At 48.3% G+C, this 70634-nt stretch overlaps 2 protein-coding genes across 6 annotated transcripts in view; one reads left to right on the top strand and one right to left on the bottom strand.

Annotated features, from left to right (window-relative positions):
* The first annotated feature begins 31740 nt into the window (after positions 1 to 31740).
* NR2F1 (nuclear receptor subfamily 2 group F member 1) lies at positions 31741 to 43557 on the top strand. 3 transcript variants are annotated; one of them, XM_062599471.1, is made up of 4 exons: positions 31741 to 32304; positions 35038 to 35565; positions 40266 to 40453; positions 42648 to 43557. In XM_062599471.1, exons 1-4 carry the CDS (start codon positions 31857 to 31859, stop codon positions 42825 to 42827), a joined length of 1344 nt encoding a protein of 447 aa, XP_062455455.1. In that variant the 5' UTR covers positions 31741 to 31856; the 3' UTR covers positions 42828 to 43557. The 3 variants fall into 3 exon arrangements, with proteins under 3 accessions (XP_062455455.1, XP_062455457.1, XP_062455456.1); XM_062599473.1 differs by lacking the exon at positions 42648 to 43557 and adding an exon at positions 40538 to 41350; XM_062599472.1 differs by lacking the exon at positions 42648 to 43557 and having other exon boundaries at positions 40266 to 41350.
* A 21975-nt stretch (positions 43558 to 65532) lies between these two features.
* ARB2A (ARB2 cotranscriptional regulator A) overlaps positions 65533 to 70634 on the bottom strand; it is a 266771-nt gene continuing 261669 nt past the window's right edge. For all 3 annotated transcript variants that reach the window (XM_062599538.1, XM_062599537.1, XM_062599539.1), the window contains one exon: positions 65533 to 67082. In XM_062599538.1, the coding sequence (XP_062455522.1) occupies positions 66940 to 67082 (143 nt within the window). In that variant the 3' untranslated portion in view covers positions 65533 to 66939. The remainder of the gene's footprint in view (positions 67083 to 70634) is intronic.

Genomic DNA, 70634 nt, shown 5'->3' with positions numbered 1-70634 from the left:
TCAGAAAAAAAAAGAATATAATAATAATTAGAAACAGTGAGTCAGTGCTGGTGCTCTTGTGGTCAGATAGCATTTCTTTCATGTTAACACAAAACCGCACAATGACTTTCACAGCATATCGACATCTTCTGTGGGCTGTATCCTGTACCGATTTACAGGTCGTATTATTTTATTTTATTGTACTGAGTGGAAACTAGTGAAGAATTTGACCTTTTTAGTTCTATATGCATTTGAAGAAGAGCCTTAAAAATCCTTCCTCCTTCTGGTCTAATTCTATCATTTAGTAAATGTTCATATTTAGGCTTGTAATCTGACTTGATAAAATTATTCATATGTATCTTTTTCTTCCCTCCAATACTTTGGCACAGCAAATGGGTAGATCAGTGTATAGTAGTAAGATCTTGAGTTGCACATAATGTTCATCTGCCTCTGTGCAGACTGCATGTGAATACAGTACTCAGTAAGTGCATAAGGAAGTATTTTTATTAGGCTTTTTTTTTTTTTACAAGGCACAATGGGCTGAGGTGGCTTTTTTTGTTAAGAAATAAGACTGCCACTTCCACGTGTGATATTAAAAAGCTACTACCCCCATATCTTTTACTTCTGTAGTCAGTGCTGAGATCTCAGCCAAGGGCACAGCCTAGGCATTTGCATGTCAAGATGAAAATAATCCATTTTGATCCTCTATAGAAAATGTGGTAATAGTGGAAGAAGCTCAGAAAACATTACCCATCACTCTGTGCCATGGAAGTCTTGAGGGAATAGCATTCCAAAGCAGGGTGTGATGCTGCAGTACAGCGTTGCCTGTAATGCTGGGAAGAGCACAAAGAAGAATTCAGACACAACAGCAGTTACCCTGACAAAGATTACATCTATGCTGATGGGGAAAAAAATGACAGAAAAAGAACTGCCGAAATAAAGGCTGGCTTCATCCCATTTAGTGATAGCACTTAACTGAGATGTCTAAGCTGAGAGTGCTGTGACCATAGACTCCTCAACCAGTTAGTGGGGAGAGAGGGTTCTAAGCTAGATATTAAATGTAGGTGGGATGAATTCAACCCAGAACGTATTGGACAGATACTGAAAAGCTTGATTTATGTGTAGATTTGCAGCTGGCTGTGCACTGCTGTGTTTTGCCATCAGGTCTGTTCTTTTAGAATATATGTTACTGCTCGGATTGGATGATATGTACCGGTATGCCATATTGTCCTCCTTTGCTCTGGAGACAGACACATCTGTCCTTTAAAAAAGCCTTCGGAGAGTGAGAAGAACCACTTCCTTCCTGCTGAAGGCCTACATGCACAATCCAGAGCTGAAAGATGCAGCCAGTCAGTCTAATGGTGGTAGAGTGCGTGTGTGACAGGTAGGACTTCCACAGTCATAATTTGCCATAAATTCTGAGTGTGTAGGAAGCTGAGAGACCCACCATTTGTGAAGAAAATACCTTGCCTCATGAAACTGCTCTGTAGCCTGCTCAAATGCAAAATTCAAAAGAGACTGCTTCAATCCTAAAAGCAAAAACCCTTTCCCCTATGAGTGACAGGATTGTCAAGGCACTGCTGAGCTGGAATTCAGCTCCTCCTCAGACCAGATTCCTACCTCACTGTTTTTTTCTTTCCCTTTGGACACTACTAGGAAGCTTGACTTGAGCTGTCCTGTAGGTCCCTAGTCACAAGGGTTATTCCATCCTAAACTTTGCCAGATTAAAACCTTTTAAATGTCCCTAAGAGGAACTGCCACAGATTTGGACCCCCAGCCTACAGTAATGGAGATTACTGATTACCTAAGCAGGTTTAGACAATGAATGTGGACTATGAAGTCCAAACATATATAAAGAGAAAATTACAGAAAGAAAAGAGCAAAGAGAAAAGAGTGATGAAGTCCAGTGGTTTATACTGTCTTGCATCTCCTCAAACTATCAGCTTTTTCAGCTGAGGCCTCATCATGTTTGCACATCTGGAAACATCAACAGTCCTGATTTTAAACTTGGCCCTTTCAGTATCTGTAAAGTGCTGGAGGAAATGCTCCCACATAACTTACTCCCATGTAAACATACTATTTGTGAGGCAGTGTACTCCTTCCTGTCTTTCAGGTTCTGGGGAGGAAAAAAGTACCACTGGACCAAAAAAAATAAAATAAATAAAGCAGGAGGAGAGAGGGAAAGAAAAGTCTTGTAATCAAAAAAGGCATATAAAATGAAATAAAAATTATGGAAGAGAGTGTGCAAGAAGTCCACAGGCTTAGCAAGAAAACTACTGAAGACTATTTTTTAAATAGAAGAATATTTTTTTGTATTAATGGAGTAACCTTGTTGGCGAACAGATAGGAGGATTTATGTTTAATGTTACATTTTAGCTGTTCTCCCCTTGATTAAAATGTGCCCTTTATTTATTGTTAGACTAGAACCTTCAGAACAAGCATACTCACTCTGTAGGATCTAAACAGAAATTTGGGAACCAACAAAATTACTCTCAGGCTCTTTTTTTGCCTCTGTTAACCCACCAGGATTCCTCCTGTGAAACAATCTTTTCTTATTCTTCTCCAGAACAGAACTGCTCCCTTGCCCTTATTCCCTAGCTCGCATGAGAATTACCCAAGGTCCTATGTGTTAAGATTGAAATCTTTTCTGCAGCAAAATCCTATTTAAATCTCCTGGATATTTGGTAGGAGGCAAAGACTCAAAATCTGCAAAAATAATATGTGCTAAAGTTTGTGGAAGGAATAAAATTAATGCATATGCCATGGCACTACCCTGTACTACTTCCCATCTGGGAGGAAAGAAATAGGCATTTCAGCTTAATAATATGCATAGTTCTCCCATTAGATTCCAGAATCTCTTAATGTAGATACGCATCATTTTCTGGATATCAACATACCACTTGAAGTATTATTTATACTCAAGGCTAGAATGATTGCCATGAGAATAATTGTGTAAAGGCTGGAATAGGAAAACAAAATTAACATTGCTGAATGGTATTCAGGCCTCAGTGATTTGGCAAACTTAGCAAAGATCACATGTCAGTTAAATGACAGATACGAGCCGCTGCAAAAAAATGTAGTGGTATTTCTTGAAAATCTCTGATAGAGTAAAGGTTAATGTTATTAACGTTCTGCTTTGTATGTAGTTGGTGTGAATTCCATATGTTCTTTGTGATTTCTGTTTTCAAATATCAGTGATATTTGATCTTGTTATTAATAGTGTGTAAGGATGTATCGATTTTTTGCATTGCAAAAATAATTAAAACTGTTAAGCTTGGAAGAAAAAGATATAAACAGATTAAATCCCAACCTGCAACATAACTGAGCCTGTAAAACTAATGCCTCCATCAGTATTTACAGTATTTTAGCCTTCGCGATCAAATATAAATGCATTTTTTTATTTTTCTCTTCAGAGTGCAAGAGCTGCTTTTTCCCAACCAGCCTCTCTGCAGCTTGCTTTGGGGTGTATACTGTTCTAGATCCCCCTTTGCAACCTGAGCCAGTACCAAGCTTGTGAAACTAGGAAGAAGATTCCAAAAAGAGGAAACCTGCACTGCCTGCCTAGTGTCAATGGTCTCGTGGTAATGCAGGCTGATTTATTCTGCTCTTCCTTAAAGCTGTCATATAGATTGCTTTTATTCGCAAATGATGCTTGTATAACTTTAAGGAGTTCACGTGCAAGCGATACGCAAAGAATAACCTCTCTGATGATAGTCTTGTATTTAAGCCTGTTTTTACCAGATTGTCTTTGTCTGTCTTTTAAACAAAGATACCCGACCCAGGTCATCACTTCCTGATAGTTTAAGTTCTGGATCAAGGTTTTAATTTGCTTGTATGTCTTCCGTCTTGGCCTTACAGGCACTGGTTTGTTCTCAGGTCCCCTTTAGAGAATGTAAAGGGTGCTGTAATTTTCATAATTACCAATGACTTCAGAAATTCCTCTCATATGTGAGTAGCTTCAGTTACTTGCGCAGAGTTTAAAGAATACAAGTAAAAATATCTTGATTGGATTTGAAATACATTAGAGCCATGTTCCCGTTAAGAGAGGTGGTGTGCTAGGGACATCGCACGTAAAGCCCTGTATGCAGGTAGGAGGAGGGAGATGGCCACCAGGAAAGCACCAGAAAAGCTGCACCAAATCAATCCCCAGTGAACATTTCAAAACAATAGGAAAAATAACCCAGGAAAATATATGCTCTGCAGACAACCAGTGAGTTGCAAACCAAGTGCAAGGCCCTGGGAACACATGCTGGAAAGGCACGCATTCAACGTCTACACCAAACGCATCAAAGCCGTTGCTGTCTCAGTGCTGCTCAACACAGAACCTCCTGCAAAGATGCCAGCCTGAAGGCTGTACGAATGCTTGAGACCTGCTCTGGTGTGCTTGGACATGTCAGGGGACACAACGCTGTCAGACAAGGTAACACTCTAGCAGAGTTTTCCATGTCCTTTCATGTTGCACACCTTTGCCTGACAACGAGCAATGTGCAGTCTGTTGACCCGTAACAAGCACTTTTTTCCCTTTCATGTTTAACCATATTATATCTGGTGCCATTCCACATGATTTCCATGAAAGACAGGCACGTGGCCTAAAGGTAAGTGCATTTTCTGTTTGAACCATTAGTTAGATTTTTGACCTGCCACCTCTTCCATTCTGACCAATCTTTTAATCCACTTGATTTTAAAACTACGCGGGCTTTGATTCTACCTCTCGGTCACCCTTTAAATCATTTCTTATCCCCTAACTCAATTAATACAGCTTAGTTAAAATTGTTACAAACATCTTTTTGGGGATTATACTCTTAATCATAATTTTTAAATTAATAGAATATTCAATAATCTGTATTCATGATGCAATCAGAAATAAAAAAAAATCCTGTTAAAGCTATTTAATAATATTCTAAACGACTCAGCATTTAATTAAGGTTATTAGAGGATTAGAACTGAGATAGAAAGATGAATAAGAAATAAATCTGAAGTCTTTAAACATTGTTTTTAAAATGAATGACCACATAAAGGTTTTCCGAAAAATCAAGTGGTAATACATTTTTCCTCTCACAAAATCCTGCTTTAGAAATATTTTTGTGTTTAGGGGGCAGGGGAGGAAATTAAAGTCTTTGAAATTGTTCTATAAATAATGTGGACCCATTGAGTATCAGTCTGTCCCTTTACCGGAGCCAAAATAAGCACCCAAACACTGGGATTGTCTCTCTAACCACAAGAAAAATCCTCTCCTATCTGCAAAATTAGGAACTCTGTTGAGGCTTTTGAACAGAACCCAGTGTGGGAAGATGTACTGTTCAGTGAGTGTACCAGAGGACATTATGTACCCTTTCTCCCAGACCTTACGGTGTATCGTGTACTCCACAGCCACACCATTTCCAGTCCATATTATTCCGTGCTTCCTTGTATGGAGTTAGCTTTACTGCCTGGGGCAGACACTACTGCAGTCTTCCCGCTGCACACAAGTATTAAGAGATGTTATTTAAGAATGCCAAACCAGCAGTTGTGGCTACATCTGCTATACAGATGCGGGGCATAAGTGCTTTTTATAGTGGTTTTTCACCTTGGACACTCGCACAGATTTCAAGCAGCCTCAGTCTGGTCTTTATTTTTTCCTTGGGTTCCCTGTAGCCATTCGAAAGTAAAATGCACCTCACTAAAGCTATTCTAGGGGGGATTTAGGATCTGATTGTGCATTTGTTCTACAAATAACTCCCACCCCAGTCTGTCAGTCATTCCACTTGCATAATTTCCACAAAAGCCTGAGGGAGTTTTTCATGCAAAAGGACTTGAGGGTCAAGCACACTTTAGAAGAGATTCATTTTACTTTTTTCAAAGTAAACTTAAACAGCTTTAAAGCTGTTCAGCATTTCCAAGCTTAGATCAGAGCAAGTCACAAAAGGGCAAGATGTGGCCCACTGTTTAGACGTTTGAGGCTTGTTTTCCACAAGGCAAAGGACCAATCTGAATCCCAGTGCCACATTTTCACTGAGGTCAGTGTGCATTGACTGAGGGTGTAAGATACTTTAAATAATTTCAGCATAGCCGAATGCTCAAAAGCTATGTCATCACAGCAGATTGCACTCTGAGAATAGCAGGAAGGAATTACATTGCACACTGTTAAAATGTTAGCAACCACATTTCATTTTTGAGAAGGCAATTTATTTGTCCTGAAATAAAGAGTTGATTATATCTCTTATTACTGTTACAAGAACTTGATATATCACAAAGTCGAAGAGTTACAACATGTACCAACTCTCAAGCAGGAAAAATGAACCTGATTCATAATTCACTTTGAGAATGTCTAGTTAGTCAATCAAGTGATTTGTAATCATAAAGGCTGCCAGGAATTGAATGAATAATGGACCATACTAAAATCCTTGGATTTTCTTGTATTCTTATTTCATTATGTGACTTTTATTGCTATTTCTGATAGTTGTCTCTCTTTCAGTAGAACAAATTAAACTATTCATATTTACTGGAAGGAATATATTTGACTGTTTAATGTGCACAATGAATATACAAATGGAGTGACTGCTGTATGTAACAACCAAATACGAGATTTTTCTTCGTAGAAGCGAAACCTTTGGGATGTGAAACTTGGATGGAAACGATCTTTCTTTTTCCCCCTCTCTGTTTTTCCTCTTGAAAGGATTTTTAGGGTAATCAATTCTAGCATAGATCATATTGTTACAGTACATTTTCTCGAGTTTTTATAACTATAGAAGTGACATAATTCATATACTGTAGCATCTGTTCCAGAGCAGCTGCTTTACCCTGTTTCTGTAGCTAAGATGCTGCAGAATCTTACACTGTATGATTACGTAATAAGGTGTGATCTCCGACTGCGTATTTTTAAGAGTGATCTGATAAGCTATAAACAAGAAACAACCATTCTGAATTGGAAGCCAGTTCTGCAGAAGTCATAACTTAATGTATATGTGTGTTGTTTAAAAGTGCAGGTTTAAAGTAAGTTTAATTTCTTCTTTAGATTTTTGCTACAGAACAGAACTTCTCAACTGCACAGGTAGCATTACACACTGAAATTTCAACTCATTGTTTAGATATTTTATTGTTATCTTCTAATTTTCTGAATATGTTTTCAATATTCTGACCACTGAGTAAGAGAGTGTTTTGATCTAAAGATGATCGGTGCACCCACTTTGTGAGATACCTTATTCTTGGCATGTTCTCCTGTGTTCAGAGCAGATCCATTAACAAATTGTTGCCTCTTGTTCTGTTTTACATTTATACTGGTGTAATTTTGTTTTACATGGTGGGGAGTTCATGTATGACAGAGAGAGAAGAAGTGTTAACTAACAAAATGCATTTAGTATATATTTTTACAACTGCATTGATAATACTTTAAACAGAAGGATTTCAAGTATTTTACTCGTCCTATATCTGCAATCCAGATGTGAGGTTTAGATTCCCTATTAAAACCAAAAGTTATTTCTTTGTTTAAAAAAAATACACAGGACATGCACATAATTTCACCTAGCAGTGAAGTACATCTAGTCCAAACTAGAATGTGACCAACACAATGTAATTTGTTTTAAGAGTAGGAGTATCTTTTGTAAGGGACTGAGCCACTGAAATTGTACAGAAAACTGATTTCAGTGATTTCAGTAGGCTTTGGATCAAGCTCCCAAATAAACCTGAATTTAGAAAAACAGGATGCAGTTAGCCAAAGTGGAATATAGCCAAGATGCTAGGGTGGTCATCTCTACTGTTACAGATGTTCTCATGCTACTTTAAAATAATCGCAGCAGATCAGATCCGGCATTTTCCACCTTCTCTGAGGTTGTTGTCTTTTTAAAGGGACAGCGGCAAATCAAATGTGAACTACAGTCAAAATGTAACCAGTTGCAAAATTCATGTATTGGAACATCTTTTATTTCCAGTAAAAATGCAGCATTCTGAACATAAATCTATGGAAATATTTATTGTCCAGATGGGATACTGTTGTGTCAGTGAATGAAAACAAGAACGGAAGTTTGAAAACTGAAATAGCAAAGTTGAGTGGATTATTCTAGCTGTGTCAACTAAGCTGAGGGGAAAAAAATAACATAATAAAATACTGAAATAATTTTTTTCTTTACTGTTCTACTGCCTGGGGAAATCGTGAAATCATTACTCAGAAGTTAAAACGCAGTTAATTTTGATGAAGTAACATAGTTCATTTTTAATGTCATTTTTCCCTGCTAATGATACCTTAAAACTGACTTAGAATACAAAAAAAAAAAAAAAGAAAAGAAAAAGTCAAAATGTAGTTTTAATCTGGTGTGCAGTATTTACTGGATTTAGATTCGATACGTTTTCCAGCTGAAGTCACTTTCAGTAAGTTTCTAGCTGAATAGGGGCCTTTAGCAGTTGCTGTAAGTTCTTGTGACCACTCTAGAAATGGATGTCGAGCAAGGATCATTTTCCAGCAGTCAATGAGCTCACGCAGAAATTTGAGGGTTGTCGTGTAAAAAAGGAGCACGTCTGGGATCAGACTGCCAAGCTTCCCTTCCGTGGCTGTGCCCTCCACCAGCGCGACAGCCGAAAGGACCTTACTATATGGTTTTACTAGCAGCAGTCTCCTCAGCATCCTGAAACATAGTAAAGCTGAAAAGTTGCTCGGAGCCAGAACTATATTTCTTTAGCACTGTTTAACATAGTGTAAAATGAAAGAAGTGGCTGGTGTAGCTAATTCTAGTGGCTGTGTAAAGCACTGGAACTATGCAGGATCCCACCATTTTTAACACGTTGTCTGTGATCATAATAATGAAGCACCAGTGTGGTAAGCCATGTCCTTCTAACTTTTTGCTCCCTGAAAAATAAATAGATGTCTGTAAAAACTAAAACAAAAAATCCGTGTTCATTCATATGGTGTCAGTGTTCATGCCCTTTGTAGAGAAGTAGAAATTTGTTATTCATTAAACACTGAGTTTTAGCTAAACAAATAGGTTTAATTATGCTGTACTTTCCATGTTTTTGCAAACTACGGAACTTTGATCTTTGGTATAACAACATATACAACAGGGAGGTGAATTTTACTGCTGCTGGTATAAATGCCCCATAATAACAGAGGTTAATGGGTGGGCAAGAGACCATACTTCCTCTCTAAATACTGCTCAGAAGTCTGTGAGTGTTAACCACTTGAATGCCATTTCATATATTAGGCAACCTCATTTAAATTTCTAGCAGAATATATGAAAAAAGGGAAAGTTGTAGTTAAATCGCAGCAGACTTTTAGACTCCCACAACATACCAGCTGTTGCTTATCGTTGTCTGTTTCGATGAAAAATGCAATTATTGGTCTTTGTTGGAAGAACATATTTTCTGTAGAAGTGATGGTGCCCACTTTTTGGCAAATCTGACTGTGTTTGTACCCTGGCATACCAATTTTTTTCAAATTTTTCATTGGCCAATTTGAGCTTAATTACTTAGAGGTATACTGGCAGCAACATAGGTGAGATTCCCTTGAGTTCGTCTTCATGGAGCCCTAAGATCTCCATTACTGTCACTTATCCATTAGCGTTTCATTCATTTCATTCTACTCACACACATAGTTATGGATATATGGTCTTCAGTAAAGAAGAAAGCTACTCCCTGCTGTTGAACATGGCAAAAATAAACTGTGTCAGAGGTATGACTGCATGTTTATCTTTTCAGTCAGCATATTCCTATTAATACTATCCAGAAGTTGGGCCCAGAGCCTAGCAATTTTCTTATACAAAGCACATAAAGAGATGGATCCGGGGTTAGCAAGACAGTGTTCCCAGTTGTACCCATCCGAAAAGGTGGCTTTGTTTCTCTTCTCTGTGGGTTTGTTTTACCCTGTACCTGTCGATGAGGGCCAACCAAAGCCAATACATGCATTGTCCAGAATTCTGAGGTTTTAAGCCTCCAGCAACTAAAAACAAAGTTCAAGACTCTCAGAAAATGTCAGAAAATTATTAATAAGTATACTCAAAATACACTTTTAACCTTAATGAAAAATCATTTTTAAGACAGATTCTTTCACCTTAGTCTTGGTTCTTATCTTTATATGGATTAGAAGTGATGGAAAATATTTTGAGATTGCTGTAACAAAATGTTTTGATGCTTCCCTATTTAAAAAAGTGATAAAATTGATTATTCTTTTGAAGCATTCTTCTATCAAATCAGCATTTTCTTTGGAAACTGTTCTGCGGGATAATTTTTGACCCATTAACAGTTTGATCAGTTAGCAATACCCTGTCTCTAACTATCGCATGTGTTGCAACTCCATCTGGTATATCTGTCAGCATTTGACCTCGGTTTTCTAGAGTCAGGCAGCTCTGTATGAACTTCTGGATCAGGTAAGCAGTATCTCCAGAAGCTTGGAATAAAAAGCTTCCAACATGTGAAGGATCTCACGACTACACTGAGCAGTATTTGTGCACGTGGCCTTTCTGCTGAGCGTTTAGAGTGTCTGGCCTTGTAGCCCTGCAGTATGCTTGCAGGCCTTAGTAATCTTTAGCTCAGTTGCTGAGATTTAAGTTTATTCTGGTCCTGGGCCTGGATTCATGGACTGGGGATTCTGCCACCTGCCTCCATTTTCAAGTACCACATAGGAGCCATTTTTTTAGTTATCTGATGAGCATTTGGTTTGGTAGTTGCAAATTGGAAGCTAATGTCAACTTTTCCTCTGCGCAAAGGGACTTGAGTATGCATTGTCCACGCTGTAGTGCCCCCGAAAAGGAAGCCCTTAACAGTTAAGCTCCAGCATGTTTTCTCATGCACTCTGACCAATTTGTCTGGAGTCTATGCAGGTTTGACAGAAAAGGATGAGTATATGACTTGCTGCAGCACACCAGCCGAACAAAATGTTGTCCTTTCTCTCCAGCCAGTGACAGTTACCGTTGATGTGATCCAGAGAGACGATTAATCAAGGTTTAATATTTTCTGTAATGCATTGTTCTGTTTTGTTTTGCTTGTGCTGATGAAGATTGGATATCACTGCCTATAGGAGACATGCCTGTCTGCAAGTCCCTTTAGGAAGGAGAAGGGATTCCTGTATTCTGAGTAAGTGTGAGTAACCACCGCACTCTTGAATATAAAGGTGCTGATTTTATCTCATCATCTATGTTACCTTTTCATCTACTTGCCTTAAGAAGGGAACAGCTTAAGCACCTAACTGTGGCAGGAGGTTCGGTATGAATCCACAACGGACCATGCCGTAGATTAGTAATCCCTAAACAGCTCTTTGCTAGGCAGGCAGGCTTTGCTGGAGTTTGTTGTGAAGTATGTAGCCCTCTTTCTTTCTGTGGTGTTATTGGGAGCCCACAGCCCTGTCATTTCGCCTAGTATCAAGCACTGGAAAGTTCAATGTTGGACATCCAAATATTTGTGTGGATCTAACTCCAAGAAACCATTAACGTTTAATATACAGGATTAAACAATAAGCATTTATTTTCATTTACATAACTAAAATAAGTATGTTTTCAAAAATGCACTGAACCTGCTGTTACATCTGTGGAATTCGTGTGTTATGAAAACAATTAGACTAACATGAGACTAGGGTGTGACCAGAGTTAAACCCAGTGTTTGTATGTTATCCAGTGAACCCTAGGAAACAATGGACCTGTGTTTTCATAGCATAAAGTTTTCCTATTTTAATGGGAAGAGAGTTTGACAAACATAATATTCACCCCTATTTCTCCTTCTTTTTAGATAAAGGGAGAGGGATGGAAAATTCTGGAGACAACAGATCTCTTCCAAGTTATCTATGTGGGAATAGATATGCTAATATTGTACAGCCGGTAAGAATTCTATGGGGAGTCTAAACTTTATGTGGGCAGAGTCTAAGTAATGTACTGCTATGTGCAAATCCAGCATTGGCATAGGAAGACATGTCTTTTGCCCAAGGATGTACTGATCCCAGGGTCACAGCTGGAAATTGTGTGTGTGGTCTGTATCCAGCAGGACCTCGCAATGAAGCATGCAGATTTCAGCTAATCTGCACTTTGAATTCCGTAAATGAGAAACCGAGTTTTTAAAAGTGCGTCTTAGTAGAGCACAAATGGCTTTGCTAGCTCTAGTCTGTTTTGTTCCCTGGTGGAAAGCATATCTTCGCACAAATTTCTCTCGATAGAGTGGCAGCCCTAATGTATAGTTAGTGTATGTGTGAGGGTCATACAGCTGTCCCTTCAGTAGATATTAATCCTACATCCAGAGCTATGCGAGAGGTCAATGTTTGCTAATCTAGCAGACTGTTTCTCTCCAGTCCTGCAGGGATGAAAGGATGCAAGCTTCACTTAAGCTTTTTAAGTTTGATCTGTGAGGGATTCTGCCTGTTTGATTGCAGACGGGAGGGACGGGGGTGGAAATCTGTCTCCATTTGTAACTCAGACTTTCCACGCCAAGAATATTGTTATTATTATTTGCCAAGAGCAAAACTTTTTTTTGGTGTCTGGCAAAGGAGCAGAAAGTTTGCCCCACATGAGCTGAAAAAGATCGGCAAGGAGGAAGGGGCGGAGGGGATGAGAGCATTTGCTCCCAAGCAAGACAAGCCCTGCTTTTACATCCGAGCCTCTCTGGGCCTGGCTGTTGGAGCAGGAAAAGTGCCAGCTGCTGCATTTTGTGCCTTTCCTTTCAAAGTTGCTTGACAGTGAAAAAGCATCAGGATGCTGGGCAGAATGAAGCTGTATTATACCAGGAAAGTGGGGGGGCTCTGTAACACCAGACAAGCCTTTGAAGGGAAGCTTGTGGCATTCCCCAGGACACCAGCATTTTCCAGGCTGCTGTGCCTGCGGCAGCCGCCCTTCCCTTACTGCCGACTAACCCGCCAGGAAGGCATTCCCTGCCAGAATATCAGATTTGCAGGAGCAAACACATAACCCTCCTTATGACCATTATTATAACTCCTTCAGATGCTACAGATGGAGAAAAGTTGGATTTTACATGACATAGCAGGTAAATGTACAAACAGTACTCAGGCAGGACAAGGAATGTTTTCTGGCTTTACAGCAAGGAAATCTTGCTATCACCCAAGTGATGGATTTGACCTGAAATTACAGTAAATTAACATAGGAAGTAGCAGGTTAACATCCTCTTGAAAAGCAGAAAAAATAGGGTTATAGCTTCAGAATGTCTTAGTTTGCCATGCACTTTTATTTGTGCTGTGCAGTACAATAAATTTGCTGTCCCTTATAGTATAGCTATTGAGCTACTCTCATCGTAAGGCAGATACAAAAGTGAAATAAATGCTTCTCTACACTCACTGTTATCCAAAAGTGCTGTTTTGGCATGGCATAGCTTTACACAAGCCCGAGCTGGAAAGACATTAGCACATGACAACCTAACTTTTTACCACACAACTAATTACATTTAAAGTTTAACTTGAGAACACTAAATCAATACAAGTTCTAGCGCTGCGTTGTGAAAACAAATAGATTATCACAGCTGACCCATGTCTGCAGACAGTAAAGCAGTTCAGAAAAGAGCAGTGCTGTGGCTTGACTACCAGCAGCAGGCTCCAATGTGGGATTTTTCTCTCTTTCCTTCACCCTTCCCTATAACGTGCTGAAAAGGGGTTCTCAGCTCCCTTTTCCTGCCCCATTCCAGTGTTTCAAGGCCTTATTTTGCGATCAGCTCCCCCAAAAGCACGCAGACAAATTGACCTGAGGGAGTGCAATCTCGGCCACCCCCACAGCAGGCCAGTCTCTCTGAGACCTGGCGTAAACCGCATTTCTTCACTATAGCCCAGACAGGCAGATTGATCGATAATAGATTAGCTATAGACGGGTCCTGGATTTTAAGAAAGAATTAACTGTGAGGTTTACTTAGTCCTTCTAGGACACCTACCCCTATTGTTAAGCATGAACAAAACATTTCTTCAAGACTGTCAAATGCCCGTCATTTACATGCAACTACTTGCTGAAATTGCTATTAAAACAGCCCCTCCAAAGGACCCTGCAAGTTTTTCTCTACGGGGTGGGGGGAGTGAGCCGAATTCACTTTTAAGAATCGGTAATTTTACAGCTCAGCAAGGAAAAACTTCTTTATGGCTTTCCTGGGACTTCAGGATTTTGCGTTTCTATTTTTACAAGAATGGGCTGATTTGTCTTAGGCTATTACTGTCTATTACTGCTGGAAGTCCCGGAGAAAGGTGGGAAGCAGAGAATTCTGGCAATCTGCCTAAAGAGAAATCAATGAAACAAATTAATCCTTCGCAGGCTGCAATGACACAGTAATCCATCATTCAGAGCTGCTTTTATACACCAAATCAGAGAGCAGAGGAAAGAGCCCTGGGGGACATCATAGACAACAACTTACAGCAACACTGGGAAAATACTAAGGAATCAGTTTATTTAAAGAGGATAGATTTCAGTTGATTGCCTATTTCGTTTTATAGAGATTTTTCTTCCATCGCGCTGTGAAGCTCTGGGCGGATGGCTCTATCTGCTGAACACTGGCTCCCCGCATCCGCTCCTTGGGATTTCAGTGCGGCTGGAGAAAAACGAGTCTTTTTAGCCGTGATAGGCAGGGGGCTCTTAAGCGACCCTCGCAGGGGGCGTCAGGGCGCCGGGGTCGGGGGGCTCCTCGACGCCCCCGGGGGCTGCAGCATCCCGGCACTCGCCGCTGGGGAGCGGCGCGGGTGCTGAGAGGCCGGAGCGGGGCGGCCCCCAGGGAAGGGGCCGAGGGGGCGGCCGCCGGGGCCCCGTGGCAGGGGCTCGGCGGCGGCTTCCGCGGGGCGCCGCGGAGCCCGGGCGCGCGGTGCGCGCTGCGGGGCGGCGCCGCGCCCGCGCGTGTTTCGGGAAACCTGCTGCGTGGGGGGAGCGTGTTTCCCCCCCGGCGGGCGCGAGCAGCGGCTGGAGGCGGGGAGGGGCCCGGGGAGCCTCTCGCCGCTGCCGGCGCACGGGCGCAGCGCCCGGCGAGCCGCCCCACGCGGCCGCACGGACACGCGGGGGCCCGGCCCGCGCTCCCGCCGCCGCACCAGGGCCGGGGTTGCTCTCCGCTCGGGCACCGCCTCGCGCTAAGCAGTACTCAGCCGAGGGGGAAAACAACCATTAGTTAGCCGGTGGTTTCGCAACACGCTCGAAATCCGTGCAAAACGCTTAAAACAGCCCAGGGAGGAACCGCAGCGGAATGAGCGAGTGAGGGAAGGGCTGCCCGTGCTGTTGAAACATAAACACTAGGGTGCTATTAGGAGGCTTTTTTTCCCACCCCTTAAGGGCAAACGAGTAATTTTGGTAGCCCGCTTGCGTGTTGGTTTCACCACCCCGGACACTTGGGAGGCATGTTTTATTCCGGCTTTCTCCTACTTTGAAGAGATGGATAATGTAAAGACCTGGTGGTGCTGCTGGGGTCAGGAGAAGTATGCTAATTGGGGAGCCTAATTGCTTCAAGCAGTCATGCCTCTAAACATGGAGAGCGCAGTTGATGGAGTCAGTCTGTTCCTAATAAAATGAAGAAGCACTGAATTAAATTCCCAAGAAAGGGACTATAAAAGTTTCCACAGTGTAACTAAATGACTTCACCTATACTATTACCCCTCAGATGACATCTTGAAAGAAGGCAGACTCAATAGAGCCTCCATATTCATAAATTGGCTGTGCTTAGGCCAGTAAATCTGGATTGATTTAAAACGGCTTTTTCATCCTCCCAATCAAATGAAGTCATTGTTAATTAGATGTTTTCTGTTAACAATGTCGCTATTCCCCGCATTACCTGCTCACACATCTAGTGAACCTCTTACAACATCTGGATCAGCAGTTTTTGCGGTGTCAGGTTGAAAGGTGGTTTCCCTTTTGTGACTCCCCTTTCAGGGCGAATACTATTCATTCTACTCTTGGCGGGATGAATATCGCCTCTGGATATTTTTGGAAGTGATAAATGTTCCTGGCTGGGCTGTGTAAGAGGGAGCCTCCTGGGCTGCCTGCGGAGCAGGGGATCGCAGAGCCGGGGGCTTCCCGAGGCGATAGCCAGCCACGGCGCTTGTCGGGGCGTTTGCTCGCGCGTCCCCGGGACCCCGGGTCGCGCCGCCCCCCAGCCGCTGCCCTCGTTGGGACACCAGCCGAGGGGGGCACACGCTTGGGGATAAGTGCGTAGCAGGAAAAGAAACCCGAACTGCCACTTGTAGTTCGGGCGGGGGGTTGGAAACAAAAGGAAAAACCAAAGCTCCGGTTTTTCGGGTTCTCCCCGTCGCGATGAAAGGCGCAAGAAAAATGTTGGTATTCATCCCGCTTAGTTTAATGGCTTTCTAAATCGTGCGTTTTCTTAGCCTGCTTGTCTGCTCGAAGAAACTACGTCGATGCTACTTTTGTGTGTTTCTCACTTACTATCGAAGCACCACTTGATGTTATGCACAGATTCAGCATTTCACAGCCTGGCGCAGAGCGCACACGTAAGAAAAAGGATATGAGCTACATCCCGCAGGTTGTGATCTGATACGGGGTTATCCTAATAAGGGGTATGCGGTGTGTGCGATGCTGAAATAATTGTGCACTGGATTGCTGGGGAGCCTAGCGGTGTGCTAAGCAGTACACAGTTTAGCCATCCTGTCTTAGGCTCGCTGGAGAAGGCAGGGGCATCCTATTTAATTAGGTATAGCAGGTGTTTTGCCAAGTGCTTTGCACCTAAACTGGTGACCTCTTCAGATTTTTCCCTGCAATCTTTTGTGCCGTGTAAGTCCGTCTTCATCCTGCTTAGAGTCAGTCATGTGCTTCGTGTGTCTCTCCCTCGGAATTGGCTCCAAATAAACGGATCACAAATGTAAAACTATCCCCCCAAGACATATGACTAAGAATTGTCAAGGAGACTTTGGTCCACTCTCCCTGTCTATTATGCTAGTCACTCATAATGATCCCTTGTGTTGTGTCGTACGTCATCGTGACACTGATCCATGACACAGTTTAATGCTATTCAGGGATGCTTCAGCATCGCATAGCAGGCTGCCTCCACCCTGTACCTTTGTAACTCGCTGGAAATGAATCCTCTGGCTTCCTCTCAAAAGGACCATTATATAGCTTAAATTAAAAGCGACCATCTCAGGCGCTTTGTAGCCAAACCGCGCTGTGGGGGTTTTTTTGTTTGTTTGTTTTGGGGGGGGGGTTATTTTAGCCATTTCCTTGGTCTGGGGCTTTGTTTTGGACTCCCTACACAGACCCCTTTTTTGCCTAGGCTCCCACACTCAGGAGCTATGCTTACCCTCCCTTTCCCCATCTTTCGGCTGAAGACAGCCGCTATTCATCTCGTAAGGTCTCTGTTGCTTGCGATACGTTACACCGTGCGTTAGACGCTAAGCGTTCCTGAAATTAAACTGAGAAAATGCGTTTCCACAAATGAGCTATCTATAGCTTGCGTGGGCGAACGCCAGCCTCCCCGTACTCCGTACACACATGAGTGTGTGCAGGGGGTGCGTACGAGCGACTGGAGTGATGCCGGTGGTGAAAACATCAACTTCCCCCTCGGTGCCACGCCGTTACCCCTCCTTGGGTCTCTCACGATCTTCGTGGAGGCACCTGCAGCCACAGCGTGCGTTATGCCCGTGTGCGTGGGCGGCAGGTCACGCGCGGGCGGGTCTAGGGCTGGGTGGAAGCGCGTTGCCCCAGGCAGTGCCACGCAGGTGTGTGAATTTGCCGTCACTTTCCCCCCGCGGCCGCTCGGGTGGTCGTTGCCTGCGCCCGCTGCGCGCAGGGAGCAGAGCCGCGCCGCCACTCGCCCCCGCGCTCATTTGTGCAAATACTGCGAGCTCGGCGGTATTTGCTCGGCCAGCACACAAACCGCGGAGATTTAAGCTGCTTCTGCTTTCAGCGAAAGCGGAAAGGTTGAGAGACGGGTTGGGGAGTTCAAATGGAAATCGACGGGATGCCACTGCTTTTCCAAAGGCTTTCTGTGTCCCTTATACTCAGCTGCTGCTCCTTGGGCAAAACACCACAGTCCTAGCAGGGATTTCCAAGTTAAAAAAAAATGCAACTTGGCATCGAATAGCTGCAGCTTCACCTGACCGCGCAAGAGCTGAGCCCGAGCCCCGCCAGGATGGTTAGTTACTTGCCTTGGGACCCGGCGGGGAGCGAGAGCAGCCCCTGCCCTCCCGCCGCTCCCGCAGCCCCGGCCCCGCAGCGGCCGGCGCAGGGCGAGCGCGGCGGCGGCGGCGGCGCTGCGCGCTCGGCGGGTTTCCGCGGGGGCAGTGGGGGCGCAGAGCCGCCGCCGCGGGCACCCAGCACCGGCGCGGCCGGGCCGCGGGGCCGCGGGCCGGCTCCGCTTAGCTAGGACTTTCCTGCAGCTGCTGCTCCCTAGTTAAAGGGCTCTGGGAGGGAGGCAGACAATAGCAGCAGCTGAAACACCTGCGATCTATCATTGCAATAAAATATGTACAGTAATGTGGAGTAATTGCTCTTTCCGCTTCCAGAGGGAGCTCAAAGCTGGAAAATCAAGGTTAGAGTCTTCCAAACTGTAAACAATTTCCACAGGGCACATCCAAAGCGTAAGCAGATAGACAAGGAGACAGACAGAGAAAGAGAGTTCCCCGTTTGTCTCAGAAGGGACTTTAAGATTCATTTAACGTTGTGAGAAGGGGGATAAAGAGTCTGTCAACGCATATTAATCTGTTTAGCTGCAGCACAGAGATGTGAAACTTTTACCTGTGTGCAATTGAGTAGAAGTAGCAGAAAAGCCACCAGATAGAAGGGGAAAAAAAAAAAAAAAAAGAAAGGAAAACAAAAGAAAAAAAAACGAGCCGGAGGTAAAAGGTGAGCAGACACTGAACAGATTTACGACCGGATTAGGACCGCAATTAATTCATTCCAGACCACAGGGCTGTTTAGCAAGTATATAAACTCTGGCTAGAAATAGCTACGTAGTTGTGTATATTCGCACAGGGATCACATATGTGTGTCTATATACACATTGTGCACATACGGCTATATGTGAACGTTTGTGTGTCATGTGTGTGCAGCGTTTCCGAATTTGGGCTTTTACATATGTCTAAGTAGGAGCGCGTTAAGTTATGGGATGGGATTTGGGTATATCCATCCAGCTCTATGAGCTTACGTGCGTGCACTTCTGTGTATGTTTTGTCTCCGTGCGGCTGATGTGTAAGTACGTGTGCATCTGTATCACATGTTTTATTAAATGCACATAATCCCATTCGGTGCTTCACTGTTCAATAACGGCTGACGTTAAAAATTTAATGCTGACTCTGAAGCGGCAAACTCTTAATTAGAGATAGAGAAGGTGCCTCAAACACGAGGCCGTCGGAGAGCGGGTGGGATGTGGTTGCTTGGTGTGTGTGGGGTGGTGGGGGTTGCTTTCCTGGTGCCCTAGGCGGGACGGGCGCAAGCGGCCGAAGCAAAATCCCCGCTGCGCTGAGCCCAGGCAGCGCTCAAGAGGTCAAGCGGCTGCCTCCTGCTGCTGCCTGGCCCCGCGGTGCCCGCTCAGCCTGGGTCTCCCGCACACACTCACGTTCACACTCACACACTCTCACACCCTCCCCCGTGCTGCCTCCAGGTGCGACCCACTGCGCTGCCTCCAGCCCGCGGGCCGCCGCCGCCCTCCCTGCCGCCGCGGCTCCCGGCACCGCCGTATTCCGCGCGTAAATCACCCAGAGCAAGTCGCAGGTTTGTTTCCTTCAGGGAAAAATAAATAAGTAAAAATAAACAAATGAATCCCGCTTTATTGCTCTTTTAGCAGAGGGATGGCACGTCATGTTTATAAAAAGGGAGGGAAGTGGGGGGAGAGAGAGTGCATTAGAGAATCACGAGCGTCTTCCTGACAAGTCATTACGCCTTTATGCCCCAGCAATTAACCGCACCTCGCAGGGCCGCTGCGAGCAGCTAAACTGAGCTTCAGAGGAAGGGATCCCCCTGCGCGCCGGCGCGGGGCTCTGGCGCGGGGCGCGCTCAGGCGGCCGCGGGCCCCTGCTGGGCCGGGCCAGACCCGGGCCGGGCGCCCCTGGGAGAGGACCGGGCCGGGCCGGGCCAGAGTGTCCGCCCGTGGGCCCCGCTGAGCCCCTATAGCGGAGGGTGAGCAGGGCAGCCACAGCTTCGACCCAGCGGTGCTCCTTGACAGCACGGAGCCTGAAGGACTCTTCTTCGAGAAGGCAAAACTTTTTTTTTTTTTTTTTTTTTTTTTTTTCCCTTTCCCCTCCTCATTCCCATCCTGCCTGGGACAGAGGCAACATCGCGCTTTCCTGGGAGCAGGGCAGGGAGGCGCTGGAGAAGCCGCGCTCCTCGGCGGGGCGCAGCCCCGGCCCGAAGGGGCTGCAGCAGCAGCTCCCAAAGGCACCTCGCAGCCCCGCTGGCATCAGCCACGGCCGTCAGGCAGGGCTTCCACAATCCTTGCAGATGCTTTTATATTTTCCTTTTTTTTTCCTCCCCAGAAGTACCGACTCCCGTGATGGAGCCCTGATCCATGGCAGTCCAAAAAACAATTCTGTTTATCTCCTTACAATAGTAACTTTATGCGCCATAATGCGACATATATAGCAATGAATATGCGTAGAGAGCTCTGAGTGCGCATGAAAGCACACATTAAAATGTTACCTTCCCTACCTTCTCTTTTTCTTAGCTAGTTCCAACAAAAGGCATCCCGGATGCTTTTAGTAACAGTGAATTAATTCCAAATATTTGGTACACAAACTTAGTAAGTCTAAAGGAGATTAATTTTCCGGAGTAATCCAATTAAAAGATTTCTAAACTAATCTTTTTGCAAAAAAATAGTGGAAAGCTAAGGAGGAAAAATCGTTTTTCTGACAGTGATTTATTGCACTAGTTTGATCTATGGAACGAGGCTTTCCTGACTTGGAGATGACCGCTTTCCTTCCTTCCGTCCCTCCCTCCCACCCACCCACTGAGATTGCAAGCATACCCCAGCATACGTGCAGCTTATTCTGATATTTTTATTTTTATTATTATTATTTTGAGCAAGACTGGCATCCAGTACTGATTCTCGCCTTTAACGCACCAAGGAAGGGAGGTTGGCTGCTTACGAGTACCCTAGACTTTTTAAAGTGCTAATAGATTTATGGTCTCTTTTCCGACGCCCATCCAGAGTAATTAGCACATATGTTCTAAATAGATGATAGTTTTGTGAGCAATAAAGCAATTACCCATCGCTGGAGCTGACAGTTCCTCCAACTAAACTCCAACCAGCAGCTAATTGGAGAAGTCATTTCAGCTCCATTGTCTGCAATTAGTCCTGCTAAACTATTACACCCAAACTACCTGGTTTGAGGTTTATTTATTCATTTCTATTTGCATTTGTAAACGTTTCCCAAGTCACGCCTAACTTTTCCAAGCGATCAGTGTCTCCGGGGCTGGCTTTTTCTCCTTCTGAACTGAGCAGGGCAGGACCCTTCCGCGGTCCGTGAGCATCGGCACGCTCAGGGGGTCACGAACATTTGTCCACGGGGCTGAGCCGGGTTGTTAAAACAATATTTCCTCAGCCGGTCACGGGCTGCAGCCACACGGGCGAGCGAGGGCGGCGGGGAGCCGGGGGGAAGGCAGGCGGGCGGGGGAGAGAAAGGAGCCGGCTGACGCTGCTAAAATAATATTTCGAGTCCCTTCCAGCTCGAGCTCCGCGTTTAGGGGCAGCCCCCGGCCCCCCAGCTCGCAGGTGCCGATTCCCCAGGGGCGCCGGCGCCCCCGACCCCCCGGCCGCGGCGCACGGGGCCGAGGCGGCGGCCGGGGGAGCCCTTTTCTGCCAGCTCTCGCAGCTGCCGCCACCTCCTCCTCCTCCTCTTCCTCCTCCTCCTCCTCCTCCTCCTCCTCCTCCTCCTCCTCCTCCTCGAAGGTGGAAAAAAACCTAAAAGGCGGTGCAGGCGCAGGACTTGTGCACAGTGAGTGGAAAAAATGTGTTAAACATCGGTTTGACGCCCCACCGGAGCTTCAAAATATATACCGGCTGGATTTCTTCTACTTAATTTACTCTTTATTGGTCTGGGCTTCTTCTTGCCATCCTTTGACTAGAAGTCCCAGCAAAAAGTATCACGGGAGAGCAGAGGGAGGAGGAGAGGGGGGGAGGACTGTTTAGTCCTTCATTTGATCTGCAGACTTTAGAAGGTATTTAGCAGGGAGGCACTCCAAGGAGTTTGAAGTAGGTTTCTTAAGTCAAGACTCCTGCCCAGGGCTTGAGTTGGTCCTGGGGTGGAATAGATGTGTGTGTTGGGATGGGAACTTGTAGCCTTAGCAACAAAGTAGTCACTTAAAGGAATTTACAGCGAAAGCATCCTGGACTCGGAGAGAAATGCCAATTTATGAGCGGCTAGGAGGGAAAGAGATAGTGCCCTGCCTTGAACCGCGAGGTCTTTAGCCTCTAGAACAAAGCTGCTTCTATCTGCCAGCGGCCCCCAATTTTGCCTGCCGCCCCCCCCCCCCCATAAGCCTCTAAAAATAATAATCAGCCTTAGAAAGATGACCGCTGTGTGCGAAAGGAAACCACACTCACCTCCCGTCGTAGCCAGCACATTAGTCAGGCTCAAGGAGTTCTGGTATCAATAAACTGAAGCGAATTGCCCAGCTTGCGGGAGGCAGCAAGCGCCTTGCTGCAAGCCCCGCTCGGTCACAGCGGACGGGGCTACCTCCGCCCGAGCCCGGGTCCCGGCAAAACCAACAAGCAGCGCCCTGGGAGCTGCGAATAAGAGTTACAGTAGTTACTGGCTGCCCGTGCGCGCCGTGTGCTGCTCGCAGTCTCAGCTCCCCAGAAAGGGTCACCGCAAGTTTAGCAGCGAGAGGGGCTCTGCGGCGCTGGGTCTGCCTTCCACCCCCCCCCCCCCCCAGGGACCATCGTGTCCCATCGCCCCTGAGCCCTCGGGCAGCACCGCGGTGCAGGCTGCGGGACGGGGGGAGCCGAGCCCCGCCGCGGGCTCCACGGTCTGCGCGGGCCGCGGACACGCGTGTGCCGGGCGGGCGCGCAGGGGGAGCACCAGCTACGCGCTGCGCGCCCTGGGCAGCGGGGTACGAGTCCACACACACGCACGCAGCCATCCCGGTACTCCCAGGGTAAAAGCATTTTCGTTGCTCCTACCCCCCCCCCTCTTTTTTCCATTACGAGCGATTAGATGGTGTCTATTCAAAGTTGCTGATCCAGAGAGAAAATAGGAGTAGATAAAAGGAGATTTCAAGTGACCTCCTCGTCCCTTTCACACCAACCTGAGCCCCAGAATAGCCAAGGATCAACTCGGACAAAAGCCCTTTCCTTTTTCCTTTCAGCTTCAGAAGATTCAGTGCAAGGGGTTAACAATAAAACATATAACTCCAGCCCAGTTTGGTAGGATCATGAAATTCTGTATACTTTATTAACGACACCGTTGGCTATGCCCGGGCTTCACCCCTAGAAACTTGTGAATAAAAAAGCCTTCGTATGGTAAAATATGTTGGAGTCATTTAGAGCTTTTGTGCTGGGTTGTAGCGATTTGATATGTTTATTCTGTTTCGTTTAAACTTTACCTAAAGCGCATCCTCCTCCTCCTCCACCACAGACAGAACACGCCGTAATAAACATATCTTACTAGTGACAGTTTAAGTGAAAATGCTAAGGTTTATTACTTAGATCAACTTCTGATGAGGTAAATATGATTATATCACCACTGTTATTACCAGCCACGTTTCCCGAGCAAAATACTTTTGCGCTATTTTATCTTAGGGGCAGGGGAGAAAGTGACTTTAAATGCTCAGACATGTTCGAGCGATCTTTGGTCTGAGAAAAGTCCAACTCAAATCTACTTCTGATGGACTAATCATCACTGTAGTAAAAGAAATAGGATCTTGGACAGGTAACTATTAAGGAAATGATTATATAGTACAGTGGATTACATTGTCAGGACAACCTAGCAACTTTCAAACTCGTTTGCAAACGTCAACTCTTCATCAAAAGCTCTAGTCCAATTCAGAATAATAAATAACACGAAAGTCATCCCTAACAGAAGTCGAGGATTTAAAATACAGTCAAATGTGTTTCAATGCAAAGCCTCCTGTTAATGGCTTTTGTACACTTTTGTTTCTTTTGGCTTCAACGCTTAGATCACCGCAGCTTTATTTGTGCAGAAAGTAAATATTTGGTTCTGGATTCACCAGTGTGTTGAAAATGATTCCCAGATTTGCCTTATATAGGAAGGTTTGATTTGCATCAAGAGGGCATCAATTTCTTTTCCTGGAGCTTAGCTGGGATTCGCCATGCTCCTTTTTACCGTTAGACAAGTGGCCTTCGGTTTAGGTGTTTTCTCTCCCCTCCCCGCGCAGACGCTTTTTTAACTTTCATGCACAGATTTTTTTACTATTATTTTTTCATCTTCCCCCCCCCCCCCCCCCGTTTTTCCCCCTTTCTTTCTTTATGAGGCAGGCTTCGGATGCTCAGGCGTTGCTGTTTGGATGGATGGCGAGCGCAAAGTTGTGATTCAGCGCCCTGCTTTTGCAGGCTGGCACTCGAGCCCAGAACTTTTGAGAGCGAACAAATGACAAAACCCAGCTCGCAGCAGCCCCGGCTGTTGGGGAGACGGCGCTGACGGCAGATTGCCTTGCCGAGGGGGTGGCGGGGATGGGGATGAGCCGGGGGGGAGGGGAAGGGGGGGCTCGCTGTCACGCCGCGTTATGCCAATACGTGCTAAAATAATTCCCGGGAGCGCAGCGGCGGGCGCGGAAGGAGGGCGGCCGCGCCCGGGCCGCGCCCGCGGAGCCCCGACGGGGCCCCCGGTGCCGCCTGCGGCGCCGCGGCGGCTCCCGCGGCGCTCTGGCTGACACTGCGTGAAGGCTCTCACCGCCGCAAGTGCTGCTAGAAAATTTGGGGGAGGAGAAAAGGGGGCTCCGGAGCGGGGCGCGGGTGCGTGTGTAACCCCCCGCCCCAAGGCCGTTCAGTGGGATCCACCAAAAAAATCAGGTAGAAATGGCCTGGGTGGATGGGCTCTAGCGATCTCTCTCTAAAGAGAGCGGGCAAGTGCCCACCCAGCAATACCGAGGGAGACTTTTTTTTTTGGGGGGGGGGGGAGGTCTAGTCTCGCAGTGGCCTGTCTCCTTTGGAAATAGAAAAGGGGTCGCATAAAGAAATCCCCTGGGGTGTGACCCATTGAGCAGGGAGAGCAGGAGGGAGGCTCCTGGGCAGGTGCTGCGGGCTGGCTGCAAGTGAACAGCCCAAAAACCTGAGCAGAGGCCAGCCGTGCTTCCTTCCCCCCCCCCCCCCCCCCCCAACCTCCCAGCCCGCTCCCCCTTGGCTGCGCAGGGTGATATAACCCACCGGAGACCACTTCCCAAAGCAAGGAGCAGCGGTTCCCCTTATAAAACACAACCTCCAGTCAATATATCTTTTATTGTGCTGTTAAAAGCTCTCGGTTGTCCTTCAGATCTGGCCAAAGCGGTGGGGAAGGGAGAAGGGGAAAAATGAAAATAAAAAGGGAAAAGGAAAAGGGCCTGAGGGGAAAGGCCCCGGCCCTGCTGATGCGAAATGAGGACCTGCCCGGGCACTGCTGCCTGCCGAGGCCTGGCCCGGCACCACCCCGACCAGCGGCCGGGCCGGGCCGGGCCGGGCCGAGGGCGCCGCACAGGGCAGCTCGGCGGCCGCGCCGGGTGTTCAAGCCCGGCAGCAGTGTCCCCCCCTCCCCGGTTACCGTGTCGTTGGGTTTGCCAAGCAGCCCAGCCCAGGAAATGGGGTTAAAATGCGTGCTCCCCTGCAACCCGCGCCGCTGCTCCCGGCCGGAGCGGCGGCCCTCGCCCGTCGGTAGTTACCAAAGGCACCGAGCGACGGGGGGCGGCGGGGGCGCCGGCGGGGGCGGCAGGCAGGGACGGGGCGGCACATAGGCTCGCGGAAGGGAGCTTCGAAATGTCAGGAGTTTTTATAGTTCCCCATCTTTAATGCATTTTCTTGACACGGGATGATTAAAAATGCTAGAAGTTGGGAACGAGAAATATATTTTTACGTGGGAGGGCTGATCGCTGGGTCCTATGACAGCAGTCTATGTATTTATTGTCCTTCATGTACTCCACTGCGTAAGTATTTATATATGTGTGTGTGTGTACGTGAGCGTGTGTGGTGTGTATGTATGTGTCTTTATATATATATATATATATATATATATATATATATATTGCTTTGTGGAGTTTGGCAGGTGAAGCAGGCACTTAACATTTGTTTTGAAAAATACAGAATACAGATCTCAACCCCCAGTTTACGTATCACATTCTCTGCTGTTACTTAAGAAACAATAACACCTTCGACTGGATTTTATACTTTCCTCCAGCTTCCCACCAGAAATAGGTTTTAGAAGTTGTCACCACTAATCGCTAGAATTAACTTTTCCTTTCCGGAGGGGACAAGAGAACTGCAAAGGAGAGAGGAGCTAGCGCGGCCCCGGGTTCAGTTACTCCGTGGAAAAGAAAAAAAAAGGGGGGGGGGGGAAACACAGAGAGAGAAGGAGGGGGGAAGAGGGAAAGGAAAAAAAAAAAAAAAAACAAACAGCAAACTCTAAATCCCCCTCAGAACCTCCAGATTCCAGCCTGGGTCCTCGCCTGAGGAAAGTGGGATCTGGCGAGGTAAAGTAAAAAGTAAGTTTCAGCAAGTCCCCAGCCTCACAGAGTTGCTAGCGCGGTCTCATCTGCCCGTTCCAGATCCGCAGAGGTTAAAAGGCATTCAAAGCTAATTTCTCAATTAAATGTGAGTTGTGACCATTTTAAAGTATTCCTGCAATTTGTCGGGGAGAGGAAATGCCTCCTGTCGAATGAACTTTGGTTTAACCTGGGCAGCTGAGGAATGAGAGTGCTTTTATTGATAGATTCACTCTGTCCCAGCTCAACTGCTACCAGTCTCCTTCCCCACACTTGTGCACAACAACAGGACACAGAGGATGGGCTTCTCCTCGGGAATCCCCCAAACTTCACCGGCCCTTCAAGCCTCCGCTTTTTAAAATGCATATTTAATAGTTGCTTTCTACATGCAGCAAATTAAAATCAGCACCATTTACAAGAAGGCGAGGGGAGAAAACACCTCCCCCCAACACACGCCCTTTCAGACCTGAGCAATGCGAGCGGGCTTGGGCTGCCTCCTGATTCAGTTCAGTTCCGAGGCATCTGATTGCTGTCCCTTTAATCTGTTGACACTATCGCCCAGATAAACAGGCTGCCATCGATCTTTTCATTAGGTGATCAAATAACACACGGAGCAGGTGAAAGACAGGAGCATTAGTATGCTCGCACTCCTTTAGCGCGCAGCCGGCCGCCGCTATCAGAACTGCAAGTCGTGTTCAGTATTTACTCGGGGTAGGTGCGCGGCTATGGGCCGGGTCTGCAGTATCTGCGTAGGTCAGCTCAGAGAAACACGCTGTGCTGTCTGAGCAGGCCGCGTAAATATCCGCACACCTCTCCGGATTTGGGGGGAGGCGGGGTGGAGGAGAGAAAGGCTCAGAGCAAAATGCAAAAGCCGGCGGGCTACGCGTGCCCCCCCGCCGCTGCTGGTGCCGCCAGCCGCCGCACGCCCCGGCTGCGAGCAGCGGGGCACCGGGCTCGCGTGGGCGAGGCTGCCCGCAGCGGCCCGCACCGGGGAGGGGAGAAAAAAGTTGCCGCGGCCCCGCGCCGCCCCTCGCCCGCCAGCACCGGCGCCCGGGAGCCGGCAGAAGCCGCGGTACTTGCCTGGGGTCGGCGGGGCCGGGCCCGGCGGCGGCGGCGGCGTTGCGCGCTCCGCGGAGACCTCGGCGGCGGCAGCGGGGCTCCGGCGGCTCGGTCCGTCCAGCTTCTGCCAGGCTTTCTGTCCGTCTGTGCCGCTGTCTGCCGCTCGCTCTCGCTCTCTCGCTCTCCCCCTCTCCCTCTCTCTGTGTCTTGCTCTGCCTCTTTTACTCCCTGTCTCTTCACAGTCTGGGGAGTAAGATCTAGATGATATACATACGGAGCTCGCTTTTTTGTCTGATTTAATCTTATTCGTTTCACCTTTTCACTGACCAAGAGACAGGACCGAGGGTTATTTGGAAAGAAGGAGAGAGAGGAAAGGAGCCTACTGTTGCATAGTCAATAACATCCTTTTTATCAATGCAATATACAATAGAGACAGCTTGGCCAAGGGACTCATTGAAAATCTCTTCATTATTTCAGGACAAAATCAAGCGTTTATTCTGATCTCAGAAATGATGAAGGATTCTCCTCTTCAGCCGGCTCTCAGTTTCAGATGTCAGAGCTGACACAAAAATAAAATTATGGTCACGATACATCAAAGTTAAGGGCTTTTCTCCTTTCTTTTTTTTTTTTTTCATGAAAGCAACATCTCTTTACAAAAATAATAACAATAAAACCTCTGTCATATATTTCATCCCCTTTCGCCCTGCAGGTTTTTCCCCCGGCTTCCAATCTGATTATGAACTTTTATGGGAGCTAAGAAGACTGAGAAGAGGGTAGTCTCTTTCTCTCTCTCTCTCTCTCTCTCTCTCTCTCTCTCTCCTTTTTTTTCTTTTTACAGTTTGTTTCTCCTTTGTCACAGACAGGCTTCCGACCTAAAGCCAATTTTAAATCTCTTGCAGAAGAGGGAGGTTTCAGGGAAGGAAGGCTTGTGAGAAAGGAGGCTAGGAGAGGTACACAATTAGAAAGAAGGAGTTTCTTTTCCTCAGTGCAGTTGCTTTAAAAAAAAGAGAGAGAAAAGAAGAAGAAGAAAGGGGGGGAAAAAAGAGGAGGGGGATAAAAAGCCGTAAAAAGATTTGGTGGCTTCCCACTGCTTCAGAAGAGCAGAGGCTTTGTGCGCGGCGGCGGGGGGAGCGGGCGGCGGGCGCCGCGCTCGGCTGGCGGCCTGTCCGCTAGATGGCAGCCGGATCCAGCGATTCCGCTCCGCGCCGCGCCGCGCCGCGCCGCGCCGGGCCGCGCCGCCGGGGCCGCGCCGGGCCGCGCCGCCGGGGCCGCGCCGGGGCCGCGCCGGGGCCGCGGAGCGCGGCGCAGCGGGCGGAGGGGGCGCCGCGCCGCGCCCGCCCGCCGCCGCCTGCCCGCGCCGCGCTCCGCAGGCGCGCAACCGCCGCCGCCGCCGGCGACTGCGCTTCACCGGCATCGATCCGCGCAGGCGGCGCGGCGAGAACTTACTTTCCGGCTTTTATCGCTCGCCGTCGGGGCTCCGCGGGCTCTCTGCAAGGGGACACACAGGCGTGACACGGGGGGGGGGGGGGGGGGAGAAGGGAGGCACAGGAATGCGGGTTTGGTCTGGCCGGTTCCCTCCCCCACTACCTCCCGCCTCCCCCCCCAAAAAATATGCTTTTCCTCGAGCAAGGAGGTGTGTTGCTTTCTGATCCCATTTCGTGAAGCCAGCGGGGCGATGGGCAGTGCAATAAAAGGAGAGTGGACATATTAGGTGAGCAATGAGAACAAGAAAGACCAACAGCAAAAATAGCCCAAAGTGGAATAGGAGTATATACAGATGTAAATATGTGAGTGAATATGCGCACACAAATACACACAAATACATACACTTATTGTATAAAACATATTTTCTGCTCCGTCATTAAAATCCCTCGCCTGGCTTTTGCAATTGAAAGCAGACACAGAAATCCCATTTTAAAATATGAAAAACTTTTCACGGGGAGCCCAAATCGTTCCCTTTTAATTCCCCTTTCCGCCTATCGCAATGCATCCTCCTCTTTTGATGTGTGTGCATGGGTGTGTGTGAGAGCGAGCGAGCAAGCGAGGGAGACCATAGACGACCCATACTAATCAGGTCTCAAAGTAAATAGCAGCGCAGGGCGATCTCAATGTAAATTGTGCTTGTCAGAAGAATCCCCTCTCCCTCCCTCCCTCCCTCTCGCACTCCCCCTCTCCCTCCCTCCCCCTTCTCTCCTCCCCTCCCTTCCCCATCCCAGTCAGTAGGTAGCAGAGAATATATTAAAAAAAAAAAAAAAAAAAAGACCGGGGGGGGGGGGGTAACCAATGGAGTGAAGGAGGCTTGGCTAACCTTAGCCTCCCATTTTCTCTCCCCCCAATTCAGGGCTCTGACCAGTCAGTCGCCTTTGATTATCAGTTGCCAGCAGCCCTTCTCTTGGCTCCTTGACATGAGCTCCATATAAGGCAGCGATCTCCATAGAAACGTGTCAGTTTCAATAGTAGTGTCAAAGTTCACTATATACAGACATTCGCGCAGATCCCCCTTTCGGAAACATTGCTCTGCTAGGCTTCCCGTTTAAACGCATTCATTTTTTGGGTCTCTCTCTCTCTCTCTCTCTCTCTCTCTCCCTCTCTCTCTCTCTCTCTCTCTCTCTCCCCCTCTCTCTCTCCTTTCTTGCATATTCTATTAGTTGTTTTTTTTCCCCTTCATCTCCCTCTTCTCCTTCCTTTTCTTCTTTTTTCCTCCCTTCCTCCTTGTGTCTTTCGCTTCATTCCTGCAGGAGAAGAGAAGAAGAGGGAGGTGAAACTAAAAAAAAAAAAAAAAAAAAAAAAAAGAGAGAGAGAGAGAGAAAGAAAAGAAAAGAAAAGAAAGAAAGAAAAAGGGTGAAAAAAAGCAGAAAGAGAGAGAGAGACAGGGGGGAAAAAAGCCCGGAGAGAGAGAGAGAGAACGCGTTCACATCTTAATACCATTATTATTTTGACTAATCTTGTCTATTTTTTTTATTTTGGGGGAGGGTTTTGCTTCTGGCTGATGAGTTTTTACCCGAAATACTTTTTTTAGACAAACAAACAAAAAAAGAACCTTTTTGGGGGCGATTTCCACCTTTTTTTTTTTTTTTTTTTTTGCAACCAGCATCGTGTGTTCTCACAGAAGAAGAAGGAAGGGGCAAGAAAGAGGAAAAGAAGAGGATTTATTTATTCGACCTACTTTGGATCTCTCTTTTTCCTGCCTGTGTCATTATTATTCCCATTCTCTATTTTTACACTTCGCCGTGAATTCGTCTCCTCTGCGAATTTAGTCACATCCGATTTTTTTGTATTTTTTCTTCTTCTTTTTTTTTTTTTTTTTAAAAAAAAAAGGAGCGAGAGAGAGAGCGCGAGAGAAAGAGAAGCGACCGGCAACCTCCTCCACCACCACCGCCACCAACACAAAATCAAACTGTCTCATCTCCCAGCCCGCCTCGACCGCGCTCCCCGGCACTGCCGCCCTGAATGGCTGACGGCGCCCTGCCCTGGACCTGGCCCCCGGACACCTCCATGCCCTGATCGCCGGCAGCCGGCTCCTCTCCGTGCCTCCAGCGCCCGCCTCGCCAGCGCGGCGCCCCGAGAGCCCGCAGCGGCGGCGGCGGCGGCGGCGGCGGCGGCGGGAGCCTCCGCGGCAGCAGCGGCGGCGGCGGCGGCGGCCGGGCCCCGGCGGCGGCGAGCGGCGGCGAGCGGCGGCCCCGACCTCCTCCTCTTCCTCCTCCTCCTCTTCCTCCTGCTCGGCGCTCCGGCTTCCTCTATGTCTGCACATCCTCTGCACTCCTAGCGCTCGGACCGCGTGTGCCTGTGCGTGTGTGTGTGTGTGTGCTGTGTGCGCCGCGCGTGTGTGTGTGTGTGTGTGTGCGCGTGTGTCCGGTGTGTTACTCTCCTGAATGCCTCTCCCGACAGCCTTATTTGCCGTTTCTGATTTTGCAACTTGAAGTGGTTGGGGGGGGGGAGGGAAAGAAGAGGAGAGAGCGAGAGCGAGCGGGGGTATTTTAAGAGGGGGGGGGAGCGCGGAAAAAAAAGGAAAAGCCTCCATCTCCCCCTCCCCCTCCCTAAAAAAATTAGCGAGCGAGCGAGCGAGAGGAGGGGGGGCTCGCGGAAAAAATAAATAAAATAAAGAAAACGGCAGGAGCGGCCCCGGCAGGCAGCGGCGGCGGCACAAGGGCAGCGGCGGCGGCGGCGGCGGCGGCGGCGGCAGCCGAGGCGGCGGCAGGCGGCAGGCACGGTCCCCTCGCTCCCCGCTCGCCCCCGGCGCCCGGCCGCCCGCCTCCCCCCCGCCCCCCGCCTCTCTCCCCGGCAGCCCGCAGCGAGAAGCGCCGCTCCCCAGCACTTTTTTGGGCCCGAGATATGGCAATGGTAGTTAGCAGCTGGCGAGATCCGCAGGAAGACGTGGCCGGGGGCACCCCGAGCGGCCCCAACCCCGCAGCGCAGCCGGCCCGGGAGCAGCCGCCCCAGCAGCAAGGGGGCTCGGCCGCCCCGCACACCCCGCAGACCCCCAGCCAGCCGGGACCCCCCTCCACGCCGGGCACGGCCGGGGACAAGGGCCCGGGCCAGCAGGGCTCGGGCCAGAGCCAGCAGCACATCGAGTGCGTGGTGTGCGGGGACAAATCCAGCGGCAAGCACTACGGCCAGTTCACCTGCGAGGGCTGCAAAAGTTTCTTCAAGAGGAGCGTCCGCAGGAACTTAACTTACACATGCCGTGCCAACAGGAACTGTCCCATCGACCAGCACCACCGCAACCAGTGCCAGTACTGCCGCCTCAAGAAGTGCCTCAAAGTGGGCATGAGGCGGGAAGGTGAATATTTCTTCCCTACTATACTATCGCTCTCTCTCCCTATGGCTATATATACGTGTGTGTGCGAGTGTGTGCGAGTGTGTGTGTGTGTATATACGTACACACACACATGCACATTTTTATATATATATATATATACATATATATATATATATATATATATATATATATGTTTACAGCTCTCCATGGCGATCTAGGTCTCTCTGTATTTACATGCACATGTCAATCTCTCCCTGTGTCTGCACTCCATCTGGCAGCTTTGCACCAGGTTTTGTTGTTATTGTTGATGGTGGTTGGTGGTGTTTTCTTTTGCTTTTTGGTTTGTGCCTCCTGCCCTCCTCCTGCTCCTCCCCACCCCCTTCCCCAACACCACCACACTCTTCCTTCCCTGCTCATTGTGCTGAGAATTTATTATTATGATCTCTCACTAAATATTTATCCTTTAGCCGCTATCTCCGCTCTCGTGTGTGTGTGTGCGTGCCTCTGTGTGTGTGTGGATGTGGTTTTGTCTATTGTTGGCATGAGACTGGGGGGGAGGTGGGGGGAGATACATCTCCCTGTACGAGATGTGCTTCCATTCAGCTTCCTCCCCCCCTCCCGCCTCATCATTTCTTTTTAAACCCACAACACTTCTCGGTAGACCCATTCCCAGCCTCATCTTTCCTGAAAGAAAGATGAAAGACGTGTAAGTAGGAAGGAAAAAGAAAAGGGAAGGGGAAAAAATAAGAGGGGGAAATGTGCTACTGTATCTCCGCTTCCCTGTGCTTCCCAGTGCCCCGGAGTGTGCTTCTGTGCGAGATTTGGCCTTGTTTTCACTCCATGCGTTCAAAGGAAAGTTTGTGACTGAACCGGGTTTCTGTACTTCTGTCATTTTTTTTAGCACGCTGCTCATTTTATTTCTTCATCAAACTCCACCCTCTCCTTAAAGCCTGCATACAAATTGCGATTTATAACCTATTTACCGATCCTTCTCATTTTAGCAGAATTCATAGTCCTCATCTGGCAGTGGGCTCCTCACCATTTCCAAGTGCTCCTTTATTTATTTATTTTTCTTCTCTTTTCCAAGAGTTGATGTGCTTTTCCTTGCATTAAGGCTCATTTTTGCGTAGGAAGATTTCCTGTCCTCTTTTATCTTCGAAATATATTTCTCGGTTTACAGACAAAGTTCATCCTGTGACTATCGTTAAACATGTCTTAGAGTCACATCAGCGAAATTTTGCGGAGTGGGGATTACTACTGCCTTAATTGGTTTTAAAATTATATTTTATATGCCACAAGAAAAGGAAAGGAGCTGCTCCAGATCTGAAAGAGCTCGCAAATATGACGACTTCATTGGTAGCTTCAGGGGCTGTTGGTAGGCGTCTGGGAAGAAAAAAAAAACTTAGAATTGTGCATGTAGTTAATTGAAAAATAACTGCCAAGTTTAAAATCAGATTCAAGAGGGAGAGGTGGGCTGGAGGGCAGAAGGAGGAAGGTCCGGCCCGGGAGACGTGGAGGGCTCGGTGGTGAACATACGTGCTCTGCTAAACTGGAATAAAATAGAAAGTTGGGAAAATGTAGCATGCTGGAAAGAAGAATTATCTGTGTGCGAGTGTGTGTGCATGTGTGTGTGTGTGTAGAAATAAGCCTGAGTAGCCGTATCTTCTCCGTAAGTTACCTTTGTTTACATGGCATGCGGTTTAAAACGCTGGCACTGATGAAGTGAAACACACACACACACACACACACACACACAGAGAGACACACACTAAAAAAAAACTTTGGTCAGCTTTCGGGACTTGAGGCATGCTTACGCGCTGTGTGGAGATGGTTAATGAATCCAGTGTTTTTGCAGTTGCAAGCTTGTGCATTCACTGTGCAACGCTGACTGCAGGCTTTTGCAGTGGCAACAGCGCGTCAAAGATATTAATTACACCGTCCCCCTTTTTTTCCACGAATGTTTGGCTATTGTAAGTTCGGACCTTTTTGTTTTATTTCTCCCCTTCAATTGATAATATTTAATCTTTCTCTTCCTTTTAGCAGGGAGAACTTTGCTGGGCGGGGGAGGAGGGTCCTGTATGGAAAGCTTGTTCTGTGTAATAAAGTTAGCAGTGGGGAGCTGGGGGACTGTGACCTGTGCCAGTTTTAAGGGTAATGGCGTGATATTTTTGAAGAATATGGACGCATTTATTTTTATGTTTCAAAAAGGAAAAGGGAAAAAAAAAGCATCACAGCAGTTCACTTGTAAATCTCAATGCTACCAGGGCAATCGGCTGGGATACACAACAGAGCTTGGCTATATTTTTAACAGCTGGCTGTGATTTTTAACCCTACTTGCTTACCACCCGGAGGATTTCTTTGATTTTATTTTTATGTGTGGGGTTGCCTTTTGTTGCAAGAGGGGAGGGGGCCGGGGGTGGATTGGTCTTGTTTGCCTTGGCTTTTTTTTTTTTTTTTTTTTTTTTTTTCCTTTCCTCCCTCTGCTTTTTAATCTGTGTTTATTTTGCTAAGCCTGCCCGTAGCGGGGGGCGGGGGGGCGCTTGGCTGCTGCTGGCTGGGGTTGCCTGCGCGGGCCGGGCCGGGCCGGGCCGGGGCGATGCGGGTCGGCGCGGCGGTGCCGGCTCCGCGGCCGCGGAGCGTGCGCGTGTGCCGGGGAAGCCGGCGTTGTGCGCGGCGGGCCGGCAGCGCGGCCGGGCGATGCCTGCAAGCCTCCTGGATGCACATTTCCTCTCCTTCTCTCCTTCTTTTTGTCAGCGGTTCAGCGAGGAAGGATGCCGCCCACCCAGCCGAACCCAGGCCAGTACGCGCTGACCAACGGGGACCCCCTCAACGGGCACTGCTATCTCTCGGGATACATCTCGCTGCTGCTGCGGGCCGAGCCCTACCCCACCTCCCGCTACGGCAGCCAGTGCATGCAGCCCAACAACATCATGGGCATCGAGAACATCTGCGAGCTGGCCGCCCGCCTGCTCTTCAGCGCCGTCGAGTGGGCCCGCAACATCCCCTTCTTCCCCGACCTGCAGATCACCGACCAGGTGGCCCTGCTGCGGCTCACCTGGAGCGAGCTCTTCGTGCTCAACGCGGCGCAGTGCTCCATGCCGCTGCACGTGGCCCCGCTGCTGGCCGCCGCCGGCCTCCACGCCTCGCCCATGTCCGCCGACCGCGTGGTGGCCTTCATGGACCACATCCGCATCTTCCAGGAGCAGGTGGAGAAGCTCAAGGCGCTGCACGTCGACTCGGCCGAGTACAGCTGCCTCAAAGCCATCGTCCTCTTCACCTCAGGTGAGGCGCGGGCGCGGCGCGGGCGCGCAGCCTCCCCCACCACCCCCACCCCGTGCGCCGGCGGCCGCGGCGCGGCTCGGCTCGGCTCGGCGCGGCTCGGCGCGGCTCGGGGAGAGGGGGGCACCCGCGCGCCTCGCGCGCCGCCCCGAGCGGGGGGCCTCGGGCCCGCAGCTGCCCCAGCGCGCTGGGGGCTCCTGAGAAAGGCGTTCGAGCTCGGAAAGAAATATAATAACCTCAGAGAGGCAGGAAGTCGGAGGGGGCATGTCCCAGCCCGGAGATAAATCTTTCCACCGTGCAAAACCCCACAAATATTGGAATTTTAACAGATCGCCTAAAAAAATAGCAAATTAAGTGGAGGCGGTGGAAACATGCATGCATGCATGTTAACAATTTTTCTTATGATAGATGGTTCAAATTAACTAGCAGGAAAGTGCATTAGCATGGCCTTTGAAGTGCTCTGGTTGTAGCCTATAAGAATATAATACATCTTTTATTATTATAACCGGCGAGAGAGAAATTTATAAACATCAAAGACGAATGATATGGAGGAAACATAGGAAACAGAAATAAGGCAAGATAAGAAGCAGCCTCGCAATGTCACTTTTTAATTATTATTCTAATTATCACCACGATGGGGCTAATTGCCACTTTTGGGGCTTTTTCCCCCCTCTCTTTCCTTCCCTTTCTCTTTCGTGTTTCGGTTTCTTCTCTTTTTTGTTATTACACTGACCTTCCGAGTTGCTAATAAATAAATAGTTCCAGTAAATCTGACTTAAAACTAGGCCGAGGCAGAATTAAAAGCATTCCTGAACAAAGATGGCAAATCGTTCAAAGGCCTTGTTTAACAGTAAGCAGTTTATAATCCATCAATATTTGTTGCCTTTCATGCATGAAAAATAGTATTTACATTGTATTAAAATGACTCTTAAATTTGCACAATATTGTAATGTAGCAAATGTAGTATTAATATCGATTTGAACATCAGATAATTTATTTAGACAGGAGTATCTAATTTGTATGCAGGGTGGTCGAAGACATGTACTGTGACTGCCCCCTTTTACTTCCAGTGCAAATGCAGTCTTAGTGTTGGAGGGAATATTTCTTTGCAGAGGATAAAGTGCAGATCTTAAAACAAATGGAAGATTTACTGAATAGCCAGCTCGACATTTTAATGCATTTTATCTTAATAAGTCTTCTTGATGGAAACATGTTTTTCAAAAGTGACAAAGAGACCTGGCAGCATTTATCAGGCTGATTTAACTCCAGAGTCTGCCTGCAGACTTGCATACTTTCCATTCCCATTCATTTCAGGATGTTCATCTATAAACGGGGCCAATCCGGGAGAACCCTCTTTTTTTTTTTTTTTTTTTTTTTTTTTTTTTTTTTTTTCAGACCCAACTTTAAGAGATTATTCCTAAACAGAGAGAGGCTGGTCTAAGTCTTCTCGTTTCTCTCTGCAAAGGGTCCCAGGAAGGCGGTTGCCCCAAATGAGGACGCTTTGGGGGGGATTTTTTTCCTCTCCCTTTTTTACTTTCTCTTCTTTTCTTCTTATTATTTTACCTTCTCCACACCATCGACCTTGGCCAGAAACGTAGCTAGTGGCTTTAGAAGAGCATTTCACTTCCATATATTAAAAACAAACGTAATAATTAATAATAATTTGCGAGGGAAGAAACCTCCTCCAACAATTGAGTAGAGCAAGAATGGAGTTTAGAAAGGGAACAATAATATTATTTTGGAGCAGGATCGCGTGGGGCATCTCAGAAAATGGAAATACAGCTGTCAGGAGTAATCTACCCCTTCCCCTTACCCCCATCCACACATTTCCACTTTTGACTAAACTTGTTTTGATTGCTTAGCCAGAGGGGAATTCATGGGAAGCCTTTCTCAAAGTCATCCAACTTTTAAACAAACTTTGACTGATGGAAAAGACATTTTTAGGCATATTGTCCTAAGTCCTTCACTGAGGACTAAGTATTTAAAGCTGGCATGGGTTTCTCCTGTTGTGGTTTTTACATTTGGGCTCCGGATAGTATATTTAATCCGGAAAATTCTGGACACCGTCCAAAGACTGGGTCGTGACCCCAAACCTGCTGCTTTCTTGCCTCTCTCTCTCTCTCTCTCTCCATTTTTTTTTTTTAGTTATTAATTCATACACCTACCTCTTTCTTGTAATAAATAAATGTTTCCAGGAAGAGACCAAGCTAGATAACGTAAATCCAATAAATCTATTTGCAGCGCAATAAGAACTTTGATTTCTAGTTAGATGCCAGCTGATTACACCTATATTTTCTGAACACTAAACTCTTCTGAACACGTAACATGAAATACATTCCCACTACTACAAAGGAGAAGGCTGGAGTGTGCTGAACAGTAATGGTTATTTATTTACATAATTTCTTTTCCATAGACTGCAGGAAGAAATATAGAGCTTTCCCTTATTGACACACTGCCATATAAAAAAGTGAGGCGCACAGAATTTTCACATTAGCCCACTTTCTTAGATGGGGTAATAATTCATCTTTGGTAAACACGTATTGCATTATTTTTTTTCCATGGATCCCTTCCATGGATCCCACCTCTCTGGACTGAATAATCTACTCGAGCTTTGCGTCTTTTAATTATTATTTTAAACTCCGTTTTAAATGGAGAATTAAGCCTTCTCCTCCCCCCCCCCCCGGCCCCTGCCCCCGGCCACCTTTAAAGATGCAAAATAAAATCCAAATAAATGCATATGCCAGACCATTTAAAATAATTAAAGCTCAATAGATATTATCGGCGTGAGAAAATCCTAAGCGTTTGGAGCTCTAATACAAAACCCAAGACTCATTCTTCTCTCCCTTGCTGTTACCTTTCTATCAAGTAACTTGCTCATCTACACTGTCCAGTGACCTGTAGTATAGGTGCACTTATCATAAATATCTGATAAATATTTTACTAACCTTAAGGGTACGACATATGGGACATTAAAAAAAAGGCCTGTTAGGGTGTCAGTAAGACCCTTTCATATTGCATTGTTTGGAAGTTGAATAGGATCCTAATGCATAATGGGCAGATAATGCATGTAAAATAGCAAGATATATGTAAATATGGAGTGTGATTTGTGGCAATCAACATATGAACAGGCCTGTGGTTCTGATATATATTGGGAACAAGAGCAGGCCTATGCTTTTGATACATATATATATTGCAACCTGGTGCTTTAGATGTTGCAAAATATCGTTGTGTTAAAGGTACAGTATGGATTAGCAGAACAGTCTGGCTCAGATAATTGTATATCTGAGGGATGCCAAGTCCGCAGTTCAGGTCAAATTTCCTTTCTTCAGAAGTTCTTGAATTATGGCTTGTTTTATTTGTATTTTTGCTCGAGGCCATAGTATTGTAGATGAAGGTGCTCAGAAATCTTTGTAAAGCCGGTTCTTGATATAGAAAGACATAAACCTCAAAAATGCAGTTGCTACTGATTTTGCTTTGAATAATTTGTTGTGTCTTTCCAGGGTCATAATTCTACATTCACAATTTTGTAATGTCCTTTTGGGGCCATTAACATGCATTAATTCATATACAGATCTATCTATTAGCAAAGTCTGGCTTTGATCTGTATTAAACCACACTGCCAGCTGACTGCTTCCCTGTGATCCTTATGTTTCCTTAAAATATTTATTATTAATCTGCGAAACAATGTAGATATATGAACTATGGAGGCAAACCCACCACGTTTCTATGACTGTGGGTTCCTGTGCAAGTCTCTCACTGAGCAGTCGATGCACAATTATCCTCTGTTTTGGGCTATGCCTACACAGAGATAGGTGTGTGTGTGTATAGACATGCAGATGCATGTATCTATATATATCTATGCACACATACACACAGAGAGACGTGCAAATATATAAACGTACAGGACTGAAGGGTTCCCGTTTATGCTCTCAGATTAGTATGCATGTGCCTAGCTGGTACCATTCTGCAAGGTGTGAGGGATATATTTCTAGCTATATACATGAAATACACCCGTATAAGAAGGATGTATTTCTGGCTGCATTTAGACAGTGCTCACCCACTGCAGCCGTTTCTAGCTTTGTGTCTGCTAGCTGCAGATGTCTGCTCAGCACAGCCTGGAGTAGCCGAGCTGTATTCCGCTAAATTACGAGACAGCCTGCAAAGATGCGGCCAGTTTTCAGTTACCTGCTCTGCGGCGGAGACGGGGGCACCCCCCTCCTCCGGGACTCGCTCCGCAGCCTGCCTTGCGGGCCGCCCCACGCCGCGGCGCGGCCCGCGCGTTTGCCCGGATCCCACCCGCAGCCATGTCAACAAACTCGCTGCGTGCGTGTGTGCGTGCGCGCAGTTTGCCGCTGATTTCCCCCCTCCCTAACTAAGCCCCCCCGAAACCTTTTTCTTTTTTTTTTCTTCCTCCCCTAAAACCCTCCCCCCCTTTTTATTTTATTTTATTTTTTAATGCACCGGCGGGCGGGCCGGGCCGGCAGCCGCCGCGGCGGGGGCGCGCACACGGCCGGGTCGGCGCGGCGCGGCGCGGCGCGGTGGGGGTGCAGGGGGGCGCGGGGCGCGCATCCCCCGCGGCGGGGCGCGCCGGGCCGCCGCTTCGCCGCCACTAACCGCTTGCCCCCCCCTCCCTCCCGCTCGCCTCCCGCCGCCGCCGGCGCCGCCGCGGCCGCCGCGCTGCCGCGTGTGCGTGGCGCGGGCAGACGCCTGCGGCCTCTCGGACGCGGCGCACATCGAGAGCCTGCAGGAGAAGTCGCAGTGCGCCCTCGAGGAGTACGTGCGGAGCCAGTACCCCAACCAGCCCAGCCGCTTCGGCAAGCTGCTCCTGCGGCTGCCCTCCCTGCGCACCGTCTCCTCCTCCGTCATCGAGCAGCTCTTCTTCGTCCGCTTGGTAGGTAAAACCCCCATTGAAACCCTCATCAGAGATATGTTACTGTCTGGGAGCAGCTTCAACTGGCCTTACATGTCCATCCAGTGTTCCTAGAGCCCGGCCCGCACCCCCGGTAGAGACACTGCGGAGCGGCACAGGCGGGAGCGCACGCACCGAGGGGAAGTTGGGGTGCAGGGGGGGGCCAGGACACAGACAGGACACAAAGGACAGGCCCGAGTAGGGTCAGATATGTGGCCGTGTTTGGGAGGCAAAGAAAGGACTTTGTGTCTGTGGAGATTTTTGGAGAGGAGAAAAAAAAAGACAAAAAGAAAAAAAAGAAAGAAAGAAAGAAAGAAAAAAGAAAAAGGAGGATCGAGGGAATTTTAATAAAACCAGAAGGAGAATAATGGATCTTCCAGGATTTATTGTGGACTGAGGTGGATATATTCTGTACAGAAACAATCAGACAAACAAAAGCGTTGGAGCTGAACTGAACCTTGTGTAGAAAGAAAAACAAACAAGCAAACAAGCAAAACCCCACACGCAAACACTTACCACGAACATTGTTACTCATTTTGTAAAATATTAGTCTTTATTTTCATTTTTTGTAAAACTTAAAACATCGTATGCGCATAAAGGAAAAAAAAAAAGAAACAAGAATTAGGGGAAAATAACATTTTCCAAATAATTATAAAAAAATTGTCCTGTGTCTATGTATCTATATCTGTTTTGTATTTTTTTCTGGTTCCAAACCAGGTTTTCTGTGATTCTATACTAATAATTTTTGATATAACCCTTTGCTTCTTATAATGAGTGCGATATATGTTGTCGAAGCTGTTCTTCAAGAATTAAAATTGAAGTGAGAATTTAAACAAAAATAAAAGAATTTAGCAAAAAAATCAACTCATCACCCCAGAACCCATGAGTCCTGTTGCTTGAAACATGCCAACAGTTCACTGTAAAAAAAAAAAATACTCCCTCGATTTTTAACTTCTATACTGACGTTAAAAGGGAGAACTTAAAATACTTGTAAGGGGGTAACAAAGTTGTATAAGCCACGTGATGTTCCAAAGCTGACTTGACTGTGTAAGTTTAGGGCTGAGTTGTCAAGGCCTAGGAAGAGGCAATTGGAATGGCAGTGTAATGCCATAGGTGAACTCATTTCACCCAGGCTGTATAGCAGACTTTCCACCAACGTTTGTGTGCGTACTAGCCTGGCCTGCACATTTTGAAACACCTTTTCCCGTCAGCTGGAGTTTCTGCTGAGTTCACACCTTGCTGTTTCCTTTTAGCGTTCATGGGCATGGATTGAAGTCACTGTATGCTACCATCGCTGTGCAGAGGTGTACGGTATACGGCGTCTCGTAGTCCTGGTTCCTGTTACTCATTTGTTACAGGCTTGGTGTTTTTCTGGTTTTTGTTTCTTTCCCCAAGGATTCCAGGGCCCACGCGTGTGCGCTCCGATTTGCGCGTGTGCTTTGCATTGGCTCTCAGTTGAAAGATCGCTCTTTCTATTTTTCTTTACTCCAGGCACCACGGTGTGTGAAGAGTATTCCCAGCCCATTAATATAGAAATCTAACTGGAGGTTTGCTCGTTGGGTGGTGAGCGAACGTGTGTTTTCTGCGTGTTGGTGTGTGTGCGTGCGTATTATGGTCATACACAAAACACGGATAATAACTATATGTGCACACATCCTATATGAAGCATCGTACCGTGCCTGCCTACAGCAGGCCGGAGATGTGTGCGAAAAGCCCTGCATCGTTTTGGTTTGGGCGTTTTTTTGGGGTTTTTTTTTTGTTGTTTTTTGTTTTTTGTTTTTTTTTTTGTAAAGAAAATTAAAAATCGTTTCTGTAATGGAGCTCCTTTGAAGGTAAAGGCTTCACAATGCTTCTAGCTGGTGGTGCGGATCTCTGTAACAGCTTTCAGTGCATTAATGTTTTATAGGATCTGAGACGGAGCTGTAAGAACACATACTACCAAGGGAGCTCTTTCTTAACGTATTAATAAAGCTGGATCTTTAAAAATAACATTCCCCCCCACACGCAGACACCTCCCGCGCCCTCCAAACAAACCCGGATGAGGCAGGCTTTTCAATTTGTGGAGTCATTGGCAATGTTTTTCTTTTAATTTGCTGTCCTCCATACTCTCTCTCTCTCTCTCTCTTTTTTTTTTTTTTTTTTTTTTTTTTTTTTTTTTTTTTTTTGCATTAACAAGATCCTTCAATCCAACCCGCTTGGGGTTTTTAATATTCTAGGCGCAGCAGATCCGAGGCGAGAGCAGCTCTATACAGTAGGCACTTATAGCTGGATAATCAACATCACGGGCAGATCCTCTGCGGGGTTAGAGGCCGGGAGACGCGGCCTGTGTTCATCGGTGCTGTGTGGCGGGGACTGAGGGTTTCAAACCTGGGCACACGAGGACGGAAATCAGACCCACAAGCACCCTCCCTCCCTTTCTGTCTCACACGGACGCTATATAGGCGGCAGCTTTGGTTGCCTTCCCCAGGCGCGGGGGGTGCTCGGCCCGCGGAGAGGGAGTGAGGCGCTCGGCCCTTGGAGGTGCCGGAGCAACTTCTCAGCGGTGCCTTTCGGTGGGAGAGGTGACTGGGCACCCAGCCGGACTAGCCGCAGGAAAAAAGCGGGGGGTCGGTAGGGGGAAAAAATAAGAAAAAGAAAAAAATAAAAAAGCTCTCGGTTTCTTCCAATGAGATGTAAATATATTCATTACAGTGTTATCCCACTGATGAAAACAGATAAACTTTTTTCGTAGGTCAGAAACGTATTTTTCAATTAATTTTCATATTTATGAATAATAATAACCCACCGATTGCCAAGAAACTTGCAGGTGTAGAGGAGGTGTACGAGATGCACTTATTTCCATGTATGTGCCTAGAAAGTGTTTCAATCCCTTATTAAACTTTGCTTATAAGACGGTATTGTGTTCTGAAGTGTTAAATATCCAGTCTCTGTTGTGTTCGTGGATGTTTTCCTTTGCCACGCTCCAAGCTCTTGGGCATTCATACAGTGGCTAAAGATATTGTATGATCTTGTCACCAAACACTATATGCTAAAAATGTGAATGTGGAGAGGGGCCAGGTCCCCTGCGTAAGTTTCTGCTGACTTGTTCTTACCTACAATATACTGTTTTAAAACCAACTCCAGTTAAATTTCTCCTGCCTTGTTGTCGCTGCCCGCCGCCGCGCTCCGCGGCCGCGCCGCCCCCGCGCCCCGCCGCGCCCCCGCGCTGCGGCTCCGCGGCGCTGCGCTGCTGCCCGCGCTCGGGCGCTGCGCGCAGGCTCCCGCCCGCGGAGGGCTCCGCCTGCCCCGCCGCACGACCGGGGGGGGCTCATTAACCGCTTGGACAGCACTTCAAGGGAGGGGAGGAAAAAGGGGCTGGAGGGAGGGGAGAAAAAGGGGGAAGAAAAAGAGAAAAGCGGCCCGCGTAGCGGAGCGATTTGTGTCACTGGCGCGGTCTGGGGAGCGACCCATACAAAGGACCCACCTTTGAGCTCCGCGCTAACTAGCTGGCCTCCTCCCACCGCCCAATTAGGCCTTTTCCGTATATTCAGCCCAATAAATATTTGGAGATACTTCTAAATGGTAGGTTGAACCAGGGCTGGTGCCGGGGGTTTCGCGGGAGGCTGGGCTAGGCACGGCCGCCCTTTCCGCGGGCGGCCGCGGAGGTCCTGGCCGCGGTCCCCGAGCCCCTGCCGGAGCCTCTGCCCCGGCGGTGCGGGCTCGGCCGCCTCCACCTGCGGCGGGGAAAGGCGCCCGCAGCATTGCTGGGAGAGCAGCGGGTAGCAGGGACCGACCTCTCCCGAGCCCCCCGGAATTAGCTTGAATTTAGAAGAGGAAGAAAACAAAAAACAAACAAACCACCCCCTCCCCAAAAAAAAACACCTCCACTGTAGGTGACTTTTTTTTCATTGCACACTTAACACACCACTAAAAGCGGCGAGCTTGATAATGAAGCGGAGTGGCCTATATGAAGAAAAAAAAAAATGTTTCTAACAAGTAAATAGTAAATAACGGGTCTTATACGGAAAGCGTTTTATCGAATGCCTGTGGCTTGGGGTCATTTTAAGTGACAGCAAAAGTAATAAAAGAAAAGTAAATTCTACTATGTTTCATGCGAAGGAAACTTTGTTTGGCTCCCAACACAAAGAGAAATATATATTTTAGCAGATGGAAAGGGCTTAATACAAAGTCTCTGCCTTTTTTAAAAAAAATTACCTGTGACATATGAAAGTCAGACGTTCCCTTTTCAACAAAAACACTCACTGAGCGTCTGAGAACTTTAACTCCTTTGAAGTAGATTTAAACTGTTGTAGAAGTAGACACAAGCTTCGCTTATAAATCAAAAGGGGCTCCCAGGGAAGGTGTCCCCAAGGAGCTGCCAGGCGAGCAAGCCTGCACATCAGCCGTCTCGTGGAGCAGCCCCGCTGGAAGGGACGGACGCACGGACGCACGGACGGACAGACGGACGGGGCCAGGCTGTGTGTCAGTAGCTCCACCACCAGTGATCAAGGGCATAACCGCTGAGAAACAATGTCCCCTAATGACATGTGCACGGCTATTACCCAGACTGTGGATGTGCTTCCCCCGGTTTCATGCAGCATTTTGACTATTCAAAGGGTTATTTTTTAAGTCTTGAAATAACGTTTTCAGCAGTCCCGATCCTTAATCCTGTCTACTTTGAGCTTTATTGGGAGAGATGAGACTCGATTTCCCCCTCTTCCCACTTTCCTTCCAGTTTCTCTCCACCGGCTTGGGGTTAATTTTAGAAACGGCATGATCTCCACAAAACGTATCTATATATTTGTTTTAAAGGGCTCCTTTTCTAATTGGCTTCACAGTCACTGACTTTGACGTGAGATCCCCCCCCCCCCCGCCTTCTTAATCCCCACGGGTCCGAGCAGCCGAAGATGAGTATTTTGCGGTGGCTCCGGGGCGCAGTAACAATGATAAATAAAAACATTTCAAAACCCCAACTCATGGCTGCCATGAAGCCTTGTCCGACAGAACCCTGCAACCTTGCAACCTGCCGGGTTTCCCAGCTCAGGTGATGTAGGGAATTCCACACACGAGAAGAGGTTTTCGAGGGGGAAAAAAGAGAGAGAGAGAGAGAGGGAGAGAGAGATGGAGAAATGAAAAGAAGGAGGGGGGAAGAAAGGAGGAGGAGAGTGAGGGGTGAGATCTGAGAATACAAGTGGAAACTAATAAAACTCTTGTTAAAGTGCTTGCTCAGGATCCATGGCGTCACCAGGTCTTTTACTTAGGAAGCCAAAGAGTTTTATTCCTAAATGAGTTAAAGAGCCATTTACCTCTGTCGTGTTCTATTCATCAAGCCACAAGTCGAGAGTGCCTAACATGAAACTATTTGTTTGCTTACACAACCAGCTGGGTGCAATTTCACGTCTGAGATATCTATCTGAAAGCGCCTCTCATTTATTATCCTTACTTGTCAGCGAATCCATTTTCCAACCCCCCCCTTCTTCATTCATTGAAGGCTCTGGGCTTAAATACTCCCTTAAATATTTCAGCACCTACCCCTTCTCCCTTCTGATCTCACAGGACATTCAGCGCAAAATAGCTGGAGAATAAGGTGGAAACTGCAAAGATCACAAAGGCGACCATTGGCCAAGGTGACTCCCTTACTGCAGCTTCTGCCCCCCTCCCTTCTTTTTCTGAAGACCTATGTGATGACTGGGATTTTTTTCCTTTCTTTTTTTAAGTGTGTCCAAGATCGCACTGGACATTTTCCCATGGCTGCTCCAGTGCAAGGTGCAGCCACCTGAAAATAAATAAATAAAATAAAATAAAATAAAATAAAATAAAATAAAATAAAATAATAAAATAAAATAAAATAAAATAAAATAAAATAAACCTGGTGAAAGAAGGATCGAAGCCCGCTGTTACTGCCCTGTCCACTCGTGAAGGCAGTGCACTGCCCGGCGCTGCTGGCAGGGAGATGCGAGGCCGCAGTGCAGGAGCCTGACGTGGCCTCATCCTGATGCTCACGGCTTAGGGGTCCCATCCAGACCAAAGGCGAGGAAGAGTGGAGGGGCAGGATCTTTTCTCCCACCCCCACGTGGTTTCCACTAGAAATACAAAGACACAACGTGAAATGGGCCCAAACGGGTTATAAATGTAATTGCGAGGAAAGAAAACAATCAACAAAGGGGACAGTGGGAAATTGTATCTCCCCTCCCTTCCCTTACCCCCAATTTTGAAAAATCAGGATAATGTGAGTAGTGTTTCAAAGCAGGACCGTCTGGCTGACAAGAGACTCACTGTTAGTAATCTCAATGATGGCTGTATAATAGTGTATATACATCTCCTTGTCTGCAGAACCCTCCATCAAGCTTAAAGCAACGGATCAAATCCAAAACTACAGGGTATAAAATATCCCCAGTTGTTATTAAAAAAAAAAAAAAAAAAGAGAGAGAGAGAGAGAGAGAGAGAGAGAGAGAGAGAGAGAGAGAAAGGATAGGAAAGGAGGCGAGAGAGGCTCCTTGGAGGAGAAGCAGGCTGGTAGCTGTAAGCTCTCCTATTGTGTTGATTTAGGAAGACATTTGCTGTATATAACGTTTAAGGCTGGTAATATCATTGCTCGGCCAAATAAATAAAGCATTGGCCAAACCGTGAGGTCACTATCGACCCCTGTGTTTGCCGAGAAGTGAGATGTGTGTGCGTGTGCGTGCGTGTGCGGCTCCGAGCCCCCGAGGTTGTGCGTGCGTGTGCGCGCCGGGGCCGGCCCCGGCCCCAGCCTGCAGCCCGCTCGGCGAGGGCTGATTAGCATTCCCTGCCTGCCCACGGACCTGCACTGACAACTAACAGAGATATCCAGCTCACCACTAGGCCTCCTCTCCTTTTGTCTCCAAATCTCTGAGAGAAACACTTTTATCCGCGGGGTCTGTGCTGTGAACTTCCACTCGCTGCTCTGCAGCACCGTGAAAAATCACAGCCAAAACTAACCCCCAACCTGCCCACCTCCTGTTGGGGTGGGTTCTCCACCCCCATCTTTTTTGTTTGTTTGTTTTATTATTAGTTTGCTATTTTCCCCCTTTTCTCTTTTTAACCTGGCCGCAGGGCCGAGGGAGCTGCTGCTTTCCCACCGGCGGCCGCGGGTGCAGAGAGCTGCTCCCACGGCCGTGGGGCTGCGTGGGGCTGCGTGGGGCACGGCGCCGCTGGGGCTCCTCTTCCCACCGCTCACACAGTGCAACAAGCCCAGACTGCTTTTTTCTTTTCTTTTCTTTTCTTTTCTTTTCTTTTTCTAAGTTTTGTTTCATTTTTTAGCCATTCTTTTTGCTACAGGATCAAATACGCTGGTGACTTTACTAAACAGATAAGTGAGGCGATTTCTCCGTGCTTGCTTTTCTTTTGTCTTTTTCCTCTGGGTTACTTTTTGGGTCAAATCTCTTTTGAAACACTGAACTTATCCTACACAAAGAACCAGTAAAGGAGTTGGGACTTTTATCCAAGGGCCAGAAAACTCTTTAAACTTCGAGATTTCAGCCGAAGTACGTTTCTGAATGGCGTTGTGGAGGCTAAAGAGTCACATAAACTTCCAGCAAAGTAGCTGTGGCTCCCTGAAGTGATAAATAAAACTAGTCAGGTACTTTTTTTTTTTTTTTTTTTTTTTTCCAGAGAGCCTTACAAATTGGTCCATGTTGACAGATGTTTGTCACTTAGTAACTTCTTTCCAAGTTTTTTCCCTCCCTCTCCCCTCCTCTAAGCCTTCTTCCGAGCTTGCTTTGTTGTTTTAAAATATGCATGTCTCTCAGGAATGCAAGTCACGAGTCCAAACTTCGTGTCCAACCTCCCACAAGAAATGATCCTTTTATAGGGAACCCTATATGTCTCAATCTGCACTTCACTCAAAGCCTTGGATATAGGGCACTGGTTCCTGCTCAAAAATAACTCCGCAGAAACGCCTTTCCACCTAAAATTAAAAAAAAAAAAAAAAAAAAAAAAAAAAAAACACGAATGACTCTCAGGGAAGAAATATAGCTCCCATAATTAAAGAAGGCAGCGGTCAGAGGGGAATGCAGCCTGGAGGAAAAAAGAGAGAGAGAGAGTTTTTTATTTCTTTGCTCATTGCACTGGGCCGTCATTAGCAGCAGGTTTGTCCAGCGGAGCCTCGGTAGCAGCGGAGAGAAGGCGTCAGCTCATGACGGCCGGAGGAGAAGCGAAGAGATTGAGGAGCGCGCTGAGGCCTCGGGAAAAGAGTAAGTGACCTCCAGGACCAGCAGGAGCCAGGGCGCTGCCGGGCTCCGGGCGGCAGCTGCGGTTTGGAGCAAAGAAGGGCAGCGGCGTGAAAACAGGGGGAGGGCTGGGGGGCGAGGGGTGCCCCTGCGCCGGGAGGTGCATCGGGCCCCCGGGGCAGGGGCGTCCGGCACGCAGGAGAGCTCTGCAGCAGGAGGAGGAGGAGGGGAGGGAGGAAGGTCTCGGAGGGCCGCAGCCGGGCAGTGCCTCTCGGAGGCGTTTGCGGCGTTTCGCGGTGCCGGCGAGGGGCTGCGGGTCCGCGAGGCGGGAGCGGGCTGGAGGCGGCGGGGGCCGCGCAGGGGGGGCGGGCGGCGCGGCGCGGTGCGGCGCGGAGCGGTGCGGCGCGGCGCGGTGCGCGCTTCCTTGTCTGCAGAAGAGCGAGCGGGAGAGGGAGCAGAGGAGGGAGGGAGGGATGGAGGGAGGGAAACTTCGCAAGTGATGGGAACCAGACGAGCTGCTGCCTGGGTCACGCTTGCTCCGCGGCGCTGATGTGCAGTGACGTCACCCATGACGACCCTCTCACGTCAGAGCGAGCGGCCCGGAGCGGGCCTTGCCCCCGGGCCCGGGCCCGGCCCTCCGCCGGGACACGCTCCGCGCGCCGCCCGCCCCGCCGCGCAGCGCCGCGCCGCGCCGGCACCCTGCCCCGCGCCCCCCGCGCCCCCGCGCCCCCCGCGCTCCCGCATCTGGGCTGCTCGCAGGCCCCGGCGCTTCTCGGAGCCGGTAACGCCTCGGTTTGCAGCAGTATTTACAGCACCGCTTTTAATACGCACCAGATGGTTCTCGCGACTCGGCTACCACAGCCCGCTAGCTCCTCGATTTTACTCAGCAGCATTTTGTTACAATTATGCTCCATGCTGAGACCAATTTTATTGGTGACCTATTTTTCATATTTGCAGCATTTTATGTTAAAAACCTCCTCCCTGGCCCCTTAACATAGGGCAGGACCGAGAGAGGCAAGGAGCAGTCGCTGCTGCCTCTAGGTTGCAGACAGCTCTTCTAATCTTTAATAATGAGACGCTCCTGTTTGTGTGTATACATGTGTACGCAGATAAATAATACATATGCATATTTATTCACTATATTTGGTCAATAACACTCTTATTTGTTAAACCTCAATTGAGCGCATTTGCCTTCCTGACAACAAACATCACAGAACAATAAATATTGCATACGGTTAATTATAATGCCAACGCATTATGCTTAGCTTCTCTTATGTACGTACGCCCTCGTAAAACTCCTTGCAAACACGAACATATCTCACAGATATTTTGATATGGAGAGGAAAAAAAGCCAACCCCTTGAAGTCTCTGGGAATTCTTAAACACTGACAGGAGGAAACTGTGGCTAATACATTCCTGCGAGCTAAGCACTGTGCTGTTAAAGGCAATTCTTGCCTACATAACATCGCAGGGCTTTTAATCTAGTGCCCAGGATATGTTAGCACGTTGTGCAGAAAGCTACAGTGAGGATCACATTTTTCTTGCGGAGTTTTGTAACCTCCCTTTTACTGTACAGCAGAGAGCCTGTTTTCTATGTAGCAGTATAAATAGCCAATTTACTCCTTTGCAGGTGTGTTCTCTCGACACAAATGCTTTTTCCACTTTTATAGAAACTCTTAAAAAAATTTTGCCTCTCCTACTAAAATCACAGATGTTTATTTTATTGATATAACCTATACCTTGGTTATGCCGAGAATAATATGCCTCAACTAACAGTCATTTAGCAAATAATAGAGGCGTTCTGGATGCTTTCCAATGTTACACATGTACTTGCTCATAAAATGATACGTGAAAAAATTAACATCTGCTTTCCTAAAATAAAGTGTTCCAAGTAGCTTTTTATGAATGCTTCCTCATTTTAAAAAGAAATATGTAGAGATAAACTGGCATCCATATGTATAGCATATTTATAATGGTTTTAGGATTTGAAGGTAGCTATTCATTGCATAAGCCATTTAGAACTGACGTTTTAAAAGCTACTTAACCTCAGACATCCTTGAATCTTAAAGAAGGATTCCCAACGATATTATTTAAAGAGGAATTTGCTGTAATTTAATTGCATATCAAGGCGGAACTATGCACACGCACAGCCCCGGATGCTATGTTTAATAACGCTCCAACTTAGATTTTATTTACCTGCGTCCTCAACGCGTCCCGTCTTTCCCTTCAGACCAGCTGCCTGGGAAGTACGAGCCAACTTGCTGCACCTTTTCCCTTCCGTGTTTCCACGGTTGTCCACCCGCTCTCAGGGGCCGAGGCGCCCCTTGGAGCCACTGCTCGCATGCGGGTTATTTCATTAAGCTTTGTCCTTCGCTGGGAGAAGGAGGGGGCGAGGGGAAGAATTGGGATCTATAATCATTAGTGTCTTTTTATTATTTCTACAGTAAAGGGCCGGGCTCTTTGCTGAACGAGCCGCTTGAATGTTTTGCAGATGTTCCGCTCGCACCCGAGCTGACCCCCGCAAAAGCCTCTTAAACCCTTCGCCCTGCAGCGCGACAAAGCCCCGCTGAAGGCGCAGCGCCGCGGGCAGCGCAGGCCGCCCCGCCGCCGCCGGGCCGCGCTGCGCCGGGGCCCGCGAGTGGGCGGCCCCGCGTGGGGCACGGCTGCTGAGGCCACGCGCCCCAGCGCTGCGCCAGGCGCGCAAAGCCCGCGCCCCGCGCCCTCCTTCCCGCGCAGCGGCCCCCCGAGCCGGCCCGGCGCCTGGGGCCTAGCCCTGCCTGAGCTGCGTGGGGCCGCGTGTCCGCGGGCGCGCGGGGACGGCGCACAGCCTGCCTGCTGGCTGCGGAGCAGAGAGGTTGCGGAAACGGCCCCTTTCTGAGTGGCAGGGCGCTTTTTCTTTCATTCTTTCCTTTTTTTCCCCCCAAAGGCCAGCCAGCAAATCGCTGCTAATAAGAACAGGCGAATTTCCAGTGCTCTGCTGAGTCCCCCTCTGTTTGGCTTGATGCTATGGTTCATTTTCTCTGCCACGAAGGTTTGTCCGAGGAGAAGCAGTCACGGGGTTTAGCATAGAAAAGTAATGTCTATTTCAAAAAAAAAAAAAAAAAAAAAAAAAAATCCTGCCGGGGTTGGTAAAATCATTAAAATATGTTAAGTGACATGAAGTTTGGATTTATGTGGACACGCCGGACAGAAAGTGGACAGAGCCAGCAGGGAGAGTCACGCTTTAAGACAGGGGGTCTTTATTTAAGGATGGTGTATTTATGGGGAAAGAAAGGGAATATCTTACAAAGCTCTCACTATACCCCTGATAACAAAACCTGTCACATCTTTACTTCTTACTAGAAAGGAGCGAGTGTCCTCATTTGAACATCTCTAAAGTGATTATTAGATGCCTCTCTGAGAAATCAGTTTGTGAGACCAAGCACGGAACACACACACAAAAAAAAGAAAGAAAAAGAAAAAGAAAAAGAAAGAAGTAGAAAGATTTATTCACACTGTGTCCATCTCTTCATTTACTTTCTAAATATTGCTAGAATATCCCTCCGTCCGCACTTTATTGAAGGACCTTTCGTTAGTAAGAACAACCCCTGCTTTAAAATAAAAGACTTGCACCAAGAGCGAAAAAAAGGAAGGAATAAGAAATCCAGCCCACGGAGTTTTTTTATTATTATTATTTTGCCTCCCTCCCCCCCCCCCCCCCCCCGATAAGATGTGAGAACTTTTTTTTTCCCCCCCGAGAGTGTGAAATGAAGGACACAAAGACAGTATATCAGTGAAAAGAAGAAAGTGGCCTTTTAATGAGAACTAAAGAAAACCAAAACGTAGATGAAGTGTACCGTAAAAGCTGCTTCAAAGTACATTCTAATTCCCCTGAGTTCAGCCATCACATAGATTTGGTAATTGGGAGTTTACTGCGCAGAGGTAAGGCAGCATGGTATGGATAACCCTGTATTTTTTTTTCCTTCAATAATTATAGATACATTTTCCAGAGTGTCTTTGCAAAGAGCCACGAGATATTAGAGACCTTTTACTCCTTTTGAAGGAAGAGCCTGTCATCACCATAAAAAAAAAAAAAAAAAAAAAAAAAAAAAAAAACTACCTGCATGCTCCAAATTAAAATGATTTTTCCCTTTTCTAATTGTGATCCTGGCTGCAGATGGACTCTAACAGAGGCGAAAACATCATCAACTAACTACTGCTACCTTTATTGGTATTTGCTTCTCTGCCTGGCTTTCATTTTATGTGTATTTTCTGACCTTAGCTTTTGCTGTATCACAAAAAGTCTCCACAAGTAACAGAGCAATAAATCCAGCCAAAAATAAGACAGATTTCCTCATCGATGTGTAATAAAGTTAAAGGACATTGTTTTGTCAGACAAGCGCTAAGTAGAAAATAAATCTTTGGATCTGGGGAAACAAAACGGAGTGCTGTTGGCATGTGTGTAAATTTACTTTTAAAAGCAATAAATCAATGTTAAATTAAACAGCTGGGTTCCCTATCTTGGAGAAGGTTTCATGTTTAAGAAAACCTTGATGGTGAAATGTGCGATTTAGTTAGACATCCCAGAAGTTAAAGTCTGATTTCAATTCAAGCCTCCAGTGTCCCTGCCTATGGGCTGCATCTGAACTTCAGGAGCTGCTGTGAACTTGAGAGAGAGATGGAGGGGCAGACAGACAGACGGGGACCGTCAGGGCGAGAGGGATTGCGCCCAGTGGCTCACTTCAAACCTCCTTTCCACATATTTCCCGCGGAGCCCTCGCCACCCCAGACCTGCTGCCGAGAGCCTGCCTTGCAGAGCTGTCTTTCATTTATTGCGCTAGGGTTAAATATTGTAACCTGTCGAAATAGTTTAATACTGTTATTATCTAAATGCTAATTTCATCATTTCTGCATCATGACACAGATACATGGCATGTAGGAAGCCGCATTAGAGAGAGGCAGAGATCTCTCTTTCTCTCTCTCTCTCTCTTTTCTTCTTTTTTTTAGATTAAACCCCCCCATTTTAAGAGCATTCATAAGCGACTATTAAGAAGTTAGGCATACCTCTTTGCCATAGTGTCTGAAGCACTATTTTCCTAATCACATTTGTGATCTATTTCTACAAATGTTATAAAGCAGAGAGAGAGCAAAGAGAGAATGAGAAGGAAAGAAGAAATAAAAAAAAATAAAAAGAGAAAGAAAGAAAGCGAAGGAAAGAAGAAAGAAAGAAAGAAAGAGAAAGAGACTAGAGAGACCTGCAGTAGCATTTTAGCATTCTGATGTAGAAAAAACATTGAATCAATAAGTTATTAAAAAGCCTAAACAACAAAAGCAACATTGCAGAACAGAAAATGACATGGATTTGTGTTAGGAAATATCTGTATGTGATTGAAAATTTTTGAAATTGTGAAGTAAAAATTTAAAATCACCTGAAAATAAAGATATTTTAATACTTAGGCATGTATTCGTGTTAGTCATTTTCTTCCAAACACTCAGAGGACGGTTTAAATGGAGAATTTGTAATTACTCCTATTTAGTATTAAAGCTTCAGATATACTTGCAGATTAGCTACAATGTCTACAGATCGCAGATGTCGAGGTTTAATTTTACAGAAATAAGGTAAACACGGAGTGGACGTATTTATTTTTTTTCCCCTAGGATCCCTAGAAGTTTCCAAAATAAAGGTGACCCGTCACAGGACAGAAACTAAAGGAGACCTTTAATATATTCCGTCTTTGGTTTGCTTTCTTTGAGAGCAGGCTCTAAATAACCGACGAAGTTTGTTTGTTTGTTTGTTTGTTTGTTTGTAGATAAGGACATTTTCACTTTCTAAGTTTCATCCAAGGCACTGCTGCTGCTATCAAGTAACACTTCAAGCAGTCTATTTAGTTCCTCTCGGTGCCTTAACAAATCGCCTTGGCTCTCTGGGCGCATTCAGGTCTATACTCTGAACGCACCGTTGCTTCTTACTCTACCGCTAAGAGGGTGTTTTATTATTTATTTATTTATTTATTTATTTATCTTGTGCTAACATTTTCCCTTAAAGACACGAGCTGGGATGATGAGTCCTGAAGGTTAATAAGTGCCAGGCAGGTGAGCGCTGCTCGCCCCCCACCCCCAGTACAGACATACGCGTGTAGCGGAGAGTGCTCACACAGAATTAATTTAAAAAGATGGAGAAAAAGATTATCCTAATAAACAGGGGAACAAACGAAGGACAAAGAGCGGAGCTGTCCCTTCGGAAGCGGAGCGGGGTCGCGGAGCCCCTGCAGCGCTTCCCCCGGCGCCGGGCCGCCGCCGGCCGGCGGGGAGCGCGCGGCCGCGGCCGCCCCGCTCCGCTCCGCCCCGCTCCGCGCCCCGCTCCGCTCCGCGCCCCGCTCCGCGGCCGCCGCGGCCCGGCGCGCCGCTTCCCGCGGCGGGGGCTAGATGGCGCTCCGCGTCTCGGCACCCGCGCCTCGCCGCGCCCGCCGCCTCCGCCAGCGCGGGTCGCAGCGCGGCCGCGCTGGCGGCCGCGGGACAGCGGCGGGGGCAGCGAGCTGCACCGCTTCCTCGCTTGCTGGGGTTCATGCGCCACGGAAGCCAAGCGGGGCTGTGTGTTGGGGGGGAGAAGCTCATTTTCGCTCGCGCGTATCCTAAAACACCCCGTGAAATGCCTTCGGAGCGCCTGCCTGACCAGGCCTGATCTGTACGTGCTTAACGGCGCAGATCAGCAGGCTGAGGTTTATTTGCCGGTGGTGCAGGGAAAACGCTTCCTCAGGTCTAGTTTCAATAGGAATATAAACACGTCGTATAGAGGTAGCCCTCGTGTCGCTCTATCATTAACTGATCAAAACAATTGTGATGTATTTAAAGTGTAAATGCCCTAAAATCAAATATAGGCCTTTGATCTTTTTAGGACTGTGAGGCATTACGTGTGTATTTTCAAAGGCAAGTGCCAATAACCAAGGTAAAGATAAATACTAAGGAGCGAGGGTGGTGTTTTCCTAATTCATTCATCACCTTGTTGGGATCTCTTTCTAATTCTTGCATTTAAATAATCAAATCAAGCCGCTTTGTAGAGACGAAATTCTCTTCTTGCAGGACAAGCATTTATAAAGTTATCTAAAAGAAGACAAAACTGATAAAGAATGAATTATAATTTAGATCATCGGGCTGCAGGCTAGAGTATTATCATCACTAGTGCTGTTGTTGCTGTTGTTGTTACTATTATTAACTGAACCACGAGGTTTCCATCATTTGTATCACTCCAGCAATACCTTAAGGAAAGTGGCCTATTAGACAGGGAAAGTAATAGTAAACAGTGAATCATCAGACGCTGTCTTCCAGAGCACTCCTTCAGATTAGACAAGACGAGGATGATGCTGAACTGCTCATTTGAACTCATTTTCTCAGAAATGTGGCAGCTCCTTTCTCAGTAGGATGAATCCGAAGGAGTTTGAGTGGCCTGATTGGTAAAATTTATTAGGGATTTGGACGGGATTATTTGGATTTGGTGCTATGGGATCTTTGTGGAGTCTCTCTCTCTCTCTCTCAATAGGTGTTAGGCTGTAACTAGGAGGCGCTGAAAACCTGAGGCGGAAAATTTATAACTTGATCAGCTCCAAACCACACACACACACACAAAAAAAAAAAATCTGCTACTGTTGCAAACATATGTTACAGATTAAATTAAGCAAATGGCTCTAGTTTTGCGAGGTTGAAAGCTGATAATGAAAACTTATATGCTAAAGACTTTGGCTTTTGTTCTAACTCTAGTTCCTTAAACGCTAACAAATCCCGTGTACCTTTCTGGGGGAAAAAAATCATCTAGCTGAGAAGAGAGTAGTGTCAATTGCCCTTCTGCCGGAATTGTGCCTGCCCTTGGCTTTAAATTTCTCACCAGCCGAGATCGGCCAGGTATTCGTTTCAGCAAAAAACTCTTTGGGGGTAGATGCTGTATCAGGAGGGCTCGGCGCTGCTCGAGTCACGAAGCGCCCCAGCCTTCCCTGCCTTGACTGCGAGCTGCTTCCCTGTCAAGCGAGCGCCTCTCATTTGGTGGCGAGTTTCACGCAAGAACTCAAGTACTCTGAATATTTCCTGCAGACTTACCCACATCTTAGGAGTTTGACCGTTTTCCTTCTCTCTTCCTTTCGCCGTGCAAAACACTCAGGGCAATGTGAGTCAGTTGGTAAGTGAATGGTGCTTCACTTACACCGAAGAAGAGTGTGGTTAGGAATGGGCTTTCAGGAGGAAGGGCGAGTCCAAAGGTCCCCTCTGGACTTTACCTCTTACTCCTGCCACCCCTGCCTTTCCGAGGCGAGGAGCCGGCTGCGCTGCCCGCGGGAGGGCTGGCGAGCGCCCGGGCTCCGCGGGGCTCCGCGGCTCCGGCCGCGCGGGGCGGGCAGCCCGCACCGCCCCGGGGCGCTGCCCGCAGCCAGCCAGGCTCGGGCGAGACGCCGGCAAGAGCCTCGGCCCCCGACGGGCTGCTCCCTGGCAGCTGCCCTGTCCCGGCTCTTTGGGAACGGGTCACCGGTTTCGCAGCAAACTAAATAAAAGTGTCGGCGGGTGTGTGTAGAAAGAGAAACGCGCACTGACTTTTCTTTCCCTAAGCAGGCAGCGTGGATATGACATTGACAAATGACTGAAAGACAAGAAAAGTCTTTTCAAATGTCTGAAAGACAAGAAAAGTCATTTCAAACGACTTTGCGGGGTTACAGGAAGAGAGGGCGAAGAAAGAGCAGAGAGGGTCTCCGGACTCCTCCCCCGGCTAGGGAAGATTTATTTATTTCCTCTCCAAAAGAGAAAAACCACCCCCCCAGCAGGAAAATAAAATAAAATTGCTCTTATTCTACGGTAAACTTTCTGCGCCCCCCACGTAGCAGGTAGCTTGGAGAGGAGAAACGCGTTTAAAGACCCTTTCCTTCCCGCGAAGAGCGGTCAAGTGCTTGGGGCACCGCGTGGGAGTGGGACAAGGCGGCGCAAGGCGGGCGGGCAGCGCAGAGCTCCGCGGGGACCAGCTCGCAGCGAGATCTCTACAGGCTCAGGCAGGCTAAGGGGCAGCAAGTGACCCGTTCCTGGGAAGGGACACAGAGTAATGGGGACTTAGGAGAAAAAAAAATAAAATAAAAGCGGGGGGGGGGGGGGGGAGAAACAGAAAGCGCAACCAAATCTGGACATTTCGGGGTCGAATCCCCAAAGCTGGCCCAGATCCTAACGAAAGTCCAGCGTTTACATTTGCTTTCAAAGTGCTCGGAGACCCCAGGGCTCGCTGGAAATCGAGGGGTGCTTTTTCCTGCCCGAAGTAAAGGGGCAGAATGGACATCAGCTTTGTTTCTATCTCACCTTAAAGGGAAAAGAAAGAAAGAAAGAAAAAAGACCAGAGAAAATAAAATAAAATAAAAGAAAAAGAACAGACGAAGAAAATGAAAAGGAAAACAACTCTGCTGGATGAATATTCAGCGCTGTAAAATATTTAAGCCCTCGTTTTCGTGTGCCTGTGGTGAAGCCTTTGATGCAGGCGGCTCGCTCCGTGCCGAAGTCGTTCGGTGATGCCCCCTGCGCTGGGGAAGCCGGGGGGAGGCAGCGAGAGCGTCCCAGGGCCCCCGGCCGCGGGAGCGTGCCACAGGTGCGCGCTGCCGCCGGCTCCGCGCCCGCGGGCGGCCCCGGCGCTGGCTGGCATCAGGCAGGCAGCGCCGGCAGTGGGCAGGGAGGGTGGCTGGAGGGCAACACGCTCTATTTCGAGAGGTTCCCCCCCCCCAAAAAAAAAAAAAAAAAAAAAACACAAAAAATGGGGACGCGCCCAGGAAGGCGAGGAGGGGGCAGCGTGGCTCTCCTCAAGGCAGCTCCCGGGCGGGGAGCGCAGGGAGCAAACGGATTCCCGGCCGCCCCCCCCTCCAGCGGGCCCGAAGCCGGGCGGTGGCCCGGGAGGGGCTCCCCGAAGCGCCTGGCGCAGGGGCCAAACGCAGCCCCCGGGGAAAGCGCCTGCAACCGGGCGCGCTGCGCTGGAGGCGGCAGCGGCGGGGAGAGAGGGGCTCAGGTGTCTCCCGGGCAGGGGCAGGCTTGTGCACAGTGATTTCTTCCGAGCCCTCTCGGCGGAGCCGGACTAGGACGGAGCTGGGATCCACACACAGTCCCGGACTCAGCCCTGAAACCCCTCCTGCTCCTCCTCTGCTCGCTGAGGGGGGCGAGGGGCACCAAAGAGCAGCCGAGAGAAGTTTAATAAACAATGAACTTTCTTTTTCTTCCCTACCTCTTCCCCCCTTCCCCGTTCTCCCCCTGCCTGGGAGCAGCAGACACGCCAAGAGCTTTGCCTTGCAAGCTGCAGGGCTCTAGGTGTTTTGCTGAAGTGATAGCGAAGTGATCAAAGGGCGGTGGCCAGCCGCGCCGAGCCGAGCCGAGTCGCGCCGGGCCGAGCCGAGCCCGGCGGGCCAGGCGGGGGTTCCGGCGGAGCAGGGCAGCGGGAGGCTCCTGCCACTTTTCCCTTCCCTTGGATTTGCTGCGGAGGGAAGGTGCCGGCCCGGTCCCGAGCGAGGCGGGGCGGTGTCCCGGGAGCCGCCGCTCCGGGGGCTGCCGCTGAGGAGCCGCCTGAAACACCCGCGCTCGCCCAAGCGCCCGGCCGGGAGCGCCCGCGGCCCCGCAGCCCTTCCCGCCGGGGCGGCACCGGGCCGGCTGCCGGCGGGGCAAAGCGCTTGCCGGGAGGAAGTTTGGAGGTGCTGCGAGAGGGCAGCCCGGAGCCGGCCGCGCCGGGGCGGCCGGTGCCGGTGCCGGTGCCGGGAGCAGCGTCCCCGCGGGGCCGCCCCGGCGCGGGGAGCCGGCGGCGGCGCGGCGCTGTCCATGGTGCTGGGCCGGGCGGAGCCGGCGCGGAGCCCCGGGAGCCGCCGGGCCGCCCCGGCCGGCGCGGGGGCTCGGCTCCGCCGCCCCGGCACGGGGGTCTGCCAGCGGAGGGGACCGGTGGCCACTTCTGGCTGCGCCGAGTCGCTGACTACTGAGCCCTGAGTCGGGCGAGCACCTGAAAAAGGCGAGCAGTGAGATGGGGAGAACGACGGGGCTCCTGCTTGATGGCTCCTTGCCCATCCGCGCTCCCCCTTTTCCGCAGCAGTTGTCACTTTGATCCAGATAGCCAACTGGTGCAGCGGTCGAGCGGGAAGCCCACGGAAAACAGTGAAATACAAACAGCGCCCCACGATCTCGATCGCTCATAATTCTGGCACTCTCCCCCCTTCGCCCCGAATGGGTAGATGTACACAAAGTTGGCAGAAAGTACAGAGGAAACCACTTAAAATCCCCCAAAGTTAGTTTTAAGTGCACATAAAGGGGTGGTGGTAGGGAAATCTCTCAAATAATCCAGCTAGCCCCCAACCTGAGAACGAATCAAAGACTCGCTCCTAATTGAATTAGCGAAGAAACTCAGTGGGAGCGAAATTAGAAGTTACATGTGTAAGAAAGGGACCAAGGATCAGAAAGAGCTGGCAACAGCGACCAGCAACTGGCAGCATCTCACTTGCTATTTGCTATGAACCACTGGATAAATATTTGCAAGTTTCCTGTAATGTTAATGGCTTTCCCTGCACAGTGTAGACAAGCAGACCCAGGCACCACATTGGGGAGGAAGTTATTTTTATACCTACAAGTTGCGGGGGGAGAGGGGGTTGAGTGGAGGCGGAGAACTGCTCATATCAAGTAGTTTACTATACAACACGAAACAATATTTCGTCATTTGGCAAGTCGAGCTTAGAAATAGAAGGCGTAAAACTGTCCCGGGAATGGGGAGAGCTGCCACGGAAGGTTATTTATCTAACTGTGTCAAAGATAGCAGCTTTAAAGGAGTTAGAAGGCAGAAGTCTGGAGACAGTCCTTCGCCAGGCATTAGGGGATTAGGTAAGGCTCGAGTGAAGAGAAATGGAAACGACAAAAGAGGACAACTCGGGCCTTTCCACAGAAGGGTCAGCTCTCTCCTGCGTCGCATTTAGTGAGAAATAAGTGACGTTATTGCCTTAAACCAGCCTGCAGAACTGTCCCCAGGAAATATTCGTATTTTCTTGACCTGCAGTGTCGAGGGGAGGTAGTTAAGCGGTTCATTTTAACCGTGAGCATCCGCCGCCAGATCGGGGGCTCCGGCCGGCGCCTCCCTGGCGGACTGCGCGGGGGCGGTGGGCGCCGCGCAGGGCCAAGCAGCAGCACGGCGGCCCCTCGCCCGGGCCCGCCGGGGCTCCGCGCCCGCGCTGCCCCCCGCCGGCTTGCGCGGGGTCGCTTCCCCGGGCGCCTCAGCGCTCTCCGCCGAGAGAGGTGCCTTACGGCCGCGCCCTGCAAGACTTTTCGTTAATGCGGCTCTCCCCTCGCTCAGCCAGTGAGACAGTTCCTGCTCGGGGGCGGGGGGAGGGGGCAGAGGGAGACTCTTTCTCTTTACTATTTTTATAGTTTACAGTCATGTTTCACCTTGTTTCTGCAAGGTGAGAAGGCGGTGCGAGCCGGGTGCGTCTGTCTGGAGCAGCGTTTGGAAATCGCTGTGGAGTAAAAACCTTTCCCGCAGAGTCACAGAACTAACGCAAACTTCCCGGGTGCCGAGCTGTGCTAGAAACCCACTTCCTCCAGAGAGAGAGAGAGCGAGAGAGACAGATAAAAGAGTTTTGAATTGGATTTAGTGAAATAGCTCGAGATTCTTCAGCAGAAACTCTTCTCTCCAGACTCCACACCCACACAACTTCTCAGCGCCATGCAGCTGTGTGGTCCTGCAATGGCTCTGCCTCTCTCCGTTATACGGTTAGAAAATCATTACCATATATGCTACTTAAAATAAGCCCCTTAAAAAAAATTTACTTTAAAAAAGTCTCTGCTATCGAGGAGCTTAGAGGTACCTAAGCGCAAACTTGCAAACCGTAGACACATTCCCCAGCAGGGTCACAACTTGGAGACCAGAGAAATTTCAGTTTATCGACGAAGTTAAACGCAGGCGGCATATCTCCCCACGCTCGGGGATTTGCGGGTCATCTGCAAGTCTGAGAGGTCCTCTGGAAGTGTGAATGAACATGGGCTTGTTAAGAACTCAAAACAGCTTTTTTTTTTTTTTTTTTTTTTTTTTTTTTTTTTTTTTTTAATATACCAGGCTAACTTAGGAGGTTATTTTTTTCGGGGGGGGGGGGGGGGAGGAGAAGGTTGTCACCGTCTTTACTGCTGCTCAGTTTTTATCACGGAATCTATCCTTCCTCCTCCTAACTAATCTATCCTTCCTCCTCCTAACAACGTGTTTTGATCACGCTCAAAACTTAGCATGTATCATGCGGGGGGGGGGAGGGGGCGCGGGAAGGGCATGCAGTTACTGTGCGACCGATGGACCAAAACAAATTCTGCAGCACAGGGGATGATTTTCTTCATATTTATGTATGTCGAATACCTTTTTCTCTATATGGGGGCGGGATGGCGGGGCGGGGTGGGAAGGGGTCACTACTCAACAGGAAGAATAAAAAAAAATGCTCTAAACGGACGAAATTAAGTGCACTGGTCACTACTGGTTTGATGAGAGAGGAGGAGATATTGTCTACGTTTACACATTTGGCAACGTTCTATTTTTACTCTACTCAAATTACAGCATTTGGAAGGTGAAATTTAGAGATGCAATAAAGCTGCTTGTCTGAATCTACTTTGAAGTAATGCTAGTGGGTTTGAAATCCAGATCTACGTGCTAATCTCTAGTTTTGCCTTCAAACAGAATTCAGTTACAAAGAGCTTGGAAAGATTTTGCATCCATTCAAGAGGCACCAAATCTTTAATTTTCTGAGGAGTAAAAACTCCCCAAGAAACTTCATATAGCTCCTTAGGTTTTGCTTAGCATACGTGATAAAACATTGATTGTCGCAGTTTGGTGACCCATGAAATTTGGGGGTTAGTTTTCTCTTCAGACCAGAGCATATAATTATGCAAATAAAGAGCTGTCACTGATCTAGTGAAATAGTCACAAACACATGCAAGCCAAAATGGAACAGAAAAGTGAAAATTTGTGGTATTATGATGGTACAATGATAAATGACATCTCCCTCCAAGTTTCCCGAGAAGTACATTTTTCACACTTTGTCGAGTACGTCAACCTCATGCATGCGTGCACGCATACGCGTGTGCTCGCGCGGGGGCGCGCGGGCGCGCGCGCGCGCGCACACACACACACACCCTGTAAGATTCAGCTATCTACAAATGCGTGCACTGACATACACATCTCACAACTCTCTTTTAGTTCTACCAAAGTACACGCTAGCTGTGCACGTTGTTTGACAGGGTATTTTTAGTTGTCTGACTCAAGAACCGTGCAATATGTGACTCCGCACAGTTTTAGATGTGACACTTCTCATTTGTACTTTTGAATGAAATTCCTGGAGGGAAAAACAATTAGCGATGTTTCTCGGGGACAGGGGAAAAATGCACATTCCCATGAAAAGCAGCATCCTTTGATTGAGTCGGAGAGAATCACACCGTGGTGACTGTAATCAGCGCGGTGCAGTGTATGCACAAGGCAGATGAGGGATTTCTTTGGCTTTCCCCCCCCCCCTTTCATTTCTTTTTCTTTTTTCGCAGCCCTGCTGTGTTTGAGGGTCCACACGAGGACTTTGGCTGACTATTTTCCTCGCGGAACGTTTTTCCTGATCCCTCTCTTTTTGGCGAGGAAAATTTCCGCTCGTTGACCCATTGCTCCAGCCGTGGCTTTTCGGGTTCAGCTCAGGCTTTCGGTGACAACAAGCTCGTGATTCTCCTGTAGATTCAGTCCCACCCTTTGGCCGGTTTCAGACTCCCAGTCTCAAAGTTATCCGCGGCACAGACTGTTGTATAATGTCAGATGTCACCGAGTTTCCCAGTGATGAAATCTGAGAAGGCTCATGTCAGACTTCTGGCTACTAAAGACATCACTACATGAAAGATCAGTGGTGTGAAACTTTAAAAACATCGATCCAAATGAATCAATTAAATCAGCATTCATCCATCCTAACTGTGCTTTAAAACTATCATTGTTGCCTTTTCACACTACACAGATGTGGAGATAACCGCTACCACGCTTTCATGCCTCCTCTCTTCTTTGGGAATCGACTTTGTGCCTCTTTCCCCTTCTCAGCAGCTAACGCTCCCGGTGCGCACTCCGCACGGGCAGGGGCAGCGGGAGCCGGGCCGGCGGCGGGCTCGCTCCCTACGGCCGGCGGAGCGGAGGCAGCGCCCAGCCGCCGCTCCCCCTTGCCCGTGAGAAAAACGCAGCCAGACCCTTAGCGGATCCTTCGCCCTCAATTCCCAAGTAGCCTCTACCGGCCTGAGGCAGGAGCCCGAGCGACAGCTCCCCGGAGCACTTCCCTCCCCGGCTGGGTGCCGCTTGCAGGCCGCTCCGCTTGTTTAACCTCAGCCGGCAGCGCCGCGCAGCGCCGCGCAGTGCGGCGCGGAGCCGCCGCTCCCGGCCGCAGGTAGCGGGGCGCCACGGCGGCTCCCAGCAGCGCAGCGCCAGGAAACGAGCGCGCAGCAGAAGAGAAAAGATCATCTTTATTATTTTTTTTTTTGTTCAGTGTAAACAGAAATGTACAAGTCGTAAGAACTCCCTGTGCTTTACAGTTCTTTACAGGAGCAATAATAACACAAGCCAGGCGACGGCGAGATAAAGAAACGTTAAAAAGGGCAATTGTTACAGTAGAAATTTTTGTACACTTCATTTTGCATTGACGCTTAAAAAAATAGATCAATTTCCGCGACATTTGGCACCTTGGAGATCCCTTCATGCATCCCTGGCGCTGGGCAGCGCGTTTTGGGGAGCAAACCTCCCCCGGGCTCTCCCTCCCCGCCGCACCGACACCCCAAACATGAAATGTAAATCCACGAACAACAACCTCCCCCGCCACGAACACGCAGGGAACAGAGCTGCGATGGAAACAGGCCGGGGGCGACTGCAAGCACCCGAGACGGGGTGCAGCCAGCCCCCACCTCCAACGCCTTGGGAGGGCCCGGGGAGGGAGGCGGTGACCGAGGTGGCCCCAGCCGCACAACAGCCCCCTCTCCCCGCCACCCTCCCGGCCAACAGATCTCCCCTAGGAAACCTGGCGGCGCCGGCCGCGCATTTTTGCGCTGCCCCCCGCCCCCCGCCTAGGCAAGGCGTGATCCCCCACCCGTGTCCGGGCCCCGGGGGAGGCACGGCGACCTCCCCGGGGAGGCAACGCTTCCAAAAGGGAAAGGTTAAGGACCACAAGGTGGCTGCGGGGGACGGGGGGAGAAGAGACGGAAAGACGGGGGTTGTCAGTGCGCGGCAGTGATTCAGGGGCTCCGCGGGCGGCCGGCGGTGCCTGCCCCGGCGCCCTCCGGGAGCCAAAGGAAGAACTTCGCAAATCCCGTGGATTTTCACTCAAAGGCGGGCAGGCTTTGAGCCGACTGGCCCCACTGCCTTATCCGTGCGCTTGCACCAGGCAAAATACACCAGACTCTTGCTCTCCCCCCAAGCGCTCACACCGTATTAACCCGCCCTCCCCCAGCCCCAGCTCTGAAATAGGAAACATTAAAGGGGGAGGGGGCTCCGTGTCCCAAACCCCTGTGGGTGGATGCAGACGGCTGAACCGGTCTGAGGAAACCCAGCGGCCGGCTGAAATACCGTTTCGAGTTTCGCCTTCTTCGCCTCGGCTCTAACAACATCAGGGGCGATGCACACACGGCCATTGAAGAAAAGATCACTTTAATTTCGCATCATCAAAACTCTAAAAGCTAATCAGCGTACTTGCTTGCCAGGCACGGCAGCGGGCACGTCCCGCCGCTGATCACAAGGCAGCAGCGCGAGGTGCCGGCTCCGCCCGCCGCCGCCGCCGCTGCGCGGGCGCTGCGCGGGCGCTGCGCGGGCGCGCAGGGCGCCGCGGCCCGTGCCGCCCGCCACCGCGGCGGGCAAGGCGCTGCGCATTTCCAATATGAAAATGTAAGCAGTTCGCATTAAAAATAATCAGGAAAAACGTGCCCCTCAGCCCCCCCACCCGCCCTTTTTTGCGGTCATATTTCACAGTGTGGTCCAGGCGGTTAATGAATAGGCATTTTTTAAGTAGGACTTTCAAAAGGAAGAGGAGATCTACAAATAATGCCATTGATCCAGCAGGAGGAGAAAATCTCTACAACAAAGGAACTTTCCCATAAATCTGGAGCAAACTTCTCGGACCCTCCTATCAGCAGAAAATGAAAGAGTGAAGAGCTGATCTCACTTGGTCCCAGAGAAAGAGAAGGCTATTGAGTGTAAAATCATGTGCTTGTTAGCACTCCAAGATAGAACTGGCTTTAAAAAGAGTAATTCATATTTTGTTCTGTCTCAAAATAGACTTTCTATCGGAATAAAAAATAAAGGTATCAACTAAGTGCTAAAGGTAAATTTTAAATACAGACATTTAATCTATGTTACACTTTTCATTAATACGTGCACTAGAACAGTTTGCAGTTTTAAAATTAGAGTTGCAAACTTTTTGTGAAAATGGTAGTTCCAGGATCACAAGGCAGTGAGATTTTAGCATCACTGCGTTTTGTTTCAAAAATAGTGGGTTTTTTTGTAATTTACAGATTTACTGGAAACCTTATTTTAAATTCAGAGATATTTCTCCACAGAAATATCTAGTCTTGATTTATTATTTCCTAGGAGCTACTGTCCCCTAGTTTCATAAGCAAATAAAGCCAAACCAAAAAGACTTTGTTAGAATTACAGAGAATAACTGGTATTTATAAGTCCAAATACTATTTAATCATGTTTGTGCTGTTTAAGGGTTTGCTTTTTAATTTTTAATTTAGTCATTATGGCTTGAAAATGAAAACCCTACAAAACCACAAATATACTGTGTTATTAAAAAATGCATGTACGCAGTTTAAAAGTAGGTGCAGATAGGGGGAAGGACAGGAACTGCGGAGACACATCTACCTGTATCAATTATTTAAAAGCAATTCTTAAAAAATGCATAAAACCCAAACTTCGCTCCTGCAAAAGAAGGAGGAAAAAAAGTGAACCCTGGAAGGAAGCAACAAAAATCCTGCAAGCAATAGGACCACGAAGAAGCTGTTAAATTCTGGCATCAGCTTGGTGCACGGCTATGTCAGGGCAATTAGAGCTGCACCATGCTGCACTGTGCAGTACCACTGTCAGCCTTAATCTGTGCGCTGATGGGCAGCACGAAATCCGAGTTACAGCCCACAGGAAGCACAACCAGTGAACCCATATTGCTTTGACAGTTGCACTCATCTAGAAATAATGTAAAACGCTATTTAGATGTATACATCACGACCCTGTGCTCTAGGAAGAAAACAATCTAATGAGGGGCTGGGAGACTGCTTGCAGAAAACAAGCAGCGAAGAGATGTGTTTTCCTGTTATTTAAAATTCTTCATATTTTATCCTGTTGGAGCGCCGCGTCGGGGCTGGTTTCACTGAACTGTTCTTCGCCTCTATAGCTTCGCTGAAGAATTTGAAAATAGACGGAAAGCTCTTCCAGGAAGTGAGTTCATGACGCTCTGTACCTGCAAAATACAAAGGGCAGAGTATGACTGCGAGTCGCCGGGTGCCCCCGCTGCCACCCCTGTGGCCTCCCCACCGCGGGGACCGGGCCAGGGCTGGGCCACCCCGCCGCAGGGTGCCGTCGGTGCCGGCCCCGGCGTCCGCAGGCACAGCCCGGGGAGCCGTGGCCCCGGCCGTGCTGGGTGCTTCTCCTTTCCTTGCTGCCTGCTCGGGAGCCGCGCACCCTGGAAGCGTCTCGGGCCCGGGGAAGTCCAATGCCAAAGCACCCTGGCTAAGAACTGCTTTACTAAGGCACTTCACCCGTCGGGCCCATCTTGGAAAAAAGTATTACTTTACAGGGCTTGAGTACTCTGTGTTTTTTCTTCCTAACATTGATTTCAGCCCAGTATACACATTTTGAATAAACTGAATGCTTGACTTTAAAAACGACTAACGCATCACTGAGGTGATCCTTTCCCCACCAAACCCGTACACGATACGGAGGCGGAAGAGGGAACCTCTTCTGCTACCTTTTCCCTCGGCATACATGTTCATACATGCCTGCGGTCAACGCTCATCTACTGCCTCACAAGCATTTCCTTAAACATGCAATATATTTGCTTTATTAAAAAAAAAAAAAGCCCCAAACAACAACCCGATACCAATGCCCGCCCTCCCACAGAGCTAACGAGCCACGCGCTTGGGGGGAGTTGGGGTCTCCTCCCAGATAACCCAATTACGCAGAGATGCTGCCTGGAAGTCTCTGGATCCGGGGCCTCTGTGTGATACTTTAACATTGTTAATGATAATTCTTCAGTCTGTAATAGTAGGTCATTGCTATGGTTACTCTACAATGGTGCAACACTTCGCTTTCCCCTTCAGCTATTCGCTGAGACCCGGTAACCACATTTGTTGCCTAGCGACAGTTTTGTGACAGTATCACAATCGCGGGAGTGACAACAATGAAGGACGGGGCGCGCGGAGCGGCCGGCCGGCTGTAGCGCGCCCGGGTGCTGCCGGCGCCCCCGGCGCGGCACGCCGCCCGCCCGGCCCTCCAGGGACGCGCGCCGCAGGCGGCCGCCGCCGCGGCGCGCGCCCCCCACCCGGGACCCTCGTGGCCGTCCCCGCGTTTCCCAGCCCGGCACACGCGGGCCTGCCGGGAGCGGCTGCTGCATGTCGCGCCCTCCCCTCCAGAAACTCTTCCATAAAGGCGCTCTCCGTCGCGTTTCCCTCCCCCAGCTCGCCAGAAGGCAGCCAGCACGCAAGCTCCTCCAAAAACACCCTCTACATAAAGACACCACTTCCCACACAAAGAGACTTTTTTATACAAAGACAATCCACGTCACACACGTACACAAATCCCCCCCCACACGTTCGTCGTATGAAGACAATTCATGACATCTTACACAAATTTCCCGCAGGCATCTTTTATACAAACACTTCCCAGCTCCAAACGCATCCACCCTTTTGCAAATCCCCTTCGCTGGAAGGCAATCTATCACACCTTACAGATGGCTTTCCACGGAGGCAATCCACCCCCTCCCTGCAGAGACCCACCCCATAACCATATTCAACAAGGCTTGCTCCCTACTTTGGGGGCATCCCATATGCAAAGGTGTCCGAGCAGAGCAGAAGGATAAAGTTCTCCGTTCAGCATATGCCACAGACCCCTCCTGCACAGAATAGCTTTGGTTACGGTGTGACCTGTGTGGTATGGTGTGGTTGTCCACTGCCACCACGCGCTGCCACAAGCAAAGGTGTCATCTACAGAAGTGTGTTTTACAGAGAAATAAGTTATTGTAACCCACACAGAGGACGTTCCTGCACAGGTAGATGCCTCACACATCCATGTCACAGCATACATTAACGTCCTGTTGAGCACCAAGAGTCAAAACGTCTTCATGTACGGCTTGCTGGGCCCTGTGCAGACACTTCCTATAAGAGCCCATCTCTGTCACTCCCATCTGCCTTTATCCATCTCTTTCTGTCTCGGTCATATTCATGCTCATTAATATCTACCGGCTTAAACCAGTTGAAAATATAGGCAGTGAACATTATGCCTTTCTTTTTTTTTTCAAAAAAAGACGTTTCTCCTTTGTGAAAGGGCCATCCAGAAACAAAAAGTGACAAAACAAGTTTAAGAAGCCTCCCCCTTCCTTCCTCTATCTTGCCTTCTCCCATGCACTCTTCTCATTTCCCCAGGAGAGATCAAGCTCACGTGCACGGGTGTTACTGAAACTGATTAACCTAAAGCTTTCCCGAAGCAACCGCTCGCAACCCACCCCTCGCAAAAACAATTCAAGCTCTGAATCTAGAGGGAATCAATGATTCAGCGGTCTAAAGCAATTTTAACACTCTCTATTTTCCCTTTCCTAGTAACAATCTTACTGACAGACGAACAATTTCCCTGGTGATAAAATCACTACAATGGCTATTTAGTTTCTAGGATTACGATGATTCTTTCCTTGATTAATATTGCAAAAAGAAAAGCCTGCCAAGTATCTACCTTGGCCCCTTACAGTCATTTAAAGGTCAAATTTTGCCATTACATATTCACATCCAACTACTACTAATGGGATAGCCCTAAAAATTTAACACTGCATAGGCCGTGCATTTGTGGTTTATGTACCGAAGGTCTGTAAGACTGGAGAGAAGTAAGCAGAGTTATGTCCTAACGGCGATGACAGATTTGGACATATGGTTTTCACCAGAGGAAAAATATTGTTGAAGACTGCAAGCTCAAAAGTGCTTAATAGCAGACAAAGCTAAACTGAATGCATGAGAAGCCATCTATTTTTTGATAGAAAGAACTGTTTGCACCAATCAGATAACAAGAAACATTTGTACTAAAGCCAGGATACTCTAAGGTATTTATACCCTTTGCGCTCACTCATTTCAATGGCAGCGATTATAAACTACATGATTCAACACATTATACTAACCACTGGATTGTAGCACAAAGTAAACAGCTAAGACATTATTCTTTGGGTGTTTGAGAAATCTTAAGAGCATGCTGTAATAAAAAGACATGAAAACAACATGCTAAGTGTGGAAGACAGCTAGAACATCCTAAAATATGCTAAGACTACAGTTGCAGAAGAAAAAAAATTAAAATAAACCCTCCCAAACCCCACAAAGTGAGGCAGCCAATGTGGCTACGCAAGGATCTGCAGAGAGAAAAGACTCTCTGCCGGAGGAGTATCTATGCTGGAGGAGTGCCACCAAGGTACAAACAAAAAATGGAGAATTCTTAAGAAATCCAGTGAGAAATGCAATAAAAAAAAGCAGAATGACTTCCCAGTTGCTAGTGAAGAAAGAGCTGGGAAGAACTGGATTTATATTTTAACAAGTACAAAACATCACAGGAAAAGAACTACAAAGAGTTCCATTAATAAATGAAGTAAAATAAGTAATGATTGCAAAATGGTGAACAAATTTTATAATCAACTTATCTATCACAACAAAGAGATATTGACAATTAGAAATAATGAAGACTTGCCAATACAGTTGTTGTTATACATATACATACATACATACATACATACATACATATATATATATATATAAAGAAACAG

Source organism: Rhea pennata, chromosome Z, assembly GCF_028389875.1.
Source record: "Rhea pennata isolate bPtePen1 chromosome Z, bPtePen1.pri, whole genome shotgun sequence".
NCBI lineage: Eukaryota > Metazoa > Chordata > Aves > Rheiformes > Rheidae > Rhea > Rhea pennata.
This window is presented reverse-complemented; position numbering and strand designations above follow the sequence as displayed.

Coding starts and splice junctions, on each gene's coding strand:
- NR2F1 (XM_062599471.1), top strand. CDS start 31,857: ATGGCAATGGTAGTTAGCAGCTGGCGAGATCCGCAGGAAGACGTGGCC. Junction 35,566..40,265: donor CATCGTCCTCTTCACCTCAG/GTGAGGCGCGGG, acceptor TGGCGCGGGCAG/ACGCCTGCGGCCTCTCGGAC. Junction 40,454..42,647: donor AGCTCTTCTTCGTCCGCTTG/GTAGGTAAAACC, acceptor TGCATTAACAAG/ATCCTTCAATCCAACCCGCT.